At 42.4% G+C, this 72,089-nt stretch overlaps 1 long non-coding RNA gene across 2 annotated transcripts; it reads right to left on the bottom strand.

Annotated features, from left to right (window-relative positions):
- Positions 1-38,243: 38,243 nt before the first annotated feature.
- Positions 38,244-59,365, bottom strand: LOC117048923. 2 transcript variants are annotated; one of them, XR_004426892.1, is made up of 4 exons: positions 58,857-59,365; positions 51,234-51,343; positions 50,424-50,531; positions 38,244-38,285 (listed from the first exon to the last, which is right to left on the bottom strand). It is a non-coding gene; the product is annotated as an uncharacterized LOC117048923 (long non-coding RNA). The 2 variants fall into 2 exon arrangements; XR_004426893.1 differs by lacking the exon at positions 50,424-50,531 and having other exon boundaries at positions 38,246-38,285; positions 58,857-59,362.
- Positions 59,366-72,089: the final 12,724 nt, after the last annotated feature.

Here is a 72,089-nt window from a genome sequence, read left to right as displayed (position 1 = left end):
AGGTAAGGATTCTTTTTTCCCTCCATTACCTTTCCTCCCCTTCTCATTCACCTCCCTTCTCCAAGATTGCCAAGGAAGTAAGGTGTCAGGGAGCATATGAGATCTGCCCTATCACAATTACTGGAAGGAAAATAGACCAAAAATATATTCTTGAAAAGAAAAACCTTGCACAGGCCTATCTCTTTTAATTAACCCTTTACTAATCCTTACCAACATTTTGTGAGTAAATAAATGGCCCAGTTGATGAGAGAAGGACACCTATAGCTCTGAAAGAGCCAGGCCAAGGGATTGCCAACTCAGAACCGAGAGGCTCGAACTTTAGTACCTTTTGTCTGGTCTACTGATGCAGCCGAATGAGATGGTGATGTTTCAGATTGGTTACTGTGTTTGTTGTTAAAATCTACCTGCAAGTCTGAATCTTATTCCCATAGAGAAGAATGTGTGCCAGAGCCCTGATGTTATATTTTCCTTTTACTTTCAGGGAGTTGTTTTACATGGAGGAGCAATCCACTCTCCCACCTCGGGATTCTAGCACTTCATTCTGCTTACATGGATAGAACCAGACCACTAAGTCCACTGACGAAGTGGTAAAATGAATCAGCTGCTGTTTCTCCTACCTGTTCCCTCCCCTGATCCTCTTCCCCATTTTCTCTGTTGCATACCTGGGTTTCTGTTCATTTTGAGCTTCGTTTGGACATTCCTCCTCGCCCAATTCGAGTCTCGTGAGAGGAAAGGGCTTTGCTCACTGGGTCACCATCCTCTGTTGTGTTCCCATCACCCAGACCTGCCATCATCAACACATTGGGGGGTGGGGTGGGGAGAGATCAGAAGTGGGAAGCCTGTTATACACATGCAGACTCCCTGTACCATGTAGAACCCCAGCCATGTGGAGAGTCTACACATATAAAATGGACACCTCATTTAAGAGCATCCCTTCCAGCCCATGAAACACAACAGATGACTCAGCACCAGGAAGTATAGTCTTGCTAATTCCACCACTACTACCATTCACAAGATTGGAATTACATGGAATTACATGAATGCACACCTAAGCCTCCATTGAGTGGGAGAAACATGAACAGTGAGGGGGAAGTATAGGCACATAAAAGCACATCTGCTTTTTCTCCTGCTTCTGCAGTTGACATAAAGCAAAAAAGGGCAATTCTCTAGGTTACAGCTTAGCAACTGCATCCGAGCCAGGCCCATGCTCAGTTATCGTATGCTTGTCTGATCTCAAGCATGTTCATTCTGACTAGGGATGGAGGAAGAACTCAATGCAGCTTGCATTTGAATGCAAACTTACCTTATTCACGATTTGAGAAATCAAACCGAAACACAGCCAGCTGTCAAAATTCACACTTCTCTGAATTTTGCAGTGCAGTTGTGCAGCCCAGTAATGTGTACACGAATGCATGTACTGGCGTATTCATGAAAATGCAAAAATGCATATCAGGAAAATGTGCTTTGCAAAGGTGTATATTAAGCAAAATTTCATACAAATAAGCATGTATGCAGATAAATTTCCACTAAAATGCTGATGAATTTTCACGAGGACTTTAAATAAATTGTAAACTGATGTGGAAATGTAGAGAACTGAACTGAACACTGGAAGAATGAGAAACTCAAATAAACCAAATTCAGAGAATTGCCCATTCCTAATTCCAAATGAGTTCAATGATATGCTCAGGGCTGTGTGTTAAGCCATTTCCATCTCTTTTTCTTGGGGGCACACACTCAATGTAATCTGAATTTCCCAGAAACAGATATTTTGTAACTGCCGTGCCAGGCCAGGCTGTACAATAGGGATTGGGCTGAGAATGGTTTGCATTCAGATAATGCATTCTCTCCCTTTTCCTTCTCTAAACTGTGGAAAGGAACCAATTTGCTGAGTAATGAGTTGAATGACCTATCACCAAATGATTCTACTAAAAAAAAAAACAGATTTTGCTTTCAGATACACCTTCTGAAGTAAGCGCAGACAAACCCTGCAAGCCAGTCTCAAATTCATTTTGTCCCAGTATTGAAAAGAATTCCAAAAAGGAAAGAGGATTTTTTTTCGTGTCCCCTAGAGAAATGTAAAAATGCCCCCATGGACCTATGTTCACAGCCGCTAATGAAAGTACTACATATCCTAGCACTAAAACAGACCCAAAGGCCTCCTCATATTCCCACAGGATCACTGGCTAGTGAGTGAAATACAAGTAATTTTTCTTTTCCATTTAAGTGGTGTTGAATTAAAAGGGACATGAATCAGGCCCAGATGTCTGTCCTGAAGGCAATTAATAATCAATTCATCATTATTCCATTCCAATAGGACTCTTCTCCCCAACTACACTGCAATCTCCATATGAAGCTCATGAACGAGTTCATCAAACAGCTCAAAATGTAAGCTTGATAGAGTCTATTATGCAGACTTTACTAAGTGCTTGTTATTAAAGATTCATAAAGGCATAATATATATTTTAATAAGGCAGGTTGTAAGATATGAAATTCAGCTCTGAACTAAATGCTTCCCACTAAGATAATATGGAAAGTTCCACCTCAAATTCTCTTCAGGTTAAGTAAATGGAGTGTTGTCTTTCAGGAATTCATTCTTGCCCTGCCCCCACATCAAGCATTACACGGGTATCTAGTGCTACAATGCACACATGCGCGCACTCAGGCTAGTGAATCATAGAATCACAGACTAAATGCAACCACTATGGAGCTCAGTCTATATGATGTTTGGTTTTCCCCTGAGCAACTCAGGGTGGGGGATTCAGCTTCAGGAAAGCAAAACCCTCATTTACCAGCACAGCAATTCCAATCTAAATCTAGGAGGGTGGGGGAATGGACATGTAAAAAGGTGTATTGGGAAATGATTCATAATGAATTGAAAAAATATATTCAATACTACTTTCAAAAAGAAAACCAGTCCTATTTGTTGGGGATAACGCAGATTGAAATTCCCAGGTATCAGAAAATGTTATTTATGTATGCAACAATTGCGGCCCATGTTTAGTTAGCCCAAAAATGGAAAGTGAGTGAGGTCACAACTAAAAAGGATTGGCAACTTAAGTTGACAGAATATGCACAACTTGCAGATATAACATATAGAATAAGAGGGCAAGAAGAACATCCGTTTAAAGGAGACTGGAAAACATTTATTGAATATATGGAAAATAACTGTATGAAGCTGAAAACGCTGGCAGCGTTGAGATAAATTCAACAGAGTAAATGATTTTTGATGTATGCAAAAGTGGAAAATTGATTTGAATGGTCATAGTAAAATATGCAGAGGTGTATGGTATGTAAAATGAACCATGGAGAGAGAAGAAGGGAAGCCATTGGATATGTTAAAGTTTGTAAAATGTTTATTTGAAATTGTAAAATTGAAAATTTATTTTAAAAATTAAAAAAAAAATCTAGGAGGGGGGCGGTGGCTGCATTGAGCATTAAAAATAAATAAATCACAGGTGATCCAATCATGGGTCTCCCACCATATCTGAATGTGCCCTTTGACCTTTTTGACGCAGTCTTCTTCATTCATTCCATGGACAGATAAGCCTTGCATCTTGTCTCCCAGATCAAAAAATTGGGCATATGCGAGTGTCCCCATGGCTGGAGAGTCAAAATCCCTTCTTGACACTTCAACAACATCACAACAACAGAAACACCCCTAGCCCATTCTAACCCTTTGATGACACAGTGTCCCATTCACTTTTATTCTTCTCAAAAGGCAACTGTTGGAGCAAATAAATATGAAGCGAAGCACCCACCCATCAAGCATCTTGTTCCATTTGAATCGTGCTAAATTAATAGTGACCTGGATCAGGCCCCAGTGGTCAGGAACACAATTAATAATCAATGAATCATTATCTTTTTTCCCCCTACATAAAATCCCATTCCTCTTTACAGATTGCATAAATGTTGCGTGTGGATAAAAATAATTGTGATAGCTTTTTTCTCTCTCTTAAGAGTTTGTCTGTAAAGACCCATTCAAAATTACCATAATTAATCACTGTGTTAACACCAGAAGTGTTCTAGTTTCCACAAAGAATACTTTTTTATTGCATCTAAATATTTCAGCAAAAAGAAAATATATTTTGCCTGCCAATGCGAAGTAAATATGGTTGAAAGTACCAATCCTTAAAATAAAAAAACTTTAGGGTTTAATAATAATAATAATAATAATAATAATAATAGTGCCTGGTCAGGCAAAGAGAGAGAATATTACCGTTTTTTATAAAAAAAATGGATGTAAAAATGAATGATTTCATCCTACTTAAGAGACTTACAGCATCATTAACACTTACATTTTGTCAATGAAAAATGTACTGAAATGACCACTGGGAAGCATATGGAATATCTTTAGTCTGGATGATTAATTCATTTGTCAAGAGGTCAACTATTCAATCTTTTTTCTTTTTCTTCCTAAGAAGCAATTCCTTCATGTTTTTGTTATCTTTTGGAATAATTTTCTAAGTAAAATCCAGTTGGAATTTTCTACAGGGCATAAATTACAATTTTTCTGGACACCTGCCAGCACCGTATAGGCCAGGAATGGGAAACCTCTGTATCTCCAGATGCTCTTGAACTACAACTCCCATGATCCCTGATTATTGAGCTATGCTGGCTAAGATGGGTGGGAGTTAGAGTCCAACAACATCTGAAAGGCCCTATATTTCCCATAGCAGACATAGACCCCGAGCCAGAAAAAAAATTGTGGTCCATGGAAAAAAAGGCTTTTACCACCCTTGTGGATTTTACGCAAACACACGCACACACCTACACAAAATTGTGTAGGATTCTTTGTCAAGGAAACTCCAATTTATTCTCTGTGGGAAGTTCAGCCTTACTACACCTCTCAGCACTACTGGGAATACCAGTAGATTCTTGTAAACCTCTTCCTCCCTCCAACAGTAAAACAATGTTAAAGCCCCTTTGAGTTGTGTCTGTCGGTTACTGCCACTGCTTAATTTTGTTGCTGCTTATCTTATATGTAAATAATAATAATAATAATAATAATAATAATAATAATAATAATAATAATTTATTACTTATACCCAGCTACTCTGAGCATCTTCCAGCAGGAGATTAAAAATACATTAAAACATCAGTCAATAAAAAACTTCCCTAAATTGGCTGCCTTCAGATGTCTTCTAAATGTCAGATAGTTGTTTATTCCTTTGACATCTGATGGGAGGGCATTCCATAGGGCGGGAGCCATTACCGAGAAGGCCCTTTGCCTGGTTCCCTGTAACTTTGCTTCTCGCAGTGACGGAACCACCAGAAGGCCCTCGGAGCTGGACCTCAGTGTCCAGGCTGAATGATGGGGGTGGAGACACTCCTTCAGGTATACTGGAAACACTGTATTGTTGAAGGTGTAGGCTATGCATTTTGTAAATCAATCATCAGTCATGTTGATTATGCCAATCACCACTTGTTTCACAGGAGAGACCTTTGTGACATTGGCGAGGATTTCCAGATCAGGACAATTAGGTTTAACAGCTTGTTTACCAGCTGGAAGAGAAGTCTCACTGTATTCAGTGGGGCTCAGTCCCAGGTTAATGTGCATATGATTTCAGCCTGAAATTGTCTACAAATGCCATCACTTTTGTCCCTTTCAATGACTCCAACTACAAATTTATTGTACCTCTCTATATGCAGTGGCTACTCAGAAGGGTAAATGTTTTAGAGTGCTATGCCCTTTACCTCGTGGTAAACAGCTGTTTCTTCTGATGGAAAAATTATGTAATTATTTATGTGAGATATTTGAGGTAATGGTCTGCAAAGCCTACTGACCGAATTCAATTTTCTGTTTCAACTACCATTACCTGACTTGAACTCCCATCCTTAAATTATTTTTTAAAATTGTTTTCTATAATCTTAGTCCTTGGATGTATTTGATCACATTCATTAACTTGGTGTTACAAAGCATCATGGGTTTTGTAGTTTTAAATCTGCTTAGTCATCCATACAGTTCTCCATTTTGTTTGATTATGCAGTGGCCATGTTCAGGCAATTGTATCTCAGCTTACTGAACTAAGATATGCTCAAGCCTTTTGCCTGCATACACTGTCCCTTCATGCATCCCATTATGCAAGCTACAATTAAACCAGGAGGTCTCTAATTATAGTCCCTTTCTGAACTGTGATTACAAACTTCAGAACAAGCCAAAATATTAAACCACAGTTTTAATTAGTTCTCATATTCTGGCTTCTTCCAAAGTTAATAACCACAGTTTTCCAGTTCCAGGAAACTATGGTTAATCATGAATCACACAAAGACAGGAGCAAAGAAGCAAAAGGCTTGTACATAATTTGTTTTAATATACTGACATATGATTGCAATGGGCCAATGTACCATAGATGCTGTTGAATTAAAGATGTATTAAATTTAAACAAGAGAAACCATCTCTGGGATGACCATGGACGGGTTTATAAAAAGCAAAGCTCTGTATAGGTTTGCCTGTTACTCCCCCAAATATTTTGCAGAACCCCAAATTCCAACGCAAGTTCCAGTCCAGGCAGAATTGGGTAGCAACCCTAATTTGAGGTAGTCGGCCTTGCAATTACTTCCCTTCACATCACAACAAGGAAGAAAATGCTTGCAAGAGCAGTTTGTATCTTGCTTTTAAATGCAGAGAATAGGGAAATAGATGCAATGTGTATGAATTATTTAAAGACGCACAAAGATCCCCCCCCCATCTTCTTGCTTAAGCCTTGCTCATTGTTGGAGGCGCTAGGGATGACTGACACTTAACATGGCTCTGTCATGCTCCCATACCCACTTCATGCCTGACAGCTGGAGGGCAAAAAAAAAAGGCCACACACAAGCATATGCAGATTTAAAATGCTACAGCCTACTTGATTTGCCCTTCCTTCCAGCTTTCCCTGAACCAAACTCTTTGCAACATTACAACAATTTAAAAAGGGGAGATACCTTGCCATCTGGCAAAATGTCAAAATAATATCACTTCATTTATCGCATGATTAAGAATCACTTCTCACCCTGTAAGTAACAGATATTGAGAATTAACACGCTGGTGGTGGTGGAGGGCTGGGGGAATCTTCCAGTGTTATCTGTGGTTCTCTCTGCATGGTCGTATGATATTTTCCCAAGCTTAAAGGAGCTGTGTTTTCATGTGTTAAGTGGGTGTTTGTACCTCACACAAAGCATAACTTTGAGCACGTGTGATCCAAGGTGTCTGAGAGGTGCCAGAATATTTTCTTCTTCTTCAGTAGCACAATAACTTCCATGGAGAACAGGCTGGAGATGCCAATATTCACTATACTCCCTGCATATCTGCTTCATTAGTGCGATCTTGTAATCCTTCAGCTGAACAAAAAGTTTGAACAAAAAAGAACAATCCTCAAAATTGCTTTTTGTTTGAAGATGCTATCTTCTGTGTTAAGTTATATACTGGCAGGAGACAACAAATACTTCTCCCTTCCCAGAGTTCATGTCAAGAAAGAGACATTGTTGTACACTCATTCCCCTGTCTGAGCTCAGTTCCTGGTAATCATTTCATAAGTCGTTGCTTAAAAGACTGTAGAACACAATGTGTGAACTTCATTAACCCACCACAACCACTGGTTCTGTTGAGCCTAGTCAAGCAAGGGTGAACAGTAACAGAAAAAGATGGCACTTGGGAGCAACCACGTCAACTGCCTGAGTCATCTTTGAATTCCACAGAGCAACTAGAGCTCCAACAGGAGAACCAGCCAAACGATCCAGAAAATGCCATAAGGCTTCAGGAACCTCTCAGATTTCATTAGTCTTCAGGGGTGGATCATTCTACGAGGTACCGACCCATGCAACACAGCAAGAACACCATAAGGCCAAATCACAAGAGGGAGTGATCTGATCACTGAGAGTGGAATGGATGTTTAAAGAACACTTTCAGACCACTTGCTTTCCACTTGGTTAAGAAATGTGTCCCACTACTGTATATGTGTTGGGACAATCACATGTTGGGATAATCTCATGGTTGTCAAAGTAGCCATGAATTCCTGGGCCGCCCTGAACAAAGCTGTCCTGACAACAGTGTTGAAGTTACACAGGAAAACCATCCTGGCAGTTCTCAGCACTAAACCTAATACCACCTCCATCTAGTCAAGCACAACCCCTTATCTGTCCTGAGTGGCCAACACAAGATACAAAGTGTCAGTCAAATAGATAGGAAGTCTGGAAGTGGATAGGGAGCAGCTACAGAACAAGAATGGCCAGTGTGGTGCTTTACAAATGTTGTTGGATTACAACTCCCATCGTCCCTGACTGTTGTCCATGATGGTTGGTGCTGATGAGAGCTGCAGTCCAACAACATCTGGAAGCTGGCTATACCTGCCCACCACCCGGACCATGAAGTCTATGCTACTGCAAAACTCAAAACTTAGAAGGGTACAGCTGGGAGAACTAACCCCAACCAGCTTGTTCACCTTGTTCTTAACAATCCAGGCCAGATTGCTCCCACTCCACTTCCCTGTTTATCTCCTTCACAAGGACCGGTTATGCTCAATGTTACCACACTAGCCTCAGGAACAAACAAATCTTTTTGCCCTTTTTGTTTTGCTGCGATTGGATCCCACCAGGCTTCATGACCTGATTTGACATTGACCCTATATCTGACCTTCACCAGATACCAGAGACTTTGAAGTCAAAAGCTTGTAAGCCTAGAAGTGTCCTAGATTTCTCAGTATGGTAACAGGGTGCATAATATGGTTGATATTGTTCAAACCAATCCACTTTTAGCCAGGGAGCATCATGTAAATTGATCTTTCCAAAATAAGAGAGGGATATAAGAAAGAAAGGAAATTAGGAGTGCAGCATCAGCGCTCCAAACAGACTCAGCTCACAAAGTGTATCTGATCATTTCTTTGACTTGCTTTGTAGAAATGATTGCCTACAGTCAAATGCTACCATACAGTGAGGTCCAAATTTGTAGTGTCTTGGACATGTTATATCATTCCTCATAAAAGTGAAGACACAGCTCACAATAAAACAGAATGATCAAGAGATAAAGTGTGTGTGTGTGTGTGTGTGTGTGTGTGTGTGTCCCGGTCCCCAGTAAGTTCAAATAGAGTCTTTGGCAGGGTCTCTTTTACAGAGATCACATCTAAAATACAGCTGAGGGCTCCCTGAGCTATTTCTTCTGATTGGTAAAGCAAATGGTTCATGACACAGAGGATACATTCTTGATGTGCGATTCGGGAAGCAACAGAATTGTAATCATTCTCACTGTTCTTCTTTTGTTTTTGTTTTTTTAAAGAATTTATTGGCATTTTCATAACAAAACATAAACCCACACCCACACCTGCAAATATAAAACAAATACAAACATAGCCATGATTCTTCTTCTTGTTTACATACATAAATAAAAATTTCTAGTTCCAAATCTTGACGGTTGACTTCCCCTGCCTTTTCACCTTCGGTTTTAAATCCAGAATCTACTTTAATAACATCATCTCACTAAAAATTAAATTCATTTAAAGAAAATTCAAATCTAAACAATTATCTTAATCCATAATAGTTAATAACAAATCTTTAGATCTTAACACATTATTCTTATATCAAATCTATACGAACTTCTTCTATCCCTTAAACTGCTGCTAATAACATAAAGTTCAAAATATCCCTTTTCTTGTTAAAAATAAAATAAAACTTAAAGTCTTAACCCTCCGATTTCAGATTACCATAACAAACCATTTAAATTTTACATTTAATACTTCACCCTATTCCCCCTCTGTCCATTGTCCATTTCCATCTATCACCGGAACCAATCCTCCAATTGTCCTCTTTTCTTATACGTCCACAGATCCAGACACAGTTCCCAATAGCCCTTGCATCGAGCGTCAGGGTACGCAGTTCATCTTCTTTCAGCTTCTCCAATTCAATGTTACATTCTTCTTGTATTTGTAGATATCTTAGTTCTTTGTCCCTCACTCCCGAGCTCTCACCTCGGGGGCTGGATATAACAGTTCTTGCCGTCCCGGGGCTGCCACCCCCAAAGGACGTTCCTTTTTCCTGGAGTCGCCAAACCATCTCTCTCCAATCTTCAATCATCCCCTTCAGCTCTTTGCCAAGGTTCTCTTCCATGGTGTAGAAAACTTGGAAGGCCTCCTCTGTGGGAAGTAAAAAAAATTTCATGTCCCCACTCAAAACCTTCAATTTCTGATCAAGCAGTTCCAGCTTCAAGATAACAAATCTTTGTTCATCCGTTAATCCAGAGTTCAAAACGAGTTCAAAAACAAAATCCAACATGTTGAGAAGGGGGATAGGTATCAGATTTCAGTTTCTATTTCTATGTTCTCCCTTTTATGCCAGTGATTTTCCACTTCAGCTCCAACTTTTCGTAGCCATTTTCCCTGAAACCAGGGCGCAAAGACCAAAACTTTAAAAGGGGATATTTTCCACAGGCTTGCTCCCCAAAGGGAGATCAAAAGAGTCTCACTTATCAAAATTCAAATACTTTGTAACCATCTCTGTAACAGCAGCCTCTTAAACTGGTTATTTTCTTTCCCCCGAAGGGAGGGAGGCAGGCTTCCTTTCCAAATGACCCCCGGATCGTTAAAAAAAAGCACAGAAACTAGTCCAATCAGATACTCACGACCACCGGGTTTCTTTAGCTCCAAACATAACAGGTAGAACTTTAACGCTCGTCGCGGGGGTAACCGCCGCTCCGCATCCCGGTTGGGGCATGTCCCCTATAGCCCGGCTCCGTTGTCCCTTCACCCCCACTCCCCCTTTACAGGGGGAGTGAGGGAAGGGTTCAGAGCCATAGTGGGCACAGCCGGGGAGCCCGGGGTGCGGGACACTCTTCCCGCACCCCACCGGAGCCCCGCTTTGTGGTAGCGGGGCTCCAACCCCCGGGACGGACTGGGTCGCCTCGCAGCCGAGGCAACCCACGACCGCTCCGCGATGGCGTCGCCGCCGGAAGCCCTCACTGTTCTTCTTTTGATCAGCTGATCCGCAGAGTGCCACTTGAACAATTTACCTTGCAGTATGTTGGTGTTTGTTTTTTTTCTTTATTATTCCATGCATCCATTTCCAAGTAGGGGCTCTAACCCTGACCAGTAAAGTGTCCTCACATAAGCAGCCTGTGTATTGAATTTTAAAGAGAAACAACAAAGAGCTATCACCACCACAACTTTGAAGAACAAAGGCAGTTGCTTTAGACTGAGTCAGATACACAGCCCATTATTGCTTATTCCAGGGATAATGGAAGTGATACCCTCTAGGTGTTTCTGCATTACAACTCCCATAATCTCTCACTATTGGCCATGCCATCTGGAGCTGATGAAAGTTGGGAGCCCAACAACATCTGGATATTGGCTATCCTGATTTGCTGTGATGGGCAGCTCCTATTGAGGGTCTCTGGCAGAGTTCTTTCCATTACCCTGATCCTTTTCAACTGGAGGTACCAAAGATTGAACCTGGGACCTTCTGTAAATCTTAATGTATCATTAAGATATGATCCCTATTCCTCCTGGGTGGAAAGTGTGTCAAAAGCCATCCCAACAGATATTTTGGTAAACATGGTTTCATTGGGCCAGATTTTCACAAGAAGTTATGTTTTGTATAGGTTTGCATAATTGGTTTGGTCTGGTAATATCTTTCTAAATTGATTTTTAAAATATTTTTGTTTTACACTTTGGTTTCTTTTATACTTGTAATGTTAATAGATTTGGGTCCCCTACAGATGAAAGAAAAGTGGGATACAAGTTCAGTAAACACATAGTTTTACTATAGTTCTCACTCCCATAATTATTTTGTGAGAATTTTCAAATCGATTTGCATTTTGTGACTTTATTCCCCCCCCCCTATTGTACATGTTTTTGGAAACATTCACATGCACACTGAAATCTTCATATATCCCTGCCAGAAGGGCGCACTTTCTGGTTGAGAAACACTTCCCTAAACAAACTGTCTGACCTTGCTAGCAGGAATCTTCTTGTGACAAAACAGCAAGTCACTTATAAATTTGTGCTGTGATTATCAGTGACCTAGAACTGAAAACTGAAGGATCTAAGAGTGACTCTATCAGCCATGATTTCATCACCCACCCCAGAGTACACAAGTATCCATTAGCTAACTGTAAGTGCATCAACAACAAGGGGCCATTAGCATCCCCACTATATTGCATCTCTTGAAAACTTTGAAGTTCACCTTGGACCCAAGAAGTTCACTTACAGAATGATCAGGTAATAACCACTCTTCCTTCCTGTACCCCTACCCTTGTGAATGAAAATCAGCATGAATGAAGCCAGTTTGCCTGCATTTGTGATGTACTTACATACTAGCTCCAGGAAGCGAGGGCTTAATTTGATCTGAAAACTTCCACAGCCTAGGCATTTTGAGGACCCAGCCACAAAGCCAATCAATAGGGACCATTCAGATACTTGCTGTCAGTGGCTAAAAGAAAATAGATACCGAGAAAGCCATAACTATGATAAATTTAGGTGCTGCATCTCTCTGACTAATGTAGGCACTAAAACACTGCCTGAATATCCTACTTTGAAAAGTGTCATATTTCTGAGAGGCCAATCAATCTCGGGTCCTCTGCGGACCACATTAAAATACATTTGTCACTGTGCGTTTATGAAATATTGATGGTGTTTTTAGGGGGGGTATTAGAAGGTGGAGAGGTGGATCAGAAAATGGGGAGGGGAGAAACTTTAATGAATTATCTTTAGGCTACAAGAAGAAGAAACAGATACAGAGGCTGATTGCGGATGAGTGTGAAAAACAGCTGCTGGAGCACTGCATGTCTGTGGAAGGGGGTTGCCACCTCTGTGATAAAACAACATCCCACTGTTGAAAGAATTGAGGAAGGCAACTTCTTAGGAAAGGAGGAAGCACACAAGCTCATTGGCTGCAAATGATATATAATTTCATGCATCGGAACAGGACAGGTACCTCTACCTTGCAGGCAGATGTGCAAGCTACATTTTAACAAAGTGTGTGTTCAGGTTTTTCTTTTCTTTTCCCCCTCTATGACTATCTAGTTTACTAGGCATAAATATGGTATCACATCTGTATTAAATGTAGAGCTGTAATATATATATATCATTTTTTCCCAACCATTCTGTCAATTATTTAAAAAATGCCATTGTATTCAAAAATTATGAAAAAAAGTTATTGCATTCAAAAATTATCAGATTGGAAAGAAATTTTTAGAGAAATATGGGTTGAGGCTTTTTGTGTGGTTTTTTTGTTATGCTTACCTTATTTTGCCAGTGGCCATGTGGCTTTGTAAATGTCCTTCCTTTGATCACACAAATTATCAAGTTGTTTGTATTCTGCAGCCTCCCCAGGTGTCTACACTTCCTGAAAAACTCATGGCACCCTTGGATGGGCTTTCCTGCAAGTAGAGGAAACTGGAGAAGTTGCCTGCTACACACCTGACAGCTGTTTGGTGGTGTTGTTTTTTAGGAAAAGTATGCACAGTAAGTTTTTGTTTTTAAGGTGAAAGGAAGTACTTCTCTTAAAATCAAAATTCGTGGGCGCACCAATTTCAGGCGCTGGGTAGTCATCCTCGCCAGCTTCTTGGGCTTCACTTTTTTCTCCCATCCAGTCACTGACTAGCAAGTATCAGCAAAGTTGTGGCTTTGTGCACTATGTGGCTTAAATGTCATGTTCTGTAGTACAGTGACCCTGCCACAAGGAAAGATGAGTGAACCTAAGCACACGTGGCCACTTCATACAAGGACCCATCCTATCTGTTTGCACATAACATGGTGCAGGAGCAAGCCTTGAGCAGCAAACTAATTGCATCAGTAGGATCAGCTCACATACTAATGTATTCATGTAGGATTTGGTTCACACTAAATATCATGTCTGTGCATCCCATCAGCTGCAGTAAAACACAAGGGCCATATGTAATGTTGAACCAGTACATGCTAGGCACACATTGCATGGCACATGCCCAGTCTAATATAAAGTATTTTCTCCTTATCAGAGCAACCACTTAGTATTCAGCCAGACACATAATGCAGGGATGTGCCAATTCCAAATCTGAACATTACAGCCAGAGCCTCGTTTTTATTCTTTTCCTCCTACTTTGTACATTAGTCTATCTATCAAACTGATAAAGATAAAAATAGACCCAGCACAAGGCAGTTTGCAAGGAGGTTGCCAAATTCATTGTGCACAGAGAGGTTCATTATGCCATCTACTATAATGCTTTATAGTCAGCACTTCCCAAAAGCCCTGTATTTACATTCCTAAGCACTTTGCAAATAGCTGCTTCATGCGCAGAGAGGATTGGCAGCTTAGCTGTCAGCAAAAGGCCTTCACAGTTTTGGAACAGGCTCTGGCTGGAGCGTCGCCAGATCTCAGTTTGGCAACATTCACAACCGCACGTTTGTTGTGCGTTGCTACTCAGTTGATTGTTTGATTTGAACTAGTTCATCTCAGCCGGTGAGAGCGGCAACAGTAGTTAAGCACTTTGGGACTTAGAACAAAACAAAAACCAAACAACTCTGACTCCAGTTGGGGTATTTAGATGTACAAGCAGGGGTTCGCAAGAAACCAAGGGGGGAGGAAAGTGAACAAAGCTAGGAGAGAGAGTCCTTTGCCCTCCACTAGGGGAGACAGACTGAAACCTGGAGAATGGCCACAAACCTTTAAAACTCTCAACATAGCAGGATCTAGGGCACCTCTGGATTCTCTCTATTCTCCTTTTCTGACCCTGTTGTCCATTCCCATCCCCTAATTGCTATATGGCATGCCTGGGGCTAGGGGTGCTTGAGGAATTCAATTCCTGTGAGTTCTGCTGCAAACTGAACCCATCTGCACATCCTGGGCTAATGGGTGGATCAGAAATGTAAATATATTTTGCATTTTACACCTCTCTGGATTTTGCAATGCAGTTCTTGAGTCAAAAAATTATACCAAATCTGTTTAAAATGTGTTTATAGGAGAGGGGGAGTTGGGTTTGTTTTTCTTGTTTTTATTATGTATTATTTGTGTTATTACGCTATGAACTGCCCTGAGATCTGTGGGTGCAGGGCAATTACATATACCAGATGGAGGGACCACTGCTGTACTGGCAAACCATGCTGTGCACAGAAGTTAACTGGGGAGGCAGGTTGCTGCACCGAACAAGAGTTGTCACAGTGATCAGGCCCAAAGTCATCACAAGAAAGTGGCAAGGCCAGCTTGGCATCCAAGACATTCCAGGCTGTCACAGCCACTCCCCAACTTCAGAAAACCCTGCTTCGGGAATTCCCACTGGCTTCTACCAGCAGGGACTCCAGCAGTGGTACTTTCACCTGCCTGTATTTCTGATATGCAGAAGGAAAAGCTGTACATTAGTAAAGTGACGCTAGCATATCCTGCAGGTAGAAGACTGTGGGAGTCCAACGGAGGCAGGCAGGGCTTGGCACGGGTCATCTCTGTCCAATTCAAACTACCTCTCAGCCTGGTGCCAATATGACTTGGTTTGCTCTGTTAAACGTTACTTTGTGCAAATCCTCCTGGGTGTTAAGATCAGAAGGTGGTAATTCTGCATCCCTCAGAGGTTCTCAGGCAGAGAGGGCATTTGCTGTGGCAGCCTCTGAGTTGTGGAGTTCCCTTCCCACATAGGTGCATCTGCCACCTTCATTACATAACTTTCCACAAATTCTAAAGGACCACCACTTTAAACTAGTTTTTGTCATCTGGGATGTGTGTTTTAAGGGCCCACCCTGTTCCTGTGGTTGTCCATGGGACATAATGGACTTAGGAATGGACAGATGTGAAACAGGAATGTTCTGGAAATAAGACTGATCCCTCCCTCCTTGGAGCCCTGGTCAATTACAGCATGTTGAGAAGATTCCTGGAGGCCTGGATGATAGGGTGCTAATGGGACAGAAAAGCCACATCTGCCTTTTCTTCTATAGTACTGGGAGATTTAAGCCTTAAATTTTAAGGTACCATATTTACTCGCATCTAATGCGCCACCGAATCTAATGCACACGTCAATTTTCAGAACCTTGAAACAAAAAAAAAAGTATTTGCTGGCAAATGTAAATGTGTCATCAAATCTAATATGCACCTTAATTTTCACAACGTAATTTGGCGGCGAAAAGGTGAGCATTAGATTCGAGTAAATATGGTATGTGAATGTTCTACAGCTTCTCTGCTCCGACACTTCAGGATAAGGCAAGAAACAAATTGGTGGACATAGAAGGAATTAGCTGGGCATATTGTTGTATCCTAAAATTTTAGCAGCACTTGGACAGCAAGGGGTGGTAGGGAAAGCCAGATCAAGAATTTTTTTTCTCAGAACTGTGGTTTTCCTGGAAAATATTTCTAATTGTAAATCTAATCACTGGAAATGTAGAACTTTGCAGGGCTACTGATAAGCATGGCTTACAGCCAACAATTATCAACCAAAATTATCTGGGAAATGATTTTACATAAATACAGTCAAAACAATTATAAATTGCTCTCTAGAAATTTACAAAAGGGTGAGGGAGGTTCTGATTGACTGAAATTCAAACACATCAATCCTTCATCCAAATACAGCTTTTTCCATTGCCAAAGGATTGGATTTTTTATTTTATTTTTAAAGTATGTCTGTTACTAATAAATTAGTGACTTTCTCATTGCTGAAGTTATTCGTTTTCCCTTTTTTAAAAAAAATGTATGCCACATTAAGGGTCAGTCATGCAGCAAAATAGTTGGTTTGTGATTTAACATAAATCTTCTTTATTCCAAAATATTCCAAATCAAGCAATGAAAGGAAACAGTTGGTCCTGGCAAGTATTAGCCACTATCAACTCCCACCTGATAATTGCCACCTGCCCAATTTTAACTTGTCTGAATTAATTTTAAGTTGTGTTTTAATTAATTGGTGTCTGTTTTTATGCATATTGTGTTGTTTTTATGATGTTAGCCACTCTGAGCTCAGCCTCGACCGGGGAGGGTGGGAAACAAATAAATTTATTATTATTATTATTATTATTATTATTATTATTATTATTAATAATTATAAACATGACCACACTTAACCACACAAATTCTTCACTTAACGTTGCTTACCTCAGTTTTCCCCCCTATAGAATATTGCCTTGATAGAGAGTGGGAGGGAGGGAGATAAGAAGCCCACAACCTTCCTGACACAGCAGATGTGGAAGGCATTGGTGTGCCACTCCTGTAATCTGAAGTTGCAAGTATAGTCTGTCCTGTCACCTTATTCTGTTGTGTTTTTTGTAGACTATCCTTCATCCCCCCATCCTCTCTTTCTATCTCCTCCTCTCTTTGGTAGAGGAGAGCCTGGGCCAGCAACTCACAACTCAGAATGTTGCTTCTTCTATTTAGGCATTGCTTCTGATTGGTTGTAGTGAAATCAAAAGATTTGACAGGATCAGGATTCATCATACAGATACAGGGAAGTAATTCTGCATAAGCAGCATAACCTACATTTTCGCCTCATTTTTCCCCCTTGTGGCAATGGGCTTGTATTCTAGCTGACAGCAGGCCCATTGGATTCTCAATCCTTGGTAAAGCATAAACATTTTCCCCATCATGCTTGGGTCTTGTCTTAGAATCATAGAATTGTAGAGTTGGAAGGGTGGGTTAGGATGGAGGGAATCCTCTCATACTGGGAGAAAACTGTGTGGTAAGCGTCTCTCTCTGTGAAAAGTTTTGTTACAAGAATTTTGGGGTACTGTATATCTGTAGCAATTACTTCAAAGCCAGGGACATTTCTTAGTATCTCTCTTCTGCCATATGACCACTCTAAGAAAACAGGGGAAAGGCCAGATAAAATGCTTTTGAAATCCAAGGACTAGACTTTTTAAAGAATGTAGCAAGGTACTTTTTAGTTCAGGGCCCTGCCAGAATGAAGTGAGCACAAAGGAACACGTACACGCCAATATCAGTGGCATCTGGAGCAAGAGAGGAGAAAAAAAGGTCATTTGTAGAACAATTAGAAATAATGTTTCAGCCTTGGGGGTCTTCCTCAGGCCATGGAGAAACTAGGACACAGCCAAACTCAATGACATCCTGTTCCTCTGTAGCCTAAGGAAGGCCCTAGAGGCAAAATGCCATCTCTTGTTTAATTCTCTTGTTTTGACAAGCAGATTGAACCTTCCCTTTCTAATTTGTTGTTTTCGAACTCGGGAGGTGTCAATGCAAAAACGTGTATACTCTGAGACTCAGAGTCATCTCCAGAGGTCATCTGCAATGGGTAGTCCATACACGCCCCAGATATTTCTCATTTTCAAAGTCAGCTCAAAATGCCCCCATGGGAAACCAATCAGGTGACCAGCAAAATTATGAATGGTGTATGGAGAGAGTGAATTGGGAAATATTAATCTCAGTGCTCAGTGTCTAACTAAACAGTTATGCTAGCATAATGAGTTTTACTTGTGCAAAAGCTTCCCTCTCCCTGAGCCCCCCAACGCCCCCCAAATCTGCACCAGGAATTCCTCCAACTTTCTGGAGCAGATTGAAGAGGGGCTTGGTGTGCACATGGACAGGAGAGGGTTGGAAGGTATATTGTGTAGTTTCAAGTCATTGCACTAGCCTATCTGTTTAGTTAGAGACTACTGTGTCTGACCAGCTTTGGACATGATTCTGTTGCTGAGTAACCAGGAAGCAGAAGTGGCCATGTGTCCTGTTTTCCTGCTTCTCTGTGGACGCATTCAGGTTAAACACATGAATGCTCAAAGTGTAGTTGGTGGCCAAGGCGCAACTGCAAGCCCTGCCCCAACATTCTCATATGCATCCTTCATGCCTGTCCAGTCCCTGACCCTCCTATGTTGCACAGGGAAGGTCTGCGTGGGAATTTTACCATGTTTGCATGAATGCAAGTAGAAGTCACATGCAGAGCTTCCCTGTGAAACATGGGAAGGTTATGTCTGAGATACAGCAGGGTAGGGGGAGGCACATGAGCACACATGGGGAGAGGCATGCATGCACACCCCTGCTCCCACCTATACTTTGAGCATTCATGTGTTCAGACCAATGCCTGAAAATGCCTTGTCCCACCTCAAAGGATTAATCACCAATCCCAATACAGTCATACCTCGGGTTACGTCCGCTTCGGCTTACGTATTTTCGGGTTACGTACTCCAGTAACCCAGAAGTGTTTTTCAGTGTGCAGACACTTCTGAGCATGTCTGCATGGTCTGTGCATGCGCAGAAACGTTCTGCGCAGTTCGTGCATGCGCAGAAGCGCGATGTCGCACTTTGTGCATGCGCAAAATGGACGCTTGGGTTAAGTACTTTTTGGGGTGTGAACGGTACCCCGGAACGGAACGGGTACATAACCTGAGGTACCACTGTATATTATTGCAGGTAGATGCCCATTCTTTTCTGCACATTGTGAGCTAATATCGCTGCTGGTGGCTCCTGAATGTCCTAATTCCAGGCAAGATTAATGTATTGCATTAACATGAACTACAAGGCACTAGAGATGGGAGAGAAATTTCACCCAGTTTGCACATCATTGAAAACTTTCATTAAGCAGAAGTAGAACCTTGAGATAACAAAATAAAATAAAAAATTCCTTCCAGTAGCACCTTAGAGACCAACTAAGTTTGTTTTTGGTATGAGCTTTCGTGTGCTGATCTGAAGAAGTGTGCATGCACACGAAAGCTCATACCAAAAACAAACTTAGTTGGTCTCTAAGGTGCTACTGGAAGGATTTTTTTATTTTATTTTGTTATCTCAAGGTTATACTTCTGCTTAATGAAAGTTTTCAATGATGTGTGAAATCTCAGCTTGTTTACAGTTTAAGCCTACATTAGAAGCAAGTGGTTAGACCTTGAACTCATGGCTCATGAATTGGCCTTCTTCTTTTTCTTCTTTTTTGACCTTTCTATTGTAATCTAAAAAGCTTTAGAGGGGGGTCTGGTTCTATGAATGGGCCAGGTCTTCTATTATATTGTATCTTCCCTTCACACTATCTTTGTAGACAGTTTACATCCGGGATAGAGGTAAATGAGGTCTTGAGACCTAAGAAAGTTGCAAATTGGTTAGAAAGACAGAATGGTGGGGGGGGTTTTTGGTAGCACAAGTTTATTGCCACCTGGAAATGTCGAAAAGAACAGAGGACATATACTGTGATGATGTACAAATCCTTTATGAATGGGGCCCTTGTGGCTTCATGTCAAGAATGAATCTGAAGCAATGACAGACAACTCATAAAAAGCCCTTCTTGGGATACTGAAGGACTCCCTTAAAGAGCTATCCTGGAAGAATGGGCTCTGGAGACCTTCAGAGTAAAGAGTCCTTCCAAGACAGCTGAAGGTTCTTTGTGCTAAGCAACATTTATGATCACCATTATAGCCAGAAGGAGCTGGTTTTGGAATTTCGACTTGCTGGCAATGCTGGATAACCCCTACTCTTGTCTCTGGCATATTTTGACCTAGAGCTAGGGTTATCCAGGTAGCATCGTTTACAGCAGAGTTTAGCCCCTTATTGGTGTTTTTAATACTGACAACACCTGACATCTTCCCCATTCCTGCTAAGAATGGGTGGAGAAACTACCTATAGCTCTTCATCAGCTGTCATCAGTTGTCCAGGTGCCACGTTCCTCCTAGGTCTGGTCTCACGTAAATCTTGGACAAGGTCTGGACACTGCAATTCTACAACTTTTCCTGGAGTTTGCCTGAACTGAACTTGTGCCCCTCTGTAGAGGCTCCAAAATCAGCCTCATCTGTTTACATATATACCATAACATCAAGCTACTTTCCATGACTCTCTTATAACCCAGCTATTGATCCCAAATAAGAATGCAAAAGAATGCAAAAGATGAGTGCTTTAATGTGGTGTGTGTGTGTGTGTGTGTTTCTCTCACGTATATGAGAGAAACCAGCATTACTAAAATATTTAATGATTTGGAGCAGGGGGGGCCCAGATACAAAATTATGTAAAAAAAAAAGCATGTGTTAATTTAAATGTGTGGATGAAAATTTAGATTTATAGATGCCACAAAAGACACATCAACTAACTTCCCCAGAGTCTTCAGCTAATTTGCAGCACATCCTACATCACCCCATCCATTTCTCTTCCATTCATATATCCCCAATTAACTTCCTAAGAGATCCTGCTCCAAATCAATTACAAGCTCCCTTCTGTTACATCCCTTCACTCATCCTGTATGGATGTCTTCTGACATGAATGTATCCCTCAAATCAGTATACCACCCAGAATACCACTCAGTTCATTCCCAATTCAATTTCCCCCAAATTCATTGCCCACCCAGAAATACTTGGGGAGATTCAGGGCTCATTTTGGGGTGGACCAACCCCAACAGTGCCCCTGCAGCTACATATTGATACTTATTTGGGAGCAATAGCTAGGCTATAAGAGAACCATATGACATCGTAAAGACTGTGCTCTCTTAACTAAAGCCTCAGAGCTGTTACGTGCCTATGCCTGATTTGATTTCAAATCTGAAAGATATGCTCCCTGTTAATTGAAATTTGGTGCATGAAAAGTTTATTAATTTAGACAGCAACGCTGCAGAGGAGTAATGACAGAAATTGCCTGTAGGCTGATCTTCTGTGGCCTATCATTAAATGTTCTTAGAGTTAACTATTGGTGCTGTGACTTTTTAGTGCTTAGATCACATTGCTTTCACATTTTAAGAAAAAGACCCTTTTTTCACAGGTCCTTGGGCTATAGGCAGAGTTTACTGAGTTAATCACCAGTCTGAAGGTTTCCGTACAGACAGTGAAAGCAGTACAACGCATGAGAGGCATGAATTAAATGCAGAGTACATGCTTATGACAATTACAGTGTTGTGAGACCATGGCAATGAGTCACAGAATTTCCATTGCCAAGAAGCTGTTTAAATACAAACTATTCTCAACTGTGCACAGGAAGGAAGGACCATTTCACACAAACACCTGCCCATTTAATGTATGCTACTGATTATGCTCAGAAGATAGTGCAGCGAATCACAGCTCCCTGACAATCAAAGCTGTAATATGGAGAACATATTACAAATCTCCAATTGGAACACAGCCTTTACCAAAGGTGTCATGGACTTTGAAGAAGCATGAACTCAGGGTGAAAGGGAGAAATGTGCTAAGAGGAAGGCACGTTTGGCAAACCCTCACTGTGATCATCTCCCACCCGGACACCTATGTCCCCACTGTGGAAGGATGTGTGGATCCAGAATTGGCCTCCACGATCACTTATGGACTCACTGTTCATGGAAGACCATCTTACTTGGCTATGAGTGATTCCAAAGAAGAAGAATGTAGGTCTTGAAAAATTCACACTACACATTTTTCCGTGTACTCCTAAAATGGAGGGTTCGGACTTGATGTGTTTATTCATGGTACAACATACATAAAACTTAGTGGTGATTTGTGAGGGGAGTGGGAAGAGTCAGTGGCATCTCCTGGTGGTGCCACTGCACTTGTCAGGTTGGGGCAGGACTAAGCAAGTCAGCGGTGAAGGAGCTCTGGGCTGGTGGCTGCAGTCCAACAGATTCACATGCACCTGCTGGGCCACCCTCCTCCCCAGAGCTCTCTCAAATTCACCACTGCCTTGACCCATCCCTGTTCAGACTAGTGCAATACCACTGCTTCCAACTCCCCTCAAAAAGTCATCATATGCTATCTTAAAACTTACCAAAAATAGGCATGGATGACTTGATTAATACCACCAGGTTTTTCCCCCTCTCTCCACCCCACACCTTGGGTTGTTTTTGTTTTTAACAGCTAGTCATTGTGGATATTTATATTTCTAATGTTTTAATAGGATTGTTTGACTGTGTGTTTTAATTAATGTGCTTATATTATCATGTTTGCAGAACTGGTTATGCACTTTGTAATCCGATCATAGTCCCTTGTGGAGTTCTGGGGCCCTTTGAAAGCTTGCACACCCTTTCAGGACATTTTGGTTGGCCCCCCAAAAGGTATTGCCCTAATCTTTTGGAATTTCAAAATTAAAATGTGTGAGGAGGCCCAAAACAATATTTTAGAGACAATGCTGCATTTCACAGGGAAAGGGGAAGAACAAGGTGAAAGGAGCAGGAGGTAGGATTACTGAATGACAACATTTTCCCCTTTGCCAGTTGGATTAAATGAGCATGCAAGTGAAGAAGAAAATTTCCAGAAGGTTTAAACGTGTTCATCTATAAAATTGAGATAATTAACACTTCCCTATCTCACAAAGCTCAGTTGCTATGTTTGGTTGTCTAATGCTTTTTCAGCCTATCAAGACCGCAGAGCCCTATAAGAACTATTATGAACCGATTTTAAAATGTGCCACATGCCAGCGTTTCCAGGCTTTAAACACTAGATGCAACACATACCCAGCTCTTGCCTTTCTGCTTGGATAACACTTCGCACAGTATTGGTTCTCAGGTTTTTTGTTTTGTTTTCCAGCTCAGAAAAAAAGGCCGCTTTTGCATAGGATAATTATGCCAAAATGAAAATGTCAAAGGAACTCCAGCACGATAGAGAGACTATTCATTTATAGCCTGAGTACCTACAAAATCATTCCATGCACAATAAACATGCAGTTGCTACTCATTTGTCGTATCCCCCTCCAGGGAGTGCTAGTATTGTATTTCTGTGGTGCCCCTGGGGAAACGACCACAATGCAGATGGACACAGGCAACACACACTTTTTCTAATGCTTTTGCAGGCTGAGCATTCCCCTTTCATGAGACAAATGAGTCTGGAAGCTCATATGTAAGCCTAATACAGTTGTACCTTGGTTCTTGAACGGCTTAGTTGTTGAACAAATCGGCTCCCAAACACCACAAACTAGGAAGTAAGTGTTCTGGCTTGCAAGCATTTTTTGGAAGCCGAATGTCTGACACAGCTTCCGCTTGAGTGCAGGAAGCTCCTGCAGCCAATCGGAAGCCACGCCATGGTTTTTGAATGGTTTCGGGAGTCAAATGGACTCCCGGAACAGATTAAGTTCAAGAACCAAGGTACCACTGTACTTCCGCAGAGCAATGGCTTACCACATCACATTGTTGTTGGCATCTGTCTGTCTTGAGAGACAATAGAAGACTGTGCCTTTGGGGGTGGTCAAACCATTGGAGAGTTACAGCACCTGCTGTGGTTGTGGAGACCAATACAGGAGAGACACCTTTCCTTGCAGCTGGGGCAAGTGAAGGTGTCCGGTTGTGCTGCTGTAGATGCACCATGACGTTTCTTCTCTCTGCACTCCTCCTAGCAGTCATTCCTCCTCTGGTCACTGCTATGGATGCACAACCTGACTGTCTGTCTTCAGGCACTGGGGTCCTCTTCAAAGGATTCCCACACAGTGGGGTTGATGTTGCCAGCTTTCATGTCATGTTTGCAGATATCATTGTAATGCAGAGTTGGTCTGCCGAGGGGCCTGGTGCCTGTAGCCAGCTGCCCCCGTAGGGCACATCCTTGGGGATTCTTCCACTTTCCACGACCAAGCCAGCGTTGACATCACTGAGACAGGAGTACAAAAATGGTGGGACTATGGGCTTGAGAGTGCACAACTTTCTTTGAAACTCTGTCCTGCCATGTGATGCCCAAAATCTTGGCATTGGTTGCTAGCATCACATTCTCCCATACCTTTATGGAGAAGAGAGCCATCACTGTAGCTACCTTGACAAAAGGCTTGTCCAGATCAGCATCAATGGAGAGGTTGCTGGTTATGGTGGAACTCAGGCTTTGCTTTTATGCTGTCCTTAGAAGGCCCTCTCAGTAGTTGTGCCTGGCCTGTAGAATGCCTTTCCATTAGGTGTCAATGAAATAACTGTTTGACTTCTAGAAGACATCTGAAGACAGGCCTATATAGGGAAGTTTATAATGTATGGTGTTTTACTGTTGTTTTATAACTTGCTAAAAGCCGCCCACAGTATCTGGGACAACAACAAGGCTGATTGCTTCTGCTGCTCAAGTGTTAGAACACACACCTGCCCTTAATAGGGCCAAACAACAGCATGGTAATAGGGCCAAACAACAGCATGGTTATTCCTTTCTCTAGTCCATCCACCAACCAGTAAGCATATTAAAAAGGATGGGGTAATCTGTGGCCCTCCAGATGGGACTGGATTCCAAATCCCACCATTCCTGACCACTGTCCAACAGCATCTGAAAGGCATGTTACTTTCCCAGTCTTGTGTATTGCAATGGGCCTGTTTTGCTTCTTTAAAATTGATATTTGATATTTTGCCGTGCCCACAACAGTTTCTTAGATTTCCAAGTGTGCCCCTGGATCACAAAAGGTTAGGGACTCCCAACCTGGCCCAGGTCCCAGTTTCACCTGCGAGACTGCCTTCTGCAGACTATTCCCACCTACCTCACACCTGGTGTCAGGGGCATTCTTGTAAGTACAAATACTCCTTTACATCGCCAGCTTAAGTTTGAGCCAATGATGTTAAGAATGCTTCTCTGCAGGTACATTTTTTTAATTTTTTACTTTGGGTTGCCTGATATCATTGTGAGAGGTGTGGGGTACGGCCCACCTGTCAAAATGGCCAGTGGAGGTGAGAGGGGGAAGTCAAGACTGACCCTGCTGGTTAGATCCTGTTCATCAGTCCTGTTTTGGCCTACAGATCCTGCTATGAATCTTCCTGGATAATTATGTTGTGCAAAATCCATGCTGCATTTCTCTCTGGGACAAAGACCAATTTCCCCATTTGGTTTGATTTCAAATCATTCTGCCTGATGCGGTTTTCTGCGGCAAAGGAAGCCAGTGGCTCTTCGGGGTCCACAAGCCCCTCCCCGAGACAATCTTGGGTTGTTGTTTTTTTCTTTATGCATCTGCTCTGAACATGGAGAGGGCAGGTGAGCATGATGAAAATCAAGGGAAGGAAGTGCTCGAGCCGCCGCCGAGGTCCCCATAAATATTCCCTATGGAACTCATTACACATTTGAGCAAACATTACCTTCACTCACACAGCTAAATTTCCTGTTTGCTTGGCTGATCAATTCCTCATCAAATTTTAATGTGGGGTTCAGGCCGTCTGTGGCGTTTTAATTAGGCCTAAGACTGCACAGCATTGGAGGCAGAGCTAAGAATCGCTGAAATCCCCTCTGCCTATATATTAAAGCAAGAGACGGGAAGGGAAGGGAAGGGAAAGGGGCTGTGGAGTGGGCTTGGAGAGGCAGGGCAGGGGCTGAGACGAAAGGAAGAGGCCAGGCGCTAATTAGCTCTTGTTACTAGGTTAAGCCTGCTCTCTAGTGGTCACATCACAAAGAGATTGTAAACATGCAAAGAAGCCTGTAGAAATAGAGGAGGAGGGGGCAGGCATCACACCCACCCGTCAAATAAAAGACAACCTTGCAAATTCCACGCAGACTTACCCTTGTGCCTGCAATTTACATGCAATTTGACTTCTGACACTGGTTTTCTCTACTGATTTCTTTCCCGTGCTTTCAATTTGTTTCTTTTATTGGCTCCCTCAGATTGGATGTGGCCACAGAAAAAGAAAAAAGAAAAAAAAACATTAATGACGTCTGCAGACCTTATGCTAAATCTATTCACAGGCATTTCGCTGCACAATCAGCAATAAGAGGTGTGAAGCATGCCACAAAGGTTAACATGTATCCTCTTAGCTCGAAGCCCAAATTAACAGAATACCAAGCAATAACCTATATAGCCACACCTTCCGCAGAGTATTCTTGTAGATACGTAGTTTGGTCTCTTTTATGCAAGATGACACACACACACACACACACACACACACACACAAAATTTAATCATGTAGGGGTTGTTATTTCCTCTTATCCATCACACTTCTTCCCCTCTCTTTGTCATTGCTTTTCACTGAGTAGCACACAAACTATTCTTAGAGATTTGGTGAATTGTTCTGGCAGTATTACGTTTCCTGCATTAAAGATGGTTACGGGGAGTTAAATTTGAAGAGGTATTTGTTGCACAGAAGGTAGGAGTGGATGAAACTATCAACTGTAGTCATAAGTTCTACACATCTATTTGCAAAAAAAAAGTCTTCATGGAAATTCATTTCAGTGTGGATTTCTCCTGATATGCACCTTTTTGTATGCAATTTTCTGCAATGCACAATTTTTTGCAAGCGATTTCCTCTGATAAAATGTCGTTATTTTGTTATTTCACTACTTTATACATTGTTATACACACTTTCCCCTCATATACAACACATTATATACTGCTGGGAAGTACTACTAGGAGATTGTCATTTGGCTCCATGATTTTGGGGGTGTGGGGTCCAACAAGGGTCCATTCTGTCTCTTATGCCATTTAATATCTATATGAAATCCATGGGATCTGTCAGGCAGGAAGTTGGAGCATCAGTATGCTGATGACACACAGCTCTATCTCCCCATTCCATCAGAAAAGGCCATGAAGGTGTTGGACAAGCTTCTGGAGGCAGTGATGAACTGGATAGGGGCCAATAAACAGAAGCTGAACTCCTGATAAAATAGAATATTGTTGGGTGGGTGGTTCCCATGTGCATCCTGTTCTGAGTGGCACTGAACTCCTGAAGGATCAAGTTTGTAGCATGGGGGTTCTCCTGGATTCCAATTTGTAACTGGAGTATTAAGTAGCTTCTGTGGCAACCGGGGCTTATGTCCAGCTTAGGCTGGTTCTCCTGCTATGCCCCTTCTTGGACTGGTAGAGCCTAACCTCAGTTGTCCACGCTCTAGTGACCTTCCACTTGGATTACTGCAATGCACTCTACATGGGACTGCCCTGGATGGCAGCCTGGAGTTTGCTTGGTGACCTTGGGCAAGCCTACCTAACAAAGGGAAAGCCTATTTGAGTCAAGCCTTCCTAACAAAGGGAACAGACCTGTCATCCAGTCCCCCAAGCATACAACACTGGCAAATGCCACTCCAGCAGATGGTGCCGTTGCACCTTCTGTGGAGTTGCATTCTCTGCCCCTAAGCAGCCACTATAAGAGTGGCCAAATTAAAACCCTCATCAAGAATACAATAAGGTCGGTAAAGTGTGTTACAGGGAAACAATAACTTATCGATAACCCATGTTAATGGATCCTGAGGATTGATTTGGAAGTTAGCAAAAGTCCCAGTATCTGTGTCCTTCTGAAAATCAATAGCTACCAAATGCCCTAGGGGAAGTGTGTGGCTTGTGCTTGTTGAACTGATTCCCCCACATCCACAACAAGCAATCAACTCCAAACAACTGAAGCCTTGTGGTCCCATCTTTATTATCTCCATCTCCACTTGAACCAGCAAGAGGGCATCCATCCTTATTCACTGCAGGGCACCCCTAACATTCCCTATGACTCTGAGCTTGATGCCACTCCCCCCGAGGAGCCTCTGCTTCTAAAGGGTTTTCTCTGAATCAATGTTATCAATCCTGCTTGTAATTTTTACAAACTTCAAAGGGTTAAGATGGCAAGCGCCTTTATCGACTGGTGCTTCTTGGTGGGATCAGTAAAGCGTGACTGATTAGAGCCCAGTTCTAAAGAGCCCAGCTTTTGTGGGGCTGGAATAAATAGGAGGCCTGTCAATAACTCAGATCCAGGCATATTGACGTAGTTTACAGCCTCAATAGGCAATTAACACTTTACAGTGGATATTACCCAGTGGCCTCCCCTGTGCTTTACTGCACATTTTCTGCCATCAGCTGCAATATCGAAGATTCAGAATAAAAATTATATTGGACAGAATACACCTTTGTTCAGCTGCAGCAGGGATTTCTTTTAACATCTGGGAGAAATCACACTTCTGCATTCTATTCAATAGACACACGCGCACATATATACCGGTGCATAGGCATGCACAGCCTTCGAGTCTCCACTGTCTCTCATTTACAGTCGCTAAGCCCATATTGGAAAGCCTAAGAAACTTCAGCTTCATAAGTAATTGAATCTGTCACATACTACAACACCACAAAGAAACCCCTGAAGAATGATGAGCATTGCAAACCCGCCCCCTTCTTCAAAAACTTGAATAGTGAAATAAGTTACAGAGAAATGCCTTGTTGGCAGATGAATGCATTTGATCGTTAACCTTAAATCAAATCCACAATTGCACTCAAACAAGAATATTGCTACATCTCAATATGCAAGCTAGGTGACAACCCAAGGATACTCTCCTAAGCACCTTGACAGAGATGGGGGGCGGGGGACAGGGGGGTACAGGTTGGTTTTCATCTAAGATGCTTTTGTAAGTCCCTTTGAGTTGCCCTGGCAAGAAAAAGCAGCTAATGAATGTAAATAAATAACAATATTCAGAGCAGACCCATTGAAATTGATGAACATGGCTACATTATGTACATTAATGTCAATGGACCCACAGACCTTGCTATCACATCTTAATTATATTCAATATTTTGCTCCTTAACTCACAGATCCTTTCATGTGTTAGCCTGAGACACATATCAAAACACCCAGATACTACTACTACTACTACTACTACTACTTCTTCTTCTTCTTCTTCTTCTTCTTCTTCTTCTTCTTCTTCTCTTTTCTTTGGTGATTGCTCATTGCTGAGTAATATTGTCTCCCATAAACACAGTTTTAACAGTAAGTCCGTAAGTGGCTGTGGAGGCCAATTCTGGATCCAAACGTCCTTCCACAGTGGGGACATACATTCTCAGGCAGGAGTTGATCACAGTGAGGGTTTGCCAAGTGTGCCTTCCTCTTGACAAATTTCTCCCTTTCATCCTGAGTTTGAGCATCTTCAAAGCCCATGACACCTTTCGTAAAGGCTGTTCTCTAATTGGAGCGCTCGCAGGCCAGTGTTTCCCAATTGTCAGTGTTTATGCTACATTTTTTTTAAGATTTGGCTTGATAGAGTCTTTAAACCTCTTTTGTTGACCACCAGCATAAGGCTCTCCATTTTGAAGTTCAGAATAGAGCAGTTGCTTTGGAAGACGATAATCAGGCATCCACACAACATGACCAGTCCAACGAAGTTGATGTTGAAGACAGTGGCGGAAGAAGCCTCTGCGCCGTCTGGGCGGGGGCACACAGAGGCACCCCCCTGGGGGCAGGGCGTCACGACGTTACAATGCACGTCAGGACAGGCTGTGCATGTGTGGAAATGCCGCCCATGCGCAGTCCATCGGCCCAGCCCTGCTGCTCCTGTGATGACCGGGCAGGCCACTGGGTGGGCGGCAGCTTGCAGGCTGCCCCATCCGTGCTGTTTTACGGACGGGGCAGCCCCACGAGCCGCCGCTCACTCAGCGGTTTGCTCAGTCGCCACGGGAGCAGCGGTGCTGACTCGGATGCACTGTGCATGCCCAGAATTTTCGGGCATGCGCAGTGCATCCCGCCCGGCGCTGCTGCTCCCGCGGCAACCGGGGGAGCCACCAGGCAAGTGGCGGCTCGTGGGGCTGCCCCGGCCATCCGTGGAGCAGCATGGACGGGGTGCCAGGCGGAGGGGAGTGGCGGGAGGGGCCGCCAAGTGTCACCCCCCTCCCCTGGAACCCAGGGCGCAGCGCCTCCTATGCTCCAACCTTCCTACGCCACTGGTTGAAGAATCATTTCTTTGACACTGGTGATCTTTGTTTCTTCCATGCTACGGGGAAAGCTTTGACAGCATCAGTAAGAACATAAGACCAGGGCAATGGCCACCTAATCTAGCACCCTGTTCTTATGGTGGCCACCCAGATGCTTGTTGGAAACTTGCAAGCAAGACCAGAGCACAAGAGAACCCTCCCCTCCCTCCTGTACTTTCAAGCAGCTGGTGTTCAGAAGCATTACTTCTTCTGACCATGGAGGCAAGACATAGGCACCACCTCCAACAGAGGCCCTATGGCAGAGGGTGAGGCCCTGGGCCAGTCACCACCATGGTGCTGGAGAGCCAGCAGAGGCTGAGTGTTGTGCCTGTGCTGCTGGGCACCCACAATCTGGAGCCCAAGTCAGGGCCTCTGAATGGGTACAAATGAGGTAATGAAGACCTACCTGATACCCATTCATTACTTGTCATTCATTCTATAACAAAGGGAAAGTGAACCAAATGGATCCCATTTGTTTCCATTTTCCACTGGTTGCAAAATGAATGCCTTCCCTTACTTGTTGACAAAAACACTGTCTGAAATAAATAAATACAGTGAATATAGCATGAGTCATTTATTTCACGCAGGAAAGAAATTCCGTGGGATGCAGGAAAATGCTGGGATGTACTAAAAGACGAGGTATTTGCTTGTCCAATAACCGTATGCCAGAAATTCTTATTTAGATAGTATATAAAAACTGTGATTCCTACCATTTAACATATTAGGGTTAATCACAGCCTGGGAAATATACAAATGAAGCTTATGGTCCTTGCTGCACAGAAAAGCCAATTAGGGCTTGTTTTCACCTAAGAAAAAATAAATCATAATCATCTTATCTCACAAGACAAATATGCTCATTTTTAAAACTGAACTTTCCTCCTCAACAATTCCCACACCACACACAAGCAAGAGCATCCCCCATGGGCTACCTCACCGAGATGTGCATCAATGTTGGCCGCAAAGCAACTATAACACAAGAAAACCAAAGTAGGTGCTAGCCAAAACTAATCATTACTTTAAAATGAAATATGAGGTTAAGAGCTTCTCTCCTTTATGCACATGGATAACAGATTACAGAACAATATAAAAAGCAACCTAAGTGACCCCCATGTTTTCAGGTACCGGTAAGCAACTTCCTATATAATATATATAACCAGCATATTCTGCAATACTCTTGCTTGTGGGTGAGGGTCAGGATCAATGTTTGGGCCAGTTAGTATGGAGAGAGGGTTCACTGGGAAGAGGGAGAGTATATTAAACTTGTTTAAATGCATGGTATAGATAGATAAGGGACGTAGGTGGCACTGTGGTCTAAAGCACTGAACCTAGGGCTTGCCGATCAGAAGGTTGGCGGTTCGAATCCCCACGACGGGGTGAGCTCTCATTGCTCGGTTCCAGCTCCTGCCGACCTAGCAGTTCAAAAGCATGTCAAAGTGCAAGTAGATAAACAGGTACTGCTCCGGCAGGAAGGCAAACAGTGTTTCTATGCACTGCTCTGGTTTTGCCGGAAGCGGCCTAGTCATGCTGGCCGCAAGACCCGGAAAAACTGTCTGCGGACAAATGCTGGCTCCCTCGGCCAGTAAAGTGAGATGCGCGGCACAACCCCAGAGTTGTTCGTGACTGGACTTAACTGTCAGGGGTCCTTTACCTTTACCTTTTTATAGAAAGATAATGCAGCCTACAACTTCACAAAGTTAGTAAAATCTGCTCTAGTTTGATCACTTGTTTCTGCTACAGTCTCTTTTGAAAATGCACACACAAACACATTTCCTCCTCCTCAATACAATTATGAAATTTTCTAGAGCCGGTCTTTTCAGATTCAAGTGACACACATGGTACCTAGCAATCTAGATTAAGAAGAGAAGCCAAAACCGTAAAGGAGCCAGGGGATGAGAAGAATATAATATTCATATCCCACCTTTCCTCCAATGAGATCACAAAAGTGTATATGTGGCCCTTTCCACCACCACCACCCATTTTATCCTCACAACAACCCTGTGAATTGGACTGAGAGTTGGTGACTACTCCAAAGTCACCCAGTGAGCTTCATAACCAAGTGGAGATTTAAATTCAGGTATTGCCAGCCCTAGCCTGACAGTCTAAGTCAGGGGTCAGCAAACTTTTTTCAGCAGGGGGCCGGTCCACTGTCCCTCAGACCTTGTGGGGGGCTGGACTTTATTTTGAAAAAAGGAAGAAAGAATGAATTCCTATGCCCCACTAATAACCCAGAGATGCATTTTAAATAAAAGGACACATTCTACTCATGTATAAATACCAGGCAGGCCCCACAAATAACCCAGAGATGCATTTAAAATAAAAGGACACATTCTACTCATGTAAAAACAGGCAGAATCTCAGACTGTCCGCGGGCTGGATTGAGAAGGTGATTGGGCCAGATCCGGCCCCTGGGCCTTAGTTTGCCTACCCACGGTCTAAGTACTGCACCACACCAGCTCTCAACATAGCCACAGTTCCCTATTCTGTTGGTAACAGAGTCAGGGCAAAAAGAAGAATGACGTGTCTTGTCTCTTTCATATATGGAGTCTTCAACCAGAACTCTCCCTGCATGATGCTGGAATTAACTTCCTTTACAGCATAGGTGCACTGGGGGGGGGAGGGTTTAGAGGGCAGAAAAACAAGAAGTGTGTCTCCACTTTGACAACTCCCCACTCCAGAGTCACAGACATACCAAGCATAGGCTATAAAAGAATCCCAAAGGAGCCCAGATTCCTTCAGTTTGCCACAACTTGGAAGCTATTCACAGAAGGTCGCGGATGGATATTTCTGACTTGTATTTTAATTATCTTGTTTTCCCAAGATAAGGATCATGTTCAGTAGCTCTATCATGCAACTCTCATTCATGTGGGTTACATTTGTATTTTACACAGGCTTTCGAGTGTCAATTCCCTGTACTTAATGGACACTTAACGTGCTACGGATTATTTTTTGGTAACACTTTATTTCAGATTTCCCATCATTATGAATTCATTTAGCACTGGAAGTAATAGCCCCGCTCCTAATGAATTCATCTGGTATTAATATGGCTTTCACAAGTGTGTCCATAGGTGCCCGAATGCAATTTAGCATTAGTTAAGCGAGAGTTAATGGATACTTAAAGTGCCACTTATTTTCTAAGTGGTCCATAAAAAGGGAGACAAAAGCCTGCCTGCGTATTACTCTCAAGATGTAATATGTCGATTTCTGAGGTAAAAGTAGAAGCCAGTTTGAACATAAAAACATTGGACGCTGCACTGTGGATAAGGGCAAGGTCCATCTAGTCCATGGCTGAAGAAACTTCTGTCATCCAATTGATGTTAAATTCCAACTCAAGTCAGCATGGCCAATGGCCAGAGAGGAAAGGAGTTGAAGTCTAATAATAGGAAGCACTGATTACTTCAAGAGGTGGGAGAAACTCAGCCCATGAGCCAAATTTGGGCCTGCATGGGTTCCAGTTTGGCCCACAAGGCCATTCCCCCCAAGCCACACCTACCTACTTCCCATTCCCCCCATATAATGTTCTTTACATGTTATTTTCACTGATATCTGCATTCATCTGCACACTTTACCCTATTATGTGCAGTTCTGCACACATTACCTAGCTGGAAAACTGCACTGCAAAATTCAGAGAAGGGTGAATTTTGAAAGATGGGTTGTGTTCAGTTCATATATTGTTCCAGGAGTGTGAATTAGGTAATTTTACCTTTAAATGCAAACTGAATCAAATTCCCCCCCCCATCCCTACTCAAAGTACTGTTTATGACTACTGTGTTTTGGACAATACTTTCTGAAAGAATCAAGAGATGGGCAATAGTTTTTGGGGGGCAGAACCAAAGTGATTTGGCTGGGGCATTGCTTCCCAGAGTAAACATTCCTCTCTCTGTTGCCCTGCTGTTACCTCTGGTTAATCAGGTTTTGCAGGCTTTTGAAACAAGAATAAAACCTACAAAACCTGCTTACTAGTGGCCAATGAGCAGTGGTCAACCTTCAGCTTTTTGATAAAACTACCAGCCTTCTCCAAACGGCTCTGTACTAGGGCAATGTCATCAGAAAGCTAGGAAATACTTCATAAGAGAAAGAAAGTACAGCAAACAATTAAATCTTGCCTTGTTGCTTTTTTACTTTAGCACAATAAGAGAACTTTTAAATGTTCAGGTAATTATTCCTGGGAGATGATGACAGAGCAGTGAAAGTTGCTGCATGGGGAGCAGAGTAACAAGCGTTGAAACTCCTGACACAGACACGGTACAGATTGCATGACCAGCCAGCTCTTCCCACCTTTCAAGAAATCACCTTGTTGTCAACATTTCAGCAGCCCAAAATTAGCTGAAGTATTCAGGAGTTGTTGGCAGCTAACAGCAGGCGAGTTCTCAGATGGATTGTATTTTCTTGTGGTGCTTAAAACCTCAAGCCTTGCAGCCGTTACAAACACCCCAAACACCTGCAAGTATCAAGGCAGGCAGGCACCCATCCTGTCCCCCGCAAGAGGCAATTTAACAAATGAGATTCAAAGTCAAGGTCCTGATGACTTCTGAAAGTAAAGCATTTTGCATGGGGGCTCTGAAGTTTCATTGATTTCCAAGAGAATCCACAGATCATAATATTTCAGCTGCTTATCTGGCAGGTTCACAGACTTGATCTCCTTTTGGTGATCTAATATTCATATTTAATTATTTTGTATAGCCAAGCTACTACAGCAGAGGATTTGACGCTGTAAGCTCACGGTCTAGTTAAATAAGGTGGACACTGATAGATTTGACTTACAATCTTTTTCTAATCCTTCCCTATACAGAACTTTACAGGCTAACAGTTTATCGGGGGAAATAGGGTCACCCAAAAATAAGGTAGTGGTTTCTAGGTATGCAAAAATATACCTGACATCTCCTATCTCAAAGCAATTAATTAACAAAGTCATAATCATCGCTGTTGGTAGTTGTGTATGATAGGGTAAAAGTAAGGATTCCTGACCGATAGTGCTTTAGGAAAACAAAATTTGTTTCAGAATTATTATGTACAGTGTTATGTACATAATATTATTATGTTAACAGTGTGATGCAGCAGCTAAAAAAGCCAATGGAATTCTGGGCTGCATTAATAGGAGTATAGCATCTAGATCAAGGGAAGTAATAGTACCACTGTATTCCGCTCTGGTCAGACCTCACCTGGAATACTGTGTCCAGTTCTGGGCACCACAGTTCAAGAAGGATACTGACAAGCTGGAACGTGTCCAGAAGAGGGCAACCAAAATGGTCAAAGGCCTGGAAACGATGCCTTATGAGGAACGGCTTAGGGAGCTGGGTATGTTTAGCCTGGAGAAGAGAAGGTTAAGGGGTGATATGATAGCCATGTTCAAATATATAAAAGGATGTCATATAGAGGAGGGAGAAAGGTTGTTTTCTGCTGCTCCAGAGAAGCGGACATGGAGCAATAGATGCAAACTACAAGAAAGAAGATTCCACCTAAACATTAGAAAGAACCTCCTGACAGTAAGAGCTGTAAATAAGGGATTTGCATAGAATTATGGTAGACTCTAATTGGAAGAAACTACATTTCTGCCTTTCTCTGATATCAGAGAAGCAAAGTCTGTATACAAATGCTGCATTTCTGCGAGTGAGTTTTCCCCATTTTGGCTTTGAATCGGACCCTTATTTCCATGAATCTTGTTGTCTCTGGCTTAATCCTCATTAGACTCTGGAATTGCTGGTTTAGGCAGCCCTCCCTCACCCTAAGCCCCCTCCCCAGATAAGGATTTCTGCCAAGATTAAAGCAATTAAGGAATCCCGAAACAGGGGGCAATAAAATGCCTGAAGAGAACAACCCTCATTAGCAGCAGGGCATGACTTTCTGGGCCAATACTCTCCGTCTAGTATATTATTGTGCAGTTTGGGGAGTTAATACAGTTGCAATAAGGTGCGTTTGAGTCCACAGCGTAAAGGATGCATGCCAAGTCCGCAAGCCAGCAGAGCAGTACAGTAATGACTGGGAGGCCCAATCTGAGGGATCCTGCTGAAGTAGTCCTTGTTTGAAATAATAGCTCAGTGTTGTAAGCACCATTATAATTAGACTTGGAAAAGCATCTACATTCCTTCCAAATTTAGTCTGTGATTGTTTAAGGAAAATTAACTGGAGTTATTTCGAGTCACAATGTAACTCTGTACTAGAGGCAAGCCATTCTCAGCAAATACCCACTTCCGGCATAGCAGAGACTCAATTCTGGAGGCCTGCTAGCTGTGATTGGCTACACGAATCATGTGGCCTTATTTTGAATTCCCAGCATGGCCACTGCACCTGTAAACTCCTAGAAACTGTCAATTGCAGCTTCTCTCAGTTTCTCATTTTTCCAATCTTAAAAGCATTTTTTCCATGTTTCTGCAGCGGTTTACACTTCTTGTTGTTTAAAAAAGGAAATCCTCATGAAAATTTGTCAGCATTTTAGTGCAAATTTCTTCCACTACCCATTTTTGTATGCATTTTTTTTTAGTAATATGCATATTTTTGCCAGTGCTTCTCCCAAACATAATGCATTGCCTTTTTGTATGCTGTTTCCACTAATATATGCACTTCTGAACACATTTCCCCCCAATATCTGTAGTTTTATACACAATATTTGGTTGGTGAACTTAATTGCAAAATTCAGATGTTTTGTGAATTTCAAAGGATAGTTGTGTTTTAGGAACATGTTAGAGTTGCAGCAACGGAATCCCTGACTTGGATCTTGTGCAGAGTAGAAATGAAGGCTTCCCACCACAAGAAAAGTTTCAAAGCTTTATTGAACTTAAAATAGTTCTGAAAAACTGTTACAAGATACAAAGTAACTCATTGTTTTTAATCAAGCAAGCAATGTGGTCCCATCTTCTTTTTAGTCCTTGATTTAGTACAAGAACTTTCTCATCTCCAGTCCCAGAGAGAGAAAGAGAGCTCCTAAGCAAGTTGCTCATCCATCATTGCAGAGTGAAACCACTACTGTTTCTGTTGCAAACTCCAATGCTGACAAAGATGCTGAAGTCTCAGGTTTCACCTTCCTGTTGTGAGAGATCTGAAGCTCAGGTTTCCAGGATGAGTCATTGATTAACTTAAAGACTGAAATGGAACATTCCACCTTTTCTGCCGCATTTGTCAGTGTGAAACCTCTCATGCCTAATACAAACTTTTCTACTTTGCAAATGCAAACCTTTACATAAGTTCCCCCCCCAAAAAAAAAAACTTCAGTGCATATAAACTTTACATGTTATGCATATGGAACATCTCTTTAACAGAAGCTGCCTCATACCAAATTGAACCATTGGTCAATATAGCTCCATATTGTCCATACTGACTGGCAGTTGCTCTCCAGTGTTTTATGCAGAGATGCTTTCCTAGCCCTTCCTGGAAATGCTGAGGATTGAACCTTGGCCTTGCTGCATGCAAAGCAGTGCTCTGCTGCTTAGCTACAGCTCTTCCTCAGTGATTTGAGTTCAGTAACTGGTTGCAGAAGCGGAAATTGGGTATTTTCTCATCAAAATGCAAACAGAATCAAGTTTCTCCCCCACCCCTGGCCTAAGTAAATGTGTTAGCCTCTCAAGTGCCACAAAATTCTTCACTGCTTTTGTTGCAAAAGACTAACACAGCTACCCCTTTCTGGGAAATATCTATATATATGTGGGTTTTAAAAAGAAACATGTCAGTATTCTCATCTTACCATAAGAGACACTACATATTTTGTATGCTAAGCTGGTATGTGTCACAGCGATGGGCTCTGTGGTCAAGAACATTGTAATCTTCCACTCACTTACTTTCTCCTGGCACCCCATTATTTTGGGCACATGGTTAAAAATAGCATATGGCACCTCCTAGCCCATGACTTGGTCTTCTGTGACAACAGGAGCCTTGGGTGTCTTCTTCACCTCAGATGCTCTGTGCTTCTTTTCCACCTAAAGCAAGACAAACACATTTTAATACAGCATTTTCCTCTGTGGCCTCGTGGTGGAAAAGATGTGGTGGAGGCAGGTCGGGGGGGGCAGTAGGGAAGCTGTTTCCCATGTGTTCTCAAGAGTGACACCGCCATTTAAATATATACATAACTCGGGATTTCATCATTTATTCATAAGGCTATTTCTAATCTAATTCTCTGCATATTATCCAGGGGCAAGAGAAGTCACATGGCAAGGAGAAGGCCATTTCTGGCCCCCGCCTTTTCTTCTCAATACAGAATTGCCACATGGAGAACCGCTGATTAATATGCAAAACACCGGCCGCAAATAGGTTCATAAATAAATGATAAACTATAGCGGCTGCTTTATTTACCTATGGACTTACAGACTGCGGAACCCTGATTAAATCAGAATTGCTGTTTGGAGCCGACTATGGGGCTTAACGGCAGTAATTCTCAAAGCGAAAGGTTGGCTTTCTCAGTGAGGTGGATGGAAGTTCCCCAGGATGCACATGCTTTCTCCAAATTGCCCTCTGGCATGGGTGAACAAATGCAAAACAACCTCCTCAATAGTAAATCCTTGAATACACATATGTCTGAGGTGGTTCCAGGGCCAAACGTTAGTTATAGCAAGCGCCTTTTAAAGTTTGTTGGCTTGTTGGATTTATATCTCACCTCTTTCTCTAAGAAAATCAAGGTGGCATACATGGTTCTCCCCACCCACCTTATTTATTCCCCACAACAACCCTGTGAGGTTGTTAGTCTGAGCGACTGGGACTATGGTCAGGCTACAGGCTGTGACAGTGGTTAGACTGTCACTGTAGTTAGGCTGAGAGACTTTAACTGGCCCAAGGTCAACTTCATGATTGAGTGAGGATTTGAACCCTGACCTTCTGGGTCCTAGTCCACCATTCTAACCACTACACCACACACATAAACTGTCTGCTTTCATTCTGGAGGGGGGGGTTGTATTCGGAGACCATGGCAATTTCCAGCCAAGCATCACACAGATTTCTGGAAGTTACTTGCCCTGCAAAGGTATTGTTTATTGCTCCCTGCCACAGTGGTGGTTTTCAGTAGGAAACTGGCGCATGCTCCCGATCTGGGTTGGGAGCATATTCTGGATTGGCGCTCACAAATGCTCACACCTCTCCAAAAAACCTTCTGGCTTAGGCATTCCTTTTCAAAAGCCCTATTATCATCACATGTTGTTTGGCCCTCAGTAGTTTCTTTGCTGGGCAGTGGTGAAATCAGTGGGTCCACTCTGGCAAAGAGTGAATATTCCAATTTAGCTTCCTAATTTTTCCATCCTTAAGTTCATTTCCACACCAGTTTTTGAATTTTCTTCAGAAAGTCATCACAAACATGCCTCAGGATTTTAGCACAAATTTCTCCTAATGGACACATTTTCATAAGCAGGTTCCCTCGATATACACATTTCTGTAAAACATTTTCCTGGCACAAAATGTAACGTGAGCAGCAGGCCCATCACCTTCTTTAACTGACCTCCATAAGCTTTTCAGACCCAAAGTTCCAAACGTTTCTGAGGGGATCTTGTTGGTTTAAAAATACATCCTGTTGGATGTTTTCCTTGCCAAAAATTACAGTACTCTTCTTTGGGAATTGATTCAGAGACTGTGAACCCTTCTCGCTTCCATCAAATAAAGGGGAGGGGGGGGAACCCTCCGAGCATTTTTCATATGGCAAATCTGTGCTGCCAACTTAGGTTTCACAGCTGAACACTCCCAAGGTACTAGTTCTGCAATTCAGGGCTTGGCTGCTCTCCCTTGTGCATGATGGATAGCTATAAAATGAAGGCACTTTGAAAAGTACCAGCTGTCCAGGTACACGCTCTGGTTTAGGCTGGCTGAGCAATACTCCCTCTATCTTTGCTCTTCTCTCTCTCTCTTTCTCTCTCTCTCTCTCTCTCTCTCTCTCTCTCTCTCTCTCTCTCCTTTTTAAACATATTGCACAATGAATTTGCAAGCTCAGGTGTATGCTGGAAAGTTTTCCATGAACTCTTAAGGAGTCCAAGCTCTGTGTGGGAGCAGGGCTTTTTCTTCCTTAACCTCCGCTGCCTCCATAGCAAGACTTTGCCTTCCTGCTTTCCAGATGCATGGATTCAGTTCTCATTTACAGGTACAGTGTCTTCACATGTTTGCTCACCAAGCCAGGGTCTGTTGCAGCAATAATAATAATAATAATAATAATAATAATAATAATAAGAAAGTAACTGCAAAATAAAGCTGTCAGGTTGCAATCCAGAGATTTCCCCTATACCACCATTACTATACTGGATATATTGGTTATTCCTTCACTCCCATTAACTTGCCTTCATCAAGCATTTTCACTTTCAGTAGGGAGGATGTTTTTCTTAAAATAAAAAATCCACATGATGCTGGAGGATTCCCAAATCAGCCATCTTTGGTGTTTGTTTACTTTTCCAATTCCTCCCCCGCCTTTTAAATTTAGGCTTAAATGACAAATTTAAATGAAAATTAAACTCTTTTTTAATTGTATTTTTATTGTATTACCGCTATGTAAAGCAGCTTAATCAGTAGTTGTGGGGGTCTATGAAAACTGCTATATTATTAATAGTATCAGCACCATCAAATATATAAAATATTTGTGATGCTGCTTAGTTCATCTGATTTCACTAATCCAGCATTCCAATTAAAAACAGTCGCTAGCCTAGGGCAATGATTCCCAGTACATTAGTACAATGGGGATATTTACAGCTCCGCTGAGAATAGTCCCCCAGCATTTGTTCTGTAAATGAACATTGACAGAAAGGTCTTGCCCTTACTTATGAGCATTGATGTGCCAATTTCTGGATTTACAGTTTCCAGTTATTGGGTAGGTTTTACAGCTTTACACAAATGTGTCCTGGGAAAGACCGGTTGCCCAGAGATCGGAGAGTTGTGCACCAAATATTTATGAAAGGACAGAAAATGTATAATATTCCTACATTCACTGATTCACTCAAACATATTAAGATACCTATTCCTCTAGCTGCCACCAGTCCCGAGAGGGCTGAAAACCAAAGGATATTTGCATGCTGGGGGAGGGGCAGGGAAGAGCAGGGACCAAAATCCAATTTATTCAAGGTGTATCTCTATGAGATGCAAGTGGCACTGTGGTCTAAACCACTGAGCCTCTTGGGCTTGCAGATCAGAAGGTTGGCGGTTCAAATCCCCGTAATGGGGTGAGCTCCCATTGCTCTGTCCTAGCTTCTGCCAATCTAGCAGTTCAAAAGCATGCCAGTGCAAGTAGATAAATAGGTACTGCTGTGTCAGGAAGGTAAATGGCATTTCCATGCACTCTGGTTTCCATCACGGTGTCCCGTTGTGCCAGAAGCGGTTTAGTCATGCTGGCCACATGACCTGGAAAGCTGTCTGTGGACAAACGCGGACAAGAAAGCTGTCTGTGGACAAACACCCCCATCATGCAGTCCAGACATTGAGGTCCAGCTCCGAGGGCCTTCTGGCGGTTCCCTTCCTGCAAGAAGTGAGGTTGCAGGGAACCAGGCACAGGGCCTTCTCGGTAGTGGCACCTGCCATGTGGAACGCCCTCCCATCAGATGTCAAGGAAATAAACAACTGTCTGACTTTTAGAAGACATCTGTTTAGGGAAGTTTTTAATGTTTGATGTTTTGTTGTGTTTTTAATATTCTGTTGGGAGATGCCCAGAATGGCTGGGGAAACCCAGCCAGATGGGCAGGGTATAAAATTAGTGGTGGTAGTAGTAGTAGTAGTATTCCCTCTACATCATGTGCAGAAAGCATCTTCTTGACTTCTTGACTGTTGGACCCACTATTAGTCTTGTCCACTGAATGCACCAGTCTTTTGGAGAAGTGCAAAGTCTCTTAATCAACTAAGCAGGGAAAGTCTGTGTCGGAAAGAAGAATGCACAGCTTTCCAAACTCTGAGGGACCCCTCTTTTCTCAAACACAAACACACAGGCGTATATACCCTAAATGGTATGTTTAAGACCATTACCTCCTCATCCACAAGGTTCCTTCCACATTCTCTTTACTTTTACAGACCCAGGTGTTATATTAATCACTGCCACCTAAAGGTATTTACAGCACCTCTACCTCAGTTTATATTTACTACTGGGCTATATATTTAGCAGGAATGTTTTGTACACTGGGAGTATTTACACCAGCTTGTGTGGTGGGATTTTGTTTTGGTTTTTTTAAGTAGCCATATCAGTTATCTATTGAAAGCTGCATCAATTTCTCCCAAATGGCCCATTAAATCAGTTGCTGCGGAGAGACACTTCAGAGAGGGTCTTTTTCTATGTCTGTGTGTACTCACTACAGAGAAAAGAGTTTCGTTATATTCTTCCCGACTGATGCTCCATCTTCTCATATCATGAGGCAAAGCAGTAAACAACCTCAGCCCTCATTGTTCTGTGTAAGTACAACAGAGTTCTCCAATGCCCGTTTTCAGCTTTTGGCAACCTTAAAAAAACCACTCAGGGCTTAATAATGAATGTTTGTTTCATTTCACATTCTGCTGCTAAGAGAGCTGTAGTGAACCAGCCTGTAAGGTGTTCTTTGGGGACATTCGTCAGATACATTGAATAAGCAGCTTGGGCTTATTCAGGAGTGTTATGAGCCATGGAACTGAAGGGTGGTTTGTCCAGTATTGATGGCTGCCAATTCACAGGGAAATTGAGATCTGCTAGGAAAGCAACTCAACCATAGCTGGCAGGGTGGGGGAAACAATATTTGTGTTCCTCTTAGGTAAATGCATGTCAAAAAAAAAATGGAGGGGAGAGAGAAAGAAGCTGGGTTAAAATTGGCACAGAGAGAGAGAAATGGATTTTAAGATTTCCCCCTGGTGGAAACTTGCATCCCCATAAGCATCTGTACAATGGGTACATTTGTAAATGAACAATGTGTATTACAAAAGGCATTGGGCTGAATAAATGCACAGGTTGATCAAAGTCTTTCCCTTCCTCCACAAAACTTGGAACTGGGTAAGAGTGAAGAACTAACCAATTTGGGCTGTTCATTTGTTTTTTAAAAAAACAAAACAAAACAATGAATAAAAGCTTTTTTCCACTGTGTGTTGCTCTGCAGCCAAACCATTTGACTTAAATCAAGTAACACAGGGATAACCAATGAGATGCCTTCCATAATTCACAAAATCCCTGATCACTGGCCATGGTGGCTGGGGCTGATGGGACACACAGACACAAACAAACAAATCTGCTTCCTGCCCTCACTTAGAGGGAATATCACCTTCTCTCTGATAGGTGTCTCACACAAATGCATTGGGAGATTTCTAACCATCTCCTAACCCAAGACTGGGGACCCTAAGGTCTTCCAGATGTTGCTGGACTCTGAAATCCCATCAGTCCCAGACATGTCCAATGGTCAGGGATTATGGGAGTTGAAGTCCAATTACATCTGGAGAGTCACAGTCTCCTCATCCCAGTCCTAACCATTATCTCCTGCCATATGACCAATATTAGTTACGACCAATTTACCTAACAAAGGACTGATCCACTAGCATCATAAACCATACACTGTTTTGCACCCAGTCTTGCTTTTATTGCTTTAAGATCCTGTAAAATGCTCAGTTATGAGGGCCACTTCTTACATTCCTGTCCTGCCACTGGCATTAAAATAGATGTCAGGAAAAAGAAATTGAGTGATTTTAAAAAAAATAAATCCTGCTGTGCAGTGCAGGGGTGTATAGTGGCAAAGGCATAAATCCCACAAGAAAATAGGTTTGTTTTAGTGTAAATCAGAAGTCTTGATTCCATTTAATGTATATGACTAGGAGACAGATACGCAAAATAAACGCAAGCCCCAGATATTCTGAAGCACTTACATTGTGGAATCAAATAGCAGTCAAACAGCTTTTCATTTTGATTGTCCTGTGACCAAGTTAAATTCACCAGAGGATAGAGTCTCAGCAACAGCATATGACCTCTGGAGTCTGGCCACAAATCATTCAGTTCATAGTTATGCTCACTGACTACACAGGAGTGATTTTTCCTCCCACAATGTGATGTGCAGTCTAGAATAAAAGCCTCACACTGTAGTCACAAATAAGAGGGTCACTCCATTGTGAATATTTCCTTCTTGAGCTCTGTGGAAATAAATCAGTGTGCCTCAAGGCTGAGCTCCAGTGTGGAGAGAGCCAGTGTGGTGTAGTGGTTAAGAGCGGTAGACTCGTAATCTGGTGAACCGGATTCGTGTCTCCGCTCCTCCACATGCAGCTGCTGGGTGACCTTGGGCTAGTCACACTTCTTTGAAGTCTCTCAGCCCCACTCACCTCATAGTGTGTTTGTTGTGGGGGAGGAAGGGAAAGGAGAATGTTAGCCGCTTTGAGACTCCCCTCCTCCTCCTCCTCCTCCTCCTCCTCCTCCTCCTCCTCCTTCTTCGTCATGATGTTAACTCTGGAGAAAGGCTGTAGCTCAGCAGTACAACATCTGCCTTGCATGCAGAAGGTCCCTGGTTCAATCCCCAGCATCTACTGGTAGGCCTGGAAATGTCCCCTGTCAGAAACTGTGGAGAGCTGCTTCTAGTCAATGTGGGCAATATTGAACTAGGTAGACAGGTGGTCTGACTTAGTTAAATGAAGTTTCCTGTGCACATATTTCTTCCAGCAATCTCCAGACCAGTGGACTCCAAGCTGCTTGGTTTGACTGAAGAAAGTACATCCACTGTTTCATTTGCCTATCCAGAGGCTGTTCTAAAGCACTGCAAGATCTAGCCTCAACGCCTAGTTCTGTGCTTTTCATCTACAAAAGAAATATCCAAGTGGCTGATGCAATATTTAAAAAATAGCAATATCCTATAAAAATAAACACCAACAAAACCAGTAAATTCATAACAATGACCAAGGACTTCAGGAGCTGGTATTAATCAATAGTAAATAAAGGTCTCAGAAAGCAGGTGAACAGGTGTGCCTTCAGCAGGCATCCCCACAATTGGCATTTGCCTGAATTCATTAGGGACAGGTATGCATCAGGAGGGAGATGGCCTTTGTCTGCATTAGCACCAGATGGAATTCTGTAGCTGGTGGTATGATCAGCAGAAGCACCCCATCCAAGACTGCAGTGACTTGGGCAGTTTATATGGGAGAAGGTGTTGTCAAGCCCCTTTCTCAGCACAAGCACTAGTAGAATGTGGGGTGATGCATTCCTGACACTTTGCACTCTTCCTATGCCCAGCCCCCCGCAAAAAAGCAGCAGAGGCAAGCCATGCATCGTACCAATCCTCAGCTGCCCAAAGGCACATGGAACAAAGCGAAGAGGAAGTAATACAGTGTGTTAATTGAGCATTCATCCTGATTTGCGTATGTGAAGGTTAGACCATATCCAGTCTTTAGTGAGCATTTGTCATGCATTCATCTGAATTACCTCGTGGAGTGTTTATACGTCTTTCCATTAGCTCTTTAATCCACTTTGACTGTACATACCCAAAGCTCCAGTATGCACTTTAATCTGCCCTCTAAAATAGTGACAAGCTGGCATAGGTGAATTTGATGTACAGAAGGGGGAAAGAAATTCAATTTAGTTCACATTTAAAGGTGAACCTGCACAATTTTCTGAAACAATGTGTGAACCAAAACACAGGAACCCATCAAAGTTCACAATTCTCTGAATTTTGCAATGCAGTCCTCCTGCTAAATAATGTGTACAAAAATGCATATACTGGGGTAATTTTTGCATCAAAATGCATATATTAGTGAAAATAACATTTTAAAATGCATTGTACTATGGGAAATTGCTTTGCAAAAATGTGTCAATGAGGCAAAAATGCATACAAAATTGTGTACATCAGAAGACATTCACACAAAAATGTTGATGACTTTCCATAATGACTTTTTCTTTTTTTAAAAAAAAATATCCATAAAATGGTATGTAAATGTAGATAATTGAATTTCAATAGGAAAAATAAGGAACTGAGAGACACCCAAACTGACAAATTCACCCATCTCTTCTTGGAGGTGCAAGAGTGCTAAGGCATTGTGTGGGACAAAGTCAAAATTGAGGATGCTGAAAAAGAAGAGTTTGGATTTGAAATCCCACTTTATCACTACCCTAAGGAGTCTCAAAGCAGCTAACAATCTCCTTTTCCCTTCCTCCCACACAATAAACACTCTGTGAGGTGAGAGACTTCAGAGAAGTGTGACTAGCCCAAGGTCACCCAGCAGCTGCATGTAGAGGAGCAGGGACACGAACCCGGTTCACCAGATTACGAGTCTACCGCTCTTAACCACTACACCACACTGCTGAGATGGGAGGAATGGAGTTTTCCTTCCCCTGGAAAGATATAGCCCACTCTCTCCACAAAATGTTCTGCACACCTCTGTGCTTTGGATGATTTACAACAACCCTGAAAGACAGGTTGCTATTATCTCCACTTTACAGATGGCAAACGGAAACTTCAAGATTGCAAGGAGCAATCAGATATCGAAATGTGAACACCTGTTCCAAGGTTTCGTGAGCCCGTTTTAAATCTAAATAGGGGGGTGGGGTGGGATGCTTTGAGAAATCAATGATAAGATAGCTGGATTATTTGTGATGGATTATTATAAAGTTCCTTCCCACACAACTAGCTCAATAAGGAGACTCCAACTAACCCATTTATTCTCCCTATGTGCGAGAAGAAGCCGCTGACCTGGTGCATTGACCTGTCCATGAATTTTCACAGTAGCTGACTTCATAAAGAAAAGATTGCACTGTACGCAGGAAAGAACTTGGATCACTTTTCTTCCAGTTTTTTCCTGCTAGGCCAGGTGCCGCGTCCACCAAGCCCTGCAAATGACTCCCCTTCCCCCACTCCAAACAAATAACTTTTTAATGCACCTGTCATTTCAAACATCAGACCTGAGACAGGGTCAAGCTTGGAGCGAAATCAGCCTGCTCCTTCTTTGACCCACCATTCATCACTGCATTTATCCACAACACGGGCACCCCAGCTGGCTTCACAGGGGTGAAAACACACACATACACACCACAATCTGAGCAGTTGCAGAAGGATCCCATTTCTCTATTTCACTGACTTTATTAATGGTGCTCTGCGGAAGCCAGCAGAGGTCCTGATGGACAGCTTTGCAGCAGCATTAACCCAGAGGAAAAAAGCTAGAAAATTCCAATGCTGATCAGGAGGCTGGAGGGTAAATATGGATTTGAACTGCTGAATGGATAAAGCTATTGTATGTGATTGCTTCCTTAGAATTCAGCTTAGTGGGGACATTCCGCAGAAGCCTGGTTTACATCTCTCCTCATTGTATAAAATAAAGCAGCATAATATGGATATGCATAGAGATCAACAGCCTTCCTGTCCTAACCCTCATTATGTAGGGCAAAAGGGCTCTCATGCATAGTTGTGCTTAATTTCCCATTTGAAAAGCTCATAGGCTAACTTGTCAGGTATGAGGAACCTGTGACTCTCCAGATGTTGCTGGACTACAGCTCCTATTAATCTTGACAGCTGCTTTTCCCTTAAAAAATGAAATTGTTTATTATGTATTGTGTTTTTATTGTGTTTATGTTTATGTAAGGTTTTTTCTTCATTCTTTGTTTTATTGTAAAATAATAAAAAATCTTTAAAAAAATAAAAAATAAAAAATGAAATGGGGTAGTTATTACACATGCTTGATGATGGTGCGCAAGTAGAGCTATGCCTCCGTAACTCTCCTTTTCCTTCTTTGTCTCTTACACGGGCCTTGCTCACGCCTTTACCTTATGAGAACCAAGACTTAATTAATTTCAGACTTGGGTCTGTTTGGATTACTCCAATTAGAAGTGTACAAATATGTTCAGAATATTAAACAAAAAACAATCCTGCTCTTGCTAAACCGCAATCCTGCTGCGATGTGATGATCATTACAATCCTTCATCAATTAATGCATGCAAAAGCCCCACTGAAATTAACGTAGCTTAGAAATATATCACTGTGTTTAGGTTCTCCCCTAATAAACTATATGCCAACCATGCTTGGTTGGCATAAAGCTGGATTAATTTCAAAAATTTTGCATGCATTGCTCCTTATTCATATGCATCCAGGAGAACTAGAAACATGCATTTGTATTTATTTTAAATGTAACAGTGTGGTGGAACAGGACCTGGGGAGCAAGGGAGTGCAGCTCCAGGATGAGAGAGAGAGAGAGAGATAGTGCAGGAGCAATGGCATCATCCGCCAGAGTACCATGGTAAGTGACGGCTTCCACTTGCTTTGGCAAATGAATGAGGTGATCACAAGGCCTTCAAACTGTAGTAAAGGCTGTGTCGAATTAGTACAGCAGAAGTCAGAGAATGAGCACAGAAACCAAACAGAAGCTTTCCTTGGATGAGAATCCTCCTCCATGCTATCATTTTAAAGAATAATGTTTGCATTGCCACCTCATTCAGTTGTCAGAACAAGGATGCTCTGGCAGATGACATAATCACTTCTGACATCATCACACCAACTGATGATATCATCACAGCTGGGGGGGGGGGAGCCTGAGAGCTGCCCTGCCCTGCATTACAGCTACTATTATTTATTATTATTGTATTTGCTAATCACCTTTCTTTAAAAAATATAACCCAAAAGATTTAAAGAGGCCACAATAACCTTTGAGTTGAAGGCCAAAATCTGGGGGGGGGGGGAGGGGAGAGTATTGCCTGTCACTTAAAACTAAACAAAGATGGTGTCTGGCATGCCTCCCTGGGGAGCGCATTCCACTAGTGTAACTTGTCTTATTCCAAAATATTTATTACCTCCTTTTCTCAGGGTGAAAACTGTGTTTGTTTTGAGGAAGGAGGGAGCATATTCAGATTTCGAAAAGTCCTCCCGGCTCTGCCCCCTTGCTCTGCCTGAGGATATGGCCTCAACAATGAATGAGAAGAAAGCAGTAGAAATGAGAAATGAGAGTGGAGGATTGTGAAATAGACCATAAAGACATCTCGGTCCTGGTTGTTCTGCCACCTGTCAAACCTGATGGACCCTATCTATGATGGAACAATAACATATATTTTTATAAAACGCACTGTTGGTATACATGAGCCTTTTTCAACTTTGGCTCCCTATATAGTGCTGAACTACAACTCCCATTATCCCTGGCCATTGACCACGCTGCCTAAAGATTATGGGAGTTGGTGTCCAACAACATAATGGGACCCAGCATTGGAAAATGCTGGAACACTTGTATAGATCTTTGTTTTCTTTTCATTGTAAGCTCCCACACTCCTTTCTAACTGCCAGCAAACTCCAGGATGTTTTCTCCATTACACATAAACCGAAGTATTAATTGTTTTAGCCTCCTAAAAAGCACCCAAGCTCTGATGCCCACTCCAGCAAGAAGGAGCTTGTGGCAGTCAATGCCAGTCATGGTAGATGATGCCAAGCTAGATGGCATGCCATTTGGAAAATCTGTGTATTTTCTAACCATCCATACTAGTGAACTTTGTAGCAAATCTCACAAAAAGAATAAGTCGCTGATTGAGAGTAGCTCTTAACCCCTCAAGTGTGTCCACAGCTATAAGCATTCTTTCGCCTTTTTCCTTTTTAGCTGTACCACATTAGTAGCCTCAATACAAATCATTTGTTTCAATGGAAATTCAGCTCCAATTCATTTGGTCTTTATGGTGGTTGTGTTGTTGTTGTTGTTGTTGTTGTTGTTGTTGTTGTTGTTGTTGTTTGGTGTATTTGTGTGTTTGTGTGTGTGTGTGTGTGTGTGTGTGTGTTTAATGTATTTTAATATTTGTTGGAAGCCGCCCAGAGTGGCTTGGGGGACCTAGCCAGATGGGCGGGGTACAAATAAAATTATTATTATTATTATTATTATTATTATTATTATTATTATTATTATTATTATCGCTTCTGTGCTTTTCCTCCATGCTCAAGTTGACAGCTATTTTATCACCCCAAGCAAGAATGCTGAGCCTGTTGTGAAGGCAAAACATTAAGACAAGGGAAGGGAGCATGCACAGAGCAGAAGGAAATGGAGAAAGGGCTACAAACAAGCTTCATAAAAAAAATATGCCGACTCTCCCATTTAGGGCACGAAGCACCTGCACCTCTGCCCCCAGCAGTGCTGCCTGCAGACACTCCTATTGTTTTCATTGCTAGTTGTGACTTGATCATTAATAAATTACTTTCCCCCCTCTCATTGGCTCTGCCTACCAGGGGAGCAGGCAGGTGCACCATGCTAACAATTAGTCTTTGGTAATGCATGCTTGGCAAGAAAAGTTGTCCTCGAGCTGCAGAGTTTACCAACTGGATCTTGCTTCTCTAGAAGTAATTAAAGGAGAATTTTTGCAAGGTGGGACCTCAACATCACATAACAGCCAAAAAAAAAGTGAAGCCATGTGCCCAAAAAAATCTCTTAACTTAGCATTCTTGTTTAAAGCCAAACCTGGCCATGCAAATGTGCTCACTGTGAATTCAGCTGTTCTCTGGAAGCTCCTTTCTTCCCCCCGGAGTGGCAGTTTGCCCATTGAAGGACTAGACAAATTGTAGCATATAATGGCAAAAGAAAACGAAAAAAACTCCTTTTTGATTAAGAAGGCTTTCCCTGAGGTGTGTCCCAGTCCTTTATGAAATATGAATTGTACATATGTAGGAATGGATTTATTGGGTTGGATTCACCATCACACCAATATGAATATTCCATCTGTGCAAGCATTTCAGTTTGACATATGGAATGAATCCTCTCTCCTCCCCACTTGCGCTGTCCAGGGGGTTCTCCAGAACCTCCCCAGAGCCAGTTTTGGGGGCACAAAAGCAAAGCCCATTTGTACAAGCCAATGTCCTTGAGCAAGGTTTCCACTGGCTGGGCTCTTTAGATGAATCTTGCTTTTTAATGTTGTTGTTTTTAATCTTCTTGGGGACTGAGAAGTGGTTTCTAAAACACTAAAAGTAGTAAGCAGATGCAGCTGCAATCCTAACTCCACTTACCTGGCTGTCGAGCCCATGAATGCAATCGGACTTAACCTCTGAGTAGACATGGTTAGGAGCATGCTGTGGACCCAAATGTCACAGGTTTTGATCTTGCCTCTACCATGAATTTGGCAAGCCATGATCATTCCGTCTCAATAGTCCATCTGTAAAATGGGAATAATAAATAACTCCTCACAGGCCCACTGTAAGGATTACTGAGATGTGTGAAATGGGTTTAACCACACTAGAAAAATGGCTGTTATTATTAGTCCCATAATACCTTCATCTGAAGGCCTAACCATGTAAAGACTCACTTCCTGGGTAGGATCATAACATTTTAAACTAAAAGAAGGTTTTGGAGTAAAAGTCACATAGTCACCATCAGGGATCCCAATGAAATTGGCATCCAATATCTAATAAAAACATGGCAGCTTTTTTGCCTCACTGTATTGTGTAAGTTATCCTCTTTATCGAAGAATCTCATCGGGATAAGACTTGGGGGAAAGAGAAGCCCTTGACTTCCTTTCTATTTTTTAAAACCCAGGGTAAAAGTAAACTATGATTGAGGCAGACACATGTAAAACACCAAAGTCCTGAAGATTCTCCTAGCCCTTACTTACAACAGACAGTAGGAAGAGGTTCAATAGTCACAGCAAGATACGTAGGTTTATGGATGAAGTCATGCGGTTGAGGATCAAAGGTGGTGTGCAGCTGCTACAGAGCACAGTAGGGACGGGGAGAGGTTGGGCATTGGAGATTAATTTCTTGGATGGTTAGAGCCAAGGTTTAATAGCAGCCTAGGAGAGAACCGTGATTGAGTTCACTGCTAGCGGAACCTACATTTCAGGTCACACAAAAGCTGGGGGAGGTGGGGGGGAAGTGTTTTCTGTGCGTCTCTTGCAAAACCAAAGTCTAATGGCTTAACAATACAGTGCATCAACAAGACTTATAGCAGCCGCTACTAGTGAGCTACGTGCTGCTGTGTTGGGGTAGGGGGTAGAAGCCAGAGAACAGAACCTTGTGTACTTACCATTTAACTAAGAATAAATATCCAAGGCCAGAATAATGCACAGAGGCAAGAAAGAGTGCACAAGGTGTATAATTGCAAAGGGTAATAAAACAAAGAACAATTTAGAACATGCCTAGTAGATACAGAAGGACCCATTTTTAAGGTGGAGAGGATTTCAAAGAAGGTATTCCTTCCTTCTTTCCTTCCTTCCCTCCTTACTTCCTTCCTTCCTTTCCCCAAGAGATACTGCATACCTTTGCCTATAGAACCCTTGGCGAAGAAAGGGAAAACGATACGATGTCCAGGAAGGGTGGGGGGAGAAGAACAGAACAGGAGCCAGAATGAGAGCCATAGCAACTCATTCACCCAAATGATTATTCACAATGAAAAGGGACACCATGTCATGGGTGCTTTCAATTTTAGGGAGGGGGGATATGACTTCAGGGTAAATTACCTGGAAGTGGAATGTTGTGTAAGCCGAGGCAAATTTCCACAGGGATCGCCATGTCAGTTGCAGTGAAACCAACAAATTTTACAGACTAACACATTTTCTAATGGCATTGGCTTTCATGGACTAGAGACCATTTCATCAGATTTTCATCAGATGCACAGGGTATGACCCTCAGTTACCTCCCAAGTGTGTGTGCATAAAGGCCAGAGTCACATGGCAATGGAATACAAGAGCACAGTCTGTGACAATTCAATTAGCGTTTAAATGTACGCCAAATGAACCTCCGCAGCAGTCGTACCTAACTGGTGATAAGACAACCATCTTAGCATTGCTGAGAAAGGGACAATACAATTAGAGAGCATAAATGCATACAAAACAAGCAGTGACCCTTCACTAGAGTAGCAATTGGTGATACAACACAATAATTTCCATCACTGCCGGGTAAAATACCTTTAGCATAGCGCAACAGGAAGCCGTTGTTGCGATTCAGTCCTAAATAAATAGAATCAACTTTAAATGCTTTTAAGTTCCAGGTTGTCCCTCTTAAAATCAAGACATGGTATTTAGATCACCCAAAAATGAACTACTGGTTCTGTTTACTAGAGCAAGTTTTAAAGGACTCATAACTTCACTGTCAATAACAGCAGTTCTTCAGCCCAAATGCATTACTGTATTAGCTATAGCCAGATACTTTAGGTGTTAGCTCAGGCATAGGCAAACTTGGCCCTTCAGATGTTTTGGGACTACAATTCCCATCATCCCTGACCACTGGTCCTGTTAGCGAGGGATCATGGGAGTTGTAGTCCCAAAACATCTGGAGGGCCGAGTTTGCCTATGCCTGTGTTGGCTCATAGTTATCTTCACTGATGGAGTAAGGAAGTAGAAATGAGCAGGCTATTATTTAAACAATCAAAGTAACAGCAGCATACCACCAGATGTTATTGGTTGCTTATAGAAAAGCTTCCTCCTGTATTGCAGGGGGTTGGACTAGATGACCCTTGGGTCCCTTCCAGCTCTAAGATTCTATGATTCTACAATCCTAAATGTACAAGAAGGAATTTGCACAGATTGTTTACCCTAAAGACTGGAGACCAGTACCTTTTGCACAGACACTAGTTTCCCTTGTGTACAGGATATGGCTGGCTATTCATCCTGCAGAACCACTCATGGCTTTTTCTTCCAAAAGTGTTTTTCCAAAGACGTATTTTGCCCAGAATAGCTGTTGAACCTGTGCTCCTTCCTCCCTGCAAAAAAAAAAAAAAGACTTAAAAAATGTGGCACATTGGGATGTAACTCAATGGCACAAGCAACAGCAACCTATATTTCTTTAGGGTGCCAACATTCAGGTGCCAAAGTGCCTCCTAGGATTGGACTACCACTTGCACTGTAATTAAATTGAATCTACTCTTTGGCTAGGCTTTGTCCCTGAACAATACTACCATTTGAGAAATACATTCTCAGGGCACTCATACATCACCCGAGCAAACTCTGTGTCCATGATGTATTGGTGTAATGCATCACCAGAGTGCACTCTCGCTCTAAGGATGTATGGGCATCATAGATCATGGAGGTTAGACAGAGTCATGATCTACTACTCAGAAGATGGCACCAGTCACGACTAGGCTGGGCAGGGCTAGAGAGGAGGTAGGTTGGCATCTGAAACAATAGTTCTGAGGCAACATGAGCTTAATTCTGCTGTATTTATTTATTCTGGGTCACCAATGGCATGTCTGCAAGGGAGTTCTCCTGCTCACAGTTCAGTGTTGTAGTATCACGACTGGAAATCTGGCATAAGTTATTTAGGACAGGTATGAAATAAGAGAGTGCTCAACGCTGGGTCACTTCTGAAGCCTTTGCCCAGTGAACTACCCATGTAGGTCCAGAAACTGACTTCCTTCTCACACTGTCTCAGGTCCCCACTTGCAATTTTGTATTTTCAGCTTCTTGGTGCTTTTTTCAAGGGGGGGTGGCACTCAAGGGTACGCAGTCCTGGCACCTTTCCCCCAAAAAAGTTAAAAGTGTGGCACTTACTGTAACAGCTTCATGGGTGAGTATAGCCACCATTTTTTTCCTATTAAAAATAGCACTGCAGGTTCTAAATTCTACAATTCTCATGCAATTCTGTAATTCTGTGTTCTCATGGGTTTTAGCTCATGAAAGGTTCCACATTTCAAATTGAGAACATAGGAACACCGGATGCTTATACTAAGTAAGATAGTTGGTCCATCTAGCTCAGCATTGTTTCCAATGACTGTCAGAAGCTCTCTGGGGTTTCAGGCAGGAGTCTCCCAACTCTACGAGGAAATGCAGGAGATCGAAACTGGGATCTTCTGCTCCCAAAACAGATGCAAAGCAAATACCTAGCAAGGTGTTCTATCCCTTCCAGGCTTTTCAGAGATGGGTGCGTTTCTAGACATTCATTCTTGCTGCTCCCCAAAGGGTTCACTATAGCCCAACCCTCAAAACTGTTTCGCTGGTGGAACTCTTGCCGCTTCATGGATCCAGGAGGAGGGAGTCAGGTTTGGAGGTCAATTTCACACACACCCTTGAGAAACCAAACTTCTTGCTTCCATAACTTGCAGCATGCATAGCTGGTGCAAGCTGGTTCCTACTATGATGAGGGGAGTTAGGAAGGAAGTGAATTTCTCCTAAAGTTTAGGTGTGTCAAGTGTGTCCCGCTCTGATGTGCATGGATGCTTGCCTGCCTACTTTGGCTGTGTACATGTGTCTATGGCAGGAGTGCGTGCATGCAGCCCTTGAGGAAGGTGGTCCCTCAAGGTAGTCTTCGAGGCAAGGAAGTTAACCACCTCTTCCCTAAACCCAAAAATCTCCTGTATATCCAATGGGATTTGCTGAGTACATACATATATACATACATACATATGCCATCTCTCATGGCCTATTTTTGCAGCCTCCAGACCTGCACTTCTTTTTTTATTAATTTATTGAGTAGATACAGAAAGTGATAAAATAGTTGGTTTAATTAATCGGTTTAATTAATTTAGAAACCTCCAATTAACTGATTTGTGGATTAGGGTGCAACACACACAAAGTCACTGACTCAATTCACCTTAGCAGAACAAGATGTTCCCCCCCCCACCAGCCATGGATAGACATGGCCCCTGTTTTTTTAAGCATTCTACTTCCCAAAATGTTAAAGTGATACTTATCTTGAAAGGGAGAAACATCCATACCCCAGAAATTCTTCTACATCAAACTGCATTTTTCCGTCTCTCTCTCTCTCTCTCTCTCTCTCTCTCTCTCTCTCTCTCTCTCTCTGTCTTATCATCAACATCATTAATTCCTGATGGAAAAAATATATTTCCCCTATCGAGGAATGGGGGTGGTTGGGTAGGGGGTTTGGTCTTCTATTATTTTTGTGCAGGGGGTTAAAAAAAGGTTTGATTTTGCAGTTTAGCATGTTGAGGCCTCGAAGTGCTCACTGTCGGAGGGTGCTGATTACCCAGCTCCATTCATCAAAGTGTCACTTTTCTGACAGCCGCTAATAAATATACTGCCAGAACCCCTCACACCTGGCAGCCATGGCACACTGCAACACGCCGCTAACCTAATTTGCTAATTGCTGCTTTCCCCATTAATTTTAGTCCTGTCTTGTTTGGTGTTGACATGGAGAAAAAGAAATAAGATGGGGGGAAGCAAGAAAATATATGGGATATTTATTTTTGTCCAGATTTTATTTTTAAGCATTTGAAAACTTATGGTTAAAACAAATTCTCATTCCTATGTCTAGGCATAGCCTCAAACCGGGTTTTCATTGCCAAAGACTGGCCCTAAAACATAATGAAGGGAGGTCTTCTATCATGTGCAGAGTGCTTTCTCCCTCACCATGAATGAACCAGAATCAACTCACTTGCTTGTGATTAGAAGGAAGAGCTATTAAGACACGGGGTGTAGTTTCTAGGCAACGTAAAGCCCCAACACTGCTCTTTTTAAATATTAAGAACTGTGTTTAACTAAGGGCAGAGTTCTAAAAACACTTGCTAGGGAGCAAAGAGCACCCTACTTACTCTCTAGCAAGTGTGTTTGGAATTATAGTCTTTGTGTCCCACTAAGCCAGGTGGCCCACTATCAAAGAGAAGACAGTCCTCTATCTGAATAGCTGATGAAGGACAGCTCTCAGTTTGAAGGTATCCTCTATTTTAAGAGCTGTAAACCAGGGGCCTTGAACTTGCCCATCAGTGGTTGGGACCTGGGAAGCAGACTGAGCAGCATAGCTGTCAAGTTATGGATTTGAAAATAAGGGATCAGCAGTCTCACTTATCCCGGGGACAGTCACATGTCATTGGTGGGCGGAGCCAGAAGCAAAAGTGGGCGGAGCAGCAATGTAAACTCCAAGCGGGCTCGGGCTCGGAGCGGAGCAAAGAGGAGGGCAGCCATGTGCTCTGCGCGATGGAGCCCCATTGTCTTCTTGTCTGATCCCATCAAAACAGGACAGGAAGCAGCAGCTGCTTAAAGGCAGCCAGGCTCCACCCGCCAGCTAACCCTATTGGCCGGCTGAGAGGCCCGGCGGCAACAGATAAGGGCTGATGCAGGGGGAGGAATACACCCCCCTGTAAGCGCGGGAAACAGCTCCCACTTGCTTTGAGGGCTAAGGCTTTTCTCTCCAAGTAGGCAAGGTCTTCCCACCCAGTCCCTGGCCAGCAGGGGAGGAGCTGCTTCCATTAAAAACGGGAAATTTAAGGGAAGTAAAAAATAAGGGAGAGCAGTGGGAAACTGTTTAAAATAAGGGAGAATCCTGGGGAAAACGGGATACTTGACAGCACTGCTGAGCAGGCATGCAGGTTACCTTGGACTCAGCTACATCTACAATGACAAAGAAAAAATGCTTTATATGCGTCGTTTATGCATTCTAACACTGTGACACCAGATGGCGCTGCGGAGTTCTGTTTTTGCTTACCCGATTTCTCATACAAAGTTTGCAACCCGTTTAACCAAAACGCTTCTTTGATGTGTCTAGATCCGGCCTTTGTCACTGTCTTCCCCACTATCATGTTACACATTTTATTTCTGCTTAAATTATAACAATCATTTCTAAATTTGCATCTGATGAGCATAGGGAAATATACAAATATATAACCTTTCTTTCGTCCTCTTTTTTTCTTTTGTCTTTTTTTGCAGTGGTTTAAGTGGCTAATGCAGAAATAAACCCCACTGAATATAGTGGGACCGAGTAAACCTATGTAGGGTTGCCCTGCATATTTGGTTTGTTTCTATCAGTCAATTCTGTAACTCAAACATTGCATCAAGCAGATGAGGATGCATTCTGGAAGCTAGTGATGGCCAAAGTTAACCCGACATGATACATGCAGTTCCCATCTGAGCTTTCAGCCACGTTTACTGGCAAAAGCTTAGGGTATTCACAGGGCATCAAATGTGACACCAAAAGGACATGGTTATAGGTCAAATGCTAAACTGGTCTCAATTTAAACTTTGCAAGACTTTTGGAGTGCTTTGCCTCTAAACATGGGAATGCATTGTCTAATGCAGGGGTCAGCAAATTTTTTCAGCAGGGGGCTGGTCCACTGTCCCTCAGACCTTGTGGGGGGCCGGACTATATTTTTTGGGGGGAAATGGACAAATTCCTATGCCCCACAAATAACCTAGAGGTGCATTTTAAATAAAAGCACACATTCTATTCATGTAAAAACACCAGGCAGGCCCCACAAATAACCCAGAGATGCATTTTAAATAAAAGGACACATTCTACTCATGTAAAAACAAGCTGATTCCTGGACCATCCATGGGTCGCATTTAGAAGGCGATTGGGCCGGATCCGGCCCTCCGGGCCTTAGTTTGCCTACCCATGTATACATGACCATAATAGTTACCCAAAATCATAGCCATGCTTCCCCCAAACTCCCTTTTACTACTTGGTTGTGACTTCAGGTAAGATCCACTACCATTTTTGATGGTACTTGCCGGGGGGCTAACAATATCCTCCACTCCCATCCCTCCAAAAAATGTGTCTAATGCAAAACAGCCTTTATTAATCTGTGCCAATCCACAGAAGTGATTTTACTATCATTTTACTGCAACATCATATAATAACCATATTAAAATAAAAATTCATAAAGCTGCAAAGAGTAGTCAAGACAGTTTGCAAAGTGCTTTCCCCCTCCCTTTTGAACAATCTCACTCTGAACATCGACTTTCCCAGGCCAATAGAAGCTTCCCTTCTGCCTGATTTGACCCTCACCTGTGCAAAGCTGGTAACAGCAAACATCGCCTGGATTCCTGTTCTCAACGAGTCACTGCTGAAGTAGGTTTCTTGCTTTGGAGACCTGGCAGCTTGTACATGTTGAGTCAGCTTGAAACTGCTGCCAGGCTAGAAAAGGCCACAAACATCTGCTCTTCCTTATTATCTTGACCCTTGACACAAAGGGTTGCTGCTCTATCAGCTTCTCTTCTGAAGACCACTGGGTGCTCCAAATGAAAACACACCAAAGAGTTTCAGGGCTCCTCAGCAGCCTTGCGGTAAGTGCCTTTTGTTCAAAGCTCAGAGCTGTTAATTAAAGACTGGTGATTAATGATTAAGCTCCATGTGGTTTCTAACTTGGGCTCGAAAAGTCCTACCACTGCTGACTTTGCTTAAGGCTTCTGGGTTGAATTCTGCTGCACACACAGCTATTTATATACAAGTCCATCAGAGTTGTAAAAGACGAAGAGTCTCTTTTGCATAAACGGAGAGAAAAATCACCCTGCACCAGCAAGTGTGGAGGTCATCTCTTCAGACAAAGTAAACAAGATGTCCAGCTGTCACAGACAGAGCTACAGCAAGGCGAGTCATTATTCACAGCCCATTTACACACCAGATCTTCTGGCTGTAAACTATGAAGATTAAATAGTGAGAGAAAATGTGCTCTACTCTTTTGGGAAGGGTGTGTGGAAAAAGTAATGAGGATTGGTCATCAATTCACAGATGGAGCATCAAAGGTTTGATACAGAGATGGTAAGGTGGACCAATACAGAGATGGAGAGATGAACCAAAATATGACTGCCCAGTAAAATTCCAAAGCCTTGCTTTGGTGTAATTTATTGTAAGTTAAGTCATTTAAGTTGCTTAACTTACAGTAAACATTCACTATTAGAAGGCAGCAATGAGGAACAAACTAGAAAGTTCAGATTTCTCTGGTCTGTTTGATGTTTGAAGGCCACCTAATTTTGTTAAAGTGGATACAAATGAGGGGTTCACTACTTCTCAAAGTACTAGGACTGGTGAAACCAGTTAAGGACTCCAGATATTGTGGACTACATTGCCCATTAACCCCATCCAACATGGCCAGTAGTCTGAGATGATGGGAGGTGAGGTCCAGCAACATCTTGAGGGCCACAAATAGCCAATACTCTAGACCAAGGTTGGGTGGTCTGGATCTCCAGGTGTTGATAGACTTCACCTCCCATCATCTCAGCCTATTGGCCATGCTAGATGGGGCTGATCAGAGTCCAACAACATTTGGATGATCAAAAATAGCCAATACTCCAGACCAGGGGTTGGCAAATTCAAGCCTCCTTTCCCCAAGAGTTAATTGTTCTAGAAACTGGTGAACAATATCCTTCTGTTATTTCCCCCTCTATGACACAGGACCAAAGGCACTTTGTTTATTATATGTACAGTTTGGACACAACTGAAAATTAAAATGGTAACCTGCATCCTTCATTAATCTAGTCCAACTTTACCTTGAAAAACATCTCTTTCCATTGCTTTGACAACAAGTGACACGGGGTTTGTCTCATCAAAATGTCATCATGTCTAAACAGAGGCACTGCCTGAATCAGAGTGAAAATGAGTAATGATCACAATTATGGGCCATATAACAGTCCAATAAAATCTAATTAAAATGATCCACATCCCATCTGCCAGCAGCATATAAGCAAAACCAGTCATTTGGGAAGAAGGGGGAGAAAGTAAATATTGTCATGGTTGTTTTTAAAATATTTCATCATGAAAATCTTATTTGCATTTTATAGTTACCCCTAAAACTGTTCCTCCAAAGATGCCCAGTGACTTCTGTAGATCATATACACCAGGAATGGTGTGAAAAAATGGATTCTATTCACTGAGAAAGATTGGACTACAAGACCATAATTGGCAGAACTCAATCTCCATGTATGTTTTTCACCCTCTTGATATTCAGAAAAACTCCTAAAGAGAACTTTTTATGTATGGGACTGGATGCCAGTGTAGCAGGAACCATGATGGGTAAGGAATTATATTGCCTTAATTCTGTTCTCATTATAGAAGGGAGTACCAGTTAGCACCCACTGATATAGCCTTACAGGAAAGGCACAACTAAAAGGAGTCCCAAGTTCAGAACCAAAGAAGAGCACACCTAGTCCAGCATCCTGTCTTTATAGTATAGTGGGCAGCCAGATGCCCATGGGAAGCCCGCAAGCAGCGCCTGAGTGCAACAGCACTCTCCCCCCTTGTGATTCCCAGTATCTGGCATGCAAAGGGATACTGCCCCCAGTGGTGGAGGTAGGACATAGCCATCATAGCGAGTGTAGTCTTATCGACCGTGTATTTTCTAATCCTCCTTTAAAAGCCATCCAAGTTCTCTTTCTTCTGAGGAGAGACAAGCTGCAACAGACAACGAACATTCTGGAGTCTTCTCACTGAATCGATAGGACTGCCCAGAATTCAGTTACAAATATCAGTGTGCTTTAAAGCACAACTTGCGGTGGTTCTCTCCACACAGTGGACTGTTTGCATTCATGGGCTTCCCGTGAGGGTGAGGGCCCTTTGTTGTGCAGATCTAACCAATAAAAGGGTCTGTAGCATCAAGGGGAAATTGCTTCAGCCACACATTGAACTGATGCTCGTCAAAAGCACATTGGAAGGAGACAGCTGTTGTGGGGGGGAGTGATTTAAAGCAGCCATCACATGGCAGACATATTGTGTGCACGCACACACAAAATCAAAACAACAACAACATTTGTTCCCTTTCTCTGGAGGAAAGGCTCTTGGCACGTGTTCAGAGGAACTCATCCTAAGATCCCAGGATTTTTGACAGCAGAAGTTGACAAATAAATGCAATATTTTTCTTTCTAATCTTGTCCCAATTGAAACAATATTTTTAAACACGCATAAGGGAAATGATTTGCTTTGTTGTGGCATGCAGAATTTACCAACACCTCCAACTTTTATTGAACAAGCTTCGTTTAGTTATATTCTAACTCATAACGCTGTTCCTCCTTTTTCACTAAGCTTCTTGTCCTCAATGTGGCTGTCACACACAGTGCACAAGGCATTATGCCCAGGATCCAAAGAACTGTGAAACTAGTTCCTTTCAACTCAATATATATATATATATATATATATATATATATATAGCCAGCCTCCCAGGAAATATGAAACAGAATACCCCCTAACTCTTACGTACACACACACACAATTTGTTTAGGGGGCTCCCAACCCTCCAGAGCAGAACTAGGGAATGGGGGGCACATAAAAGAGGAGAGATAGAATAAGTTCTGTTGCGTGAACAGAAGCCATTACATCAGCCAAAGTTGCATGGGTGGAAGTCGTGCACTCACTCAGTTGACTTCAACCCACCATTTTCAGGCAGCTGCCAAGTGCCTGGCATAACCCATTGATAGCACCCTCTTTCCTCCCCCTTAAAACAGCAGCACCAGACACTTTGGAGCCACTATTTGATTTTGATTTTGATTTTATTTTGGCCCGGACTTGCCCAAGTAGGAAATGGGGTCCTTTGCCCTGTAAGAGTGGTTTTTGCAGCCAGACTTCAACCCTGACATGTCTTCTCCTGGAAATTAAGCGCTGGGTATCTCTCATGCAATTATATAAAATAAAGCAAGAGGGATGTTAACGGTCCCTCAAGTCACTCTGTAAACTACTAGGACAACCCTTAAAAATCAGCAGCCGATTCCACAGACAAGATACAATGCCAGCTCTCCCTCAGTGACACTGTTCCCAAACTAGGCTATCCTTTCACTCAGGAAGAAGTTAGAGATGAGCAAATGAAACAATGATCTTCCGAATAAGTATTACAATAAAATGGAATGGGGGGGGAAACACATATTATAAAACATCACCTCCAGGAAACAAAAATCACAAAAGTTATTAACAGTCTGTCAGAGGCTCTGTCGTTGCCTATCCTACCGACCCAGAGTTTTGTTAGTAATAAAGGCAGCTTCTTAATGTTTCCTGCTCTGAAATGCATAATTTACTACTCCCAAAGATGAGGCGTGGAGGAAGGGGGGGAACATAGCATTTTCATAAAAGGCTATGAAGTTGTCCAATTTTCCGGACCTGCAAGACGACAGCATCTGAGTGCTGTATGGTAGAAGTCTGTTTATGCATTATGAATACATAGAGACTTTGCAATTCAAAGTGACAGAGCTTGGCTTTTGCATTGCCTGGCATTACTAGATTATATTGCAGCAACTACAGAATCACTGGAGACTGAGCAAGCATGCCCTGGGATATATAGTGGAAAAATCACCTGCCCAAGACCTAATGCCCTTATCCCAAGACATGCTGCGCCAGCTAATAAATACTTCGGATGAGGCTTATGATGTCTCCTGCTGCCTTAGCCTGAAATCACAAACCAAAAAAGTTATACTGCTATATTGCAGCCAACGTGTGGGGCACCCTATTTATTGCCAGCAGGGTAGAGGAATTGCCTGCTACCCATTTGTCCTATATAAACCCTGAAAACTGTAACCGAGGGGTGCAGGATTCAGCTAGTCCCCCGTCCCCAATATATCCAGGTTTATATAAAAAGACACACACACGAAAAGTGAGAGTTGAAGCAAATTCAACATTTGGTAAAAAAGGAAGAACTGAACTTTCTTTTCATCATCTTGTTGGGCTGTGTGCGTAATAAAGGGGAGCCGCACCGGGGTGAAGGCATCCTCTTTTTTTGTCCCCATGCTAGTTCAGTTTGTCAGTTGGTTTTTCTAGTAGGGCTGTTTCCCATACACAACAAGAACCCACCAGGAGCATACAAATCAAAATCGCTAATTTAACCCAACAGGTTTTTCCTCCTCACACATGCAAACAACACTCACTGCAGTCAGAGGTCTTTTTCACTTCCTCTAAAAGCATTTATTTGTAAATTATTTTAAATGCTTATTTTTCTCAAAACCAATATTTTCAAAGTATCTGCTTTTATTTAAATAGTCATAAACCACACTTTCCCAGGAAATGTAGCAAGACGGTGTAAAACAGAAAAACACAAGCAAAACAAAAAACACAATTTTTTTAAAAAAAGATTCCTAAGACCTGTCTGAACAATGACGTTTTAAAAAGATGTGTAGAACATTTATTTCTTTATTTAAACGTTTTGGAATCATGTTGCAACATTCAGAGAAGTGCAAAAATCCAGTGAACAGCTAAATTCTGATCTGCACTTTTTCTGAGAGGTATTGATCAGCTTGTTTCATACAGGGATTTGCCAAGATCAAATTCCTCCATTATCCCTGCTCTGTAAATACAATGAGGTGTGTTCAGATTTGAACTCTGGTCCTCCTTGGAACCCCTGTTCTGTCTTGGTCTCCCAGGGCATCCAGAAAAGTGCACCATCTATGCTCAAGGTATCAGAGTCAAGATGAAATTAATTTGTATTGCTTTTCCCGTTGCAGATTTTATTCGGTGTTTCGGATTTTACCCTGATTCCATTAAGAACTCAATCTACTTATATATTTCGTATTCCCAAGCAGCCACATTAGTATTGATATTGCTGCAGGTTATATCAGCACAAACATGCCTGTCTGATGTCACATCAATACTAATAGAGGACTTTTCATGTTGGCCACTACTCTATGGGAATTTTCAGACACTATTGTGTATACAGCATAAATATTTATGTACATGCATTTGCTGATGTACGTATATGCACACAGAGACAGCTAGACCTAGTTAATCAGAGTCAGTTTGCAAACTTCATTGCTTGTAGATAAAGAAAAATATATGTGATATTAACATATCAATAACATATACATGCTGTGAGAGTGATTACCCTTTACATCTTCAGGACACCCAGATATGCCATGGATACATTAACACTCTAGTTAAAATATTCTCTCTATTTTGGTGTCTGTCTCTCCTCTCCCCACCCCCCTTGCGTTCTCTCTTACATATTCAAATTCTGTTATCTTTTTTGGGGGGGTCCCTTTCTCTTTTATATGTCTTCCTCATCTTTCCCCCTCCCCTCTTTTTGGTTCCATTCATCTTCTTCACATCTTCATCCTCTATTCTACACTAATTCCCCCCTCCCCATCTTTCCCTCCCCCACACCACCATCATCTCCCTCCCTCCCTCCCTCTCTCTCTCTCTCTCTCTCTCTCTCTCAGCTTGTTTCGCTTGAAAATCTCTACCTTGTGGTTGCGTACTGCTGACTTCACATTTGCTGTGGTGTGAACTTCACATCTGTGAATGGATGACAGGAAAGATTAATAACCCCACAGTTCCCCCTTCTTGTCGACTGTGGGCCTATCTAATGAATGAACAAACAAACAAACAAACAAACAGAACCATATATCCCCAATAGAAACCCAGAGCCTGTGAGAAAACATTTTGTTCAACCTATTTATTAAGAAAATGGGAGGTTTTGATTCTCTCTATTAAAAAAAAAACCTTTGCGATCATAGTCAGCATTTCTCATTTCAATATTTTATTTATTTTTAAGGTGAAAAGTTGGAAGCCAAGGAATTAGTTCCTCCCCTGCCCCCCCCCCCCCCCCCCGGGCAATCCAAGCAAGGAGCAGCTATACAAATGCAATGACAGGGAATATGCATAAAGTTAGGAAATCAATGGTACAAAATGCATGTCAATGTCACCAGGTTATTGATTGCCTTTTGTGCTTCTGTGGGTTGATTCTGTTCTAGAGCTATTTATTATTTTTAGCAGAGATTGTTTGTTTCACATTAGAACCAAGGGATATAACTGCACCTTTTTCTTTCTTTTTTTGTCTAGTGGGATCTCACCAGGGTCAGGACAAGGTCATGGATGGTCATCAAACTAATGTTGCAGCAGCTGCAGTGTAATGTGTAGCTTGGCCTGAAATCAGGTTTTTGTTAAATCAGCTCCTAACAAGTATGAAAAGTCCTTAATGTGTGTACCATTTGTCTTCCCATATTACAGAACAGACTCAAATGGTTTTCAGCTGGGTCTACACACCCATTAAGAGTCTGTGGACAGCATAGAGTACAGCAACGCTCAAGAGAGATGAAATGGAATATCATTTTTGAATTACAGGTGGGTAGCCGTGTTGGTCTGCCATAGTCGAAGCAAAATAGGAAATTCTTTCCAGTAGCACCTTAGAGACCAACTGAGTTTGTTCTTGGTATGATCTTTCGTGTGCATGCACACTTCTTCAGATACCAGGTATCTGAAGAAGTGTGCATGCACACGAAAGCTCATACCAAGAACAAACTCAGTTGGTCTCTAAGGTGCTACTGGAAAGAATTTCCTATTTTGCTTCGATCATTTTTGAATGTCCTGCTACATCATGAAGGGATGGAATCCTTGCAAGTAGAAAAGCAGCGCAGCTGTGAGAAAGGTTCTAGTCTGGCGTTCTCTGTACTGTGCTAGTTGAATGGGGGTGGGTGGAGAGCGAAAGTGTGTGTATGGCAATATTCAACTAATGAGTCCTGTCGGCAGAAGCCCTGAACAACAACTTCCACTTGCACAATGGGGCTTTCCTTCCTCTCCCCCCCCCACATGCCTCATGGGCCCCCAGAGAATCCCTAGATCAGACTGTGAGGGGGAAGAGAAGGTGATTGTTCCATCTTGCAAGCTGACTTCCATCTTGCAATGCTCACCCTTACAAAACAATTGCCTTATCATTATGTCGAATTCCTCCCATATATTCAAAATGGTGTTCTGTACCTGTAGTTTGACATCATTGTGTCTACCACCTCAGAACTCAACAACCACATTCTGTACAGGTCCAACCTTCATGTCACTTGTAAAAAATACCTGAGGGACAACTGTGAATCAGAAGAGCTCAGTGGACTACAAAATGCTGGGGTGGAAATGGGAACCAAGGATGGGTTCCCATTGCCACTTGTACAATCTGTGTCCTCTGTACTCTTTTTACTGATTGAAGTGTTTCCTGTTTCATATTCAGGAAGTGCGGAGCAGCAGCATACTTCCTTGCAGCAGAGCTGTGAGAAAGTTGCTCCTCTTCATAGAAGGGCGGGGTTGCAGGCAGGCCTCGCACTTCCCCACTCTCAGTGGGGGCGTGTTAAGACCCCGTGTCATTGGGGAGCCCTGGCCCACGTCACGACTACAGCTAGCCAATCTGGCTGGCTGAGGGGGGATGGTTACTGCATTTAAGCGGCCGCGCAGCCAGGAGCTCTTCCTTCTGCTCCCTGCTTCCACGGATCTCCTGTCCTTTCTTCTTGCATTCAACACATTGACCTTGCTATGGACCTCAGTTGGCCACCTGCTGAAGGGGCCTGGTAGGATTTTTTTCCACTTGGCAGATTGGCACCAGCCACTTGGTTTTCGCCTACCTTGTAGCAAATCGGTTAGGCATTGGAAAAGCTTGGTTTATGGGAGGTGAGGTTGGTTTATGGGAGGTGAGGGTATTCTGTTAAAGGAATCCGGGGGTCATGGTTCCTGTCTGAGCGTGGGTGGAGGCTAGGACCATGGCACGACCTTTCCGGTGACTGGGGGGGGGGGAGCTCCGAGTTGATGTACATCAACAGGGCTCCCCCTACTGGTGGTTAACCCTTCCTGCATGGTGGGCAGGAGTCGGGTGTAGTCGGGTCGGGTCAAATGTAACCAATAAAGTTGTGGCCTTTATTAGCCCATTAACCTAAAATACTGGTGTCCACGTGTTTTTATTCATCAAAGGAAGGGGAGCGTAGCCCTGACCTGCAAAGCAGGGCTGGCTCTCAAGGGATGCTATCCAACTATGTTTTCCTTGGAGTACGCCTAGTGAAATGAATTTACCTAAGGCCTTGTCAAAACCTCCATTTGCCCTGCTTCTTTCCCCTGGAAAAACCCATTGTTCACTACTGAATTGGACCAATTGGCAACTGGGTTTTCTGCAGACTGTTGGTTGTTCCAATTCAGTGGAACAACCTGTGGGAGAAATGCAAAACTGCTCAGATCCATGCCCAGGAAGCAAGGGGCAAGTGGAAAAACCTTGGTTTCTAAGAATAAGTGTGGATGAGTCCAAACTTTGTTATGTCCATTAATTTCAATGGGTCTACTGTGAGTAAAACTTAGTTGGATACCACCCAGGATCTGCACACAAGCACTCCAGGGGAGCTTCACAGTCAATGAAGCGGCAACAATCCCATAGGCAGGCATTGTCCTTTGTGTCCCTTGCACAACAAAACCACCAGCAGAGATGCAGAGCTTTGAATATTCAGCAATGCTGCGCTCTTCTTTGGGAATCAAAAGTTGTCCCGGGAGACCTTCTTGCAGAAACTATCTAGCAGGTTTATCAGGGCACAGTTTCATCAGGATATTTCGAGTGCATTTGTGTCATTTCCCACCCCCTACATAAAGAATGTGTTCTGAGAATGTGGGTCAAGGTTTCGGTGTGGCAAAGGCATCAGCAGCCTTTGCGTCACTGGGATCAGTGTTCATTATGTTCTGCTGCCAGAAAAAGGATTCCACCCCAGATACAATAGTAGCCTTTGCACCCCTTGAGTTCCAGAAAATTCAAACACTGCATTTGATTATGTGAGAACAAACCATTTAACTTGCAAAGCTGCTTGTTTTTCATAAACAGGATAAGTTTGCATGCTTTATTCTGAGCCTGATATCTGGCCTGTTTCAAGATGTGATCCCCCTTCCTTTTGGCACAGGATGGTTCATAACAAGAATAGCTTGGGAGGCAACTGAGGATGTAACTAAACATAACTGAATGCTCTGAGAGAGAGGGGACCCTATTGAGCCAGTTTGGTTGTAAGTTCCTGGCTTCACAAACCATGGTTTGTGAAGTCAGAATTGAGAGTCAGTGCTGTCCACTCTTCCCTCCCCTTTTGTGCTAGAGCTGGCTTGGAGTTCCCAGCTTGTTTTAAACCAGAATTCCTCACTGGGTACATTAAACTCTGGTTCAGTGTTGGTTAACTAACCAAGATAATAAGCCCTGGTTGTTATATTACAGTTGTATCTTGGAAGTCGAACAGAATCTGTTCTGTAAGCCCGTTTGAAATCCAAAACATTGGGAAACCAAAGCACGGCCTCTGGCTGCAAGAAGCTCCTACAGCCAATCAGAAGCATGGAAGGACGGCTGCAAGAAGCTCCTACAGCCAATCAGAAGTTGGACGTTCAGCTTCCAAAAACAGTTTGCAAACCGGAACAGTCACTTCTGGGTTTGCGACGTTCAGGAGCCAAAACGTTTGAGAACTAAGCTGCTCAAAGCCAAGGTACAACTATGTTGTGTTGTGTTGTTTCACATTATTATGTTATATTATATTATATTATATTATATTATATTATATTATATTATGCTCATAATGAGGAAGTCTGGTTTTAAAATAAACCATAATGTCTGGACTAAAGATGGTGCAGGAGGGGAGGTCCTGATGCTCATTCCCAGCTTCAAAAAACATTAATTATGAAGCCAAGACTGTATATCTGAATTGGGCCATTTGGTCCATGCTCTGAACATTGTGCCAAAGTGTATAAGCAATCTCAACATCCATGAAAGCTAGAAATTAGGACTGACATCTTCAGCTCTCCTAATTAGGAAACAGATACCAGAGTCAACACAAAATTGATGCCCATATAATTCGTGTGAACCTCCACAACCATTTCACAGTTGAATTCTTTATCCCACTCTAGATCTGCATCCAAATCATTTTTCATATGTTTTCATTGTTTTATCCCTCAATGTTTGCAGGGCTATAAATTTAATTAATAAATAAATAAAACTCCCATCGTATTACTCTGTGCTCTCCATGCTGACTGGAGTTGATGGGAACAACACTGGGCCTTTATTGAGAGAAGGGCAGAGCAAGATAGGCTGATGTTGATAGCTCCACAGACAGAATCATAAAACCATAGAATTCTAGAGTTGGAAGGGACTCTGAGGGTCATCTAGTCACTGGCGGAGGAAAGGGGGGCGGGGGGAGCGTACCGCCCCTAGCACCATCGGGGAGGGTGTTCCATCGCGGCCGCCCCCAACACGTGTCACACACCCCCTCACCGCGACTGCGCCACACTGCACGGGCTGCGCACCACACCCCCGGGATACACACCACGCCCCCTGGGATGCGCGCCAGCCACGCCCCCACCTGTTCTCCACCACTGCATCTAGTCCAACAGCCTGCAATGTACATCCATCCCTGGGTGGGCTTGAAGCACCAACCCTCTGGTTAGCAGCCAGATGCACTAACCCACTGCGCCGAAAACCTAGGTGGGGGGTGGGGATGAAGTCTTGCCTTGAGGTCTCCTTGTCAGTTGCGATAGAGATGAGATTTGAACTGGGGAACTGCTTGTTTTACATTTCAGCCACTGTCAGTACACTGCACTGGCTCTCTCCTTGTTTTCCATAGCTTGGCGGAAGCATCCTGTTGCCTACACCTTCACCCACAGTAACTCTCAGCCAGCTCCCAATCACACCGGAATACACTAATTTTAAATCCAAGTACTAATGTGCCACCCTCTAACAAATTGCTAAAACAACAACAGCCCGCCCCTGCACCTCATTCCACTTTAGTATGCAATGACATGGAGCATTTCCTTTTATTTGCTTATCGTCAATTTCTAGTGATGTCCCCCGGTTCATCTACCACTACGCATTACCAACAGCAAGGGCCCACTTGTTTACTGTTGAACAAAGCATATTTTCTTTGAATAGTGCTTAAAGGCGATTAGATGCACTTTCAGGGGGGGAAAGTCTTAGGTTTTAAAATAGTTTATGCAACTCTGCTTTCTCCTTCAATAATGAATCTGACCTTTTATTTCAAATAAACATTGCTTTTACGGTGGCTAAAGAAGCAAACCCTGCAAATTTATACAAATGGCTCTCTTTGCATATTCACATACAGTTCTTCTGAAAAGCCAAGTGCATGGAACACTTTGCGAGCTTCTCCTCAGCACACAAGTAGCTGCTAAAATGTTTTCAAAAATGAACTTACGTGGAAAGCCAAATACTGCGTTTTTTGGGGATCTATTTTCCCCAATGTGACAATATTTACTCATCTACAACATGCATTCAAAGCATGCAAGCCCACCCAACATGACACTGCTTCAGAATTTGATGCAATAAGCCAATATTTCTCCTCAGAAATTATGTTGGCATCCCTTTCCTATTTTTCTATTTTACAATCAGAATGAAATTACAGGGAAAAAATGGTTTGTAAGTAATCAATGAGTAATTAAATTTATTTTGAAACTGAACCAAAGTTCAAAGCAGGGGGAATAGCTAATATAGAACTGCACCAAGGATCTTCCTGTATAATTATTTATATAGTAGCAAAAAAAAATCTCCTCATATGGATTGAGTTCTCACACACACACACACACACTTTTTGGGAGATTGCATCTTGCACATCTGAACTGAAAATACTTTTTTATGAAACAAACACTCAGACGCCTTTGATAATACGGCAAGCTAAAGACCCCAAATAGATATTTAATTTAGATTGAACATGACACTTGCTATGGAAAATAAGTAGCAGTTTATTAATGAAAAGTCTCTTCACTAATGCTTAATGACTGAATCTAAATCTGGCATTGCTATTAATCTGAAATAAATGTGTTTAATAATCAATTGGCATTTGTTTATCATGCAATAATAGTCTTATTAAATGAGAATTAAATGCCTATTAGAGAATGTTAACTTAAAGCATCGCCACATCTTCTGAATGAGGCTACAATAATTAATTCTCTTGCTGTTTAAAAGGGAGTAGCAGATTTCATTGTTACAGTATTGTAATGTACATTAGAAAACCCATCACAAGAACTTTGAACTGGTGAACACAAAAGGAGAGAGATAAAATGTTTCTAAGAGCCAATTAAAAGGAATACTCATCTTTCTAATTCTAACATTCAAAGGACGTCTTTGGCTGGATTTTCATAACTTAACATTTTAAAATAAAAAATAATTGGATCCTCCGGGGGTTTATTATCCAGTAAGGAAACAGTGCTCAGAGTTTCCCTTTTATTAACATCAGAGACATTTTAACAAAGCAACATATTGTACGTTTGTAAATCAACAAAGCATTTAAAAATAAGTTATTTGCAAGAGAGAACTCACCCTTTAAATGTTAAGGCACATGTATTCCCCTTCCAGAAGACACTAGCTCAAAATTTTAAAGAAAACAAACTCTACCATAACAACCCTCACTCCATTTCCCCCCATTTTCTCTCATATTCTAGCTAATAAACACATTTCAGTTAACTTATAGTCTGATCCCAAGAATGTGTAGTCAAAATAAAATCCACTCACGTCAGTGGGACTGAAGTGTACATTTGAATTGCAACCGAATTTCCTTG

Source organism: Lacerta agilis, chromosome 6 (assembly GCF_009819535.1).
Source record: "Lacerta agilis isolate rLacAgi1 chromosome 6, rLacAgi1.pri, whole genome shotgun sequence".
Classification (NCBI taxonomy): domain Eukaryota; kingdom Metazoa; phylum Chordata; class Lepidosauria; order Squamata; family Lacertidae; genus Lacerta; species Lacerta agilis.
This window is presented reverse-complemented; position numbering and strand designations above follow the sequence as displayed.